We start from the raw sequence: 65,552 nt of genomic DNA, 5'->3' as shown, positions 1-65,552 counted from the left end.
TAGGCAAAGGGTTGGTACACAGGGGTGGTGGTTGGGGTTCGGGTGCCCGAACTCCCTGAATGCAAAACCTAATAATGGACAATAATCATTTTATTGTTTATTTTTCTATTGTTTACAATTACAATGACTTATTGCGAAATAATATATATATAATTATATATATATTATATATATATATAATATATTATATATATATTCTATTTTTTTTTATTGGAGTGGATTTTGTATTGTTCCTTATTGAAGTATTTCTTATTAAAAAAATATTCTATCTAAATTAATTAATTTTTAGAATCTTTACATGTATATATTTGTTAATAGTGTTGATCGATTCTTGTGCACACAGGGTTTTTTTTTTTTTCAATCAGTGTAATATCCTGCCCTGTTCAGCTGCTTTTCCACAATTGTATTAGCATATCGAAAATGAAAAGTTAAAATGAGACATATCACAACTGTTACTGTATATTTTATAAACATTTTAATTTGAAATGGGGCACAGGTGCCTAACTTTGTTTGAAAGGGGGCGGGGGGGGGGGAGCAAAGGTAAAGAAGAACTGCAAAGGGAAGCAAGGCAACATTTCTTTTGCTAAGAGGCTCTGGGAACCTAGTAATTTTTTTTTTTACTGTTCAGTCTTTTTCAAGCTACTGTTTTTGTACAAACACAACTACTTCCAGTGGCATATCTGCACAGTGCTGTACAGTACCTATAATTCCAACATGCAGCTTATTAAAGTGCCAAACAAACACAAACAATAACATGTATAACATGCTATAATAGGGCTTGTTTATTGATAGATATACTGATGTATGTTAACAGTTAAAATATTCCTTGCTCGGCTTTGTTTTAAATGCAGTGCTGGATGAGAATGTTATTCACATTTTGTCATCAGACATTGCTGAGCTCAGCTATCACAGCGAAACCAGCTGCTACAAGACTTTTGGAATCTAAACGCTCTCTATTGCAGAGAAATGCTTAGTGCTAATTGGTTGAAACACTAAATGCCAGTCCCCACATGACAATGCTAATTGGTTGAAAAAGAGATTTCAGTATATCAACTCCATTAGTAAAAATTGAGCAGTCACCCTTTCAAGGACATTCAGGGACATAATATACATAAATGTTTATTATTAAACAAATGCAGTTTAAATTACTAGTAAGTACACAAGTTTAGAAATGAAAGCTGAACATTAATATCAGCAAAGAACACCTAAATTTCATGTTTTTAATGAAAAAACAATTGTAGCCAACTTTTTCACTCAAGTAAATTCAGGTTGATGTGATTTTGAAATGCCACTATTTTATATATGTACTACTGTTTAATCTAAGTTAAAAACTTGAACCTGAACTTGTTCATGGTCACAGGGCAACATTAACCTGCTAGCTTTTATTACATTTTTCATAACAACCTGATCTTCCTTGCCTTTTTTCTTTTAATAAAGGTCTGATACTCTCTCTTCCTTAAGATATTTTGGGAGTAATACAGAATTAGTGGGTGGAAATTCTGGCCTGTAACTGGTTAAACCCTCATCATAAGAGCAAAAATAGATTGAACTATTGCCTAACACCCTTACACCACCGGGCAATAGTCTCCATCTGTCATGTGATTGGTTCAAATCACTCAGTCCTGCCCTTTTCAAAGGAACGTCTGTCTCCCCTGCACTCCTCACAAGAAGAGAAAATGGCTGAACACTGATTCTGTGACTAAACAGAAAATTAATTACAAAACATACTATAAAAGAAAGTTGCTCCAAACACTAAAATGGTGATTAAAACGTCTCACTTTTTTTGGACTTTCGGAAATTCAAAGAAATGCAACTCGACGACAACAAATATGTTGGGCGGGATATAAACTGGATTATGCAGCAATCAGCAAACCAGATGGAGATAGAGAAAAACTTTGATAATTATGCAGTATGAACTTCAAAAACATTTTCTGTTGTTTATTTCTGTTATTTATTTATTTACTTATGTTCTATCAGCTATATTTAAACAAAATATATGAGTCAATATTTATTTACATATGCTCTATCAGCTATATTTAAACAAAATATATAAAGTTGTATTTACTATCCAACCTTGCCTCACTTATTTTCTTGACTGATTCATATATTAAATATGTACTGCAGTCTCAGCCATAGTGGAAAATTAAATGCTCCTCAGGAAGACTATTGTTACCTTCACGGTGCAGTGCCCTCAGGCTGCGGCTTCGGGCATTATACAGTGCCGTGAGAAAGTATTTGCCCCCTGTCTGATTTTCTGCATTTTTTGCACATTTTTCACATTGAATTTGGTCAGATGTTTTTGTGGTTTGTAGCAGTATATAGAGGGAGTCGGAGATAGCCAAAATTTGGTGCTTCTTTCATTTGTTTGGTGTGCAAGGTAATCAAACATGTAATCTTCAGGTGTGAAAAAGTTATTGCCCCCCTAGTTAAGTCAATTAAAGGGATAATTAGGGTCAGCTGTTTGAATACTTTGGTTAACAGTCAGGCCTGATTTGGGCCAGCCTTGCCCAGTATAAATCTGACTAACTTTGGCCCTTACCATCAGTGTGAAGTTATCAGCACACAGGTTCTAGAGCAGTGGTGCACAACCCAGGCCATGGAGGGCCAATGTCCCTCCTGGTTTTTGTTCTAACCATACCCTAAATTAGTTAATTGGACCAATTAAGCTTCTAATAAGGTCCAATAAAGTACTTTAGGGTGCAGTTGGAATAAAAACCTGCAGGGACACTGGCCCTCCAGGACTGAGTTGTGCACCACTGTTCTAGAGGCACATCATGCCACAATCAAAAGAAATTCCTGAAGACCTCTGGAAAAAAAGTTGTTGATGCCTATCAGTCTGGAAGGGGTTACAAAGCCATTTCTAAGGCTCTGGGGGCTGGGGGCTGGGGCTCCATGAAACCACAGTCAGAGCCATATTGTCCAAATGGAGAAAGTTTGGGACAGCAGTGAATCTTCCCAGGAGTGGCCGTCCTGCCAAAATCTCACCAACAGCAAGGCTTAAAATCGTCCAGGAAGTCACAAAGAACCCTAGAACAACATCCAGAGATCTACAGGCCTCTCTCGCCTTGGCGAAGGTCAGTGTTCATGACTCCACCATCAGAAAGACGCTGGGCAAAAATGTGATTCATGGCAGATTAGCAAGGCGGAAACCACTACTCACTAAGAAGAACATGAATGCTCGTCTCAAGTTTGCCAAAAAGCACCAGGATGATCCTCAAGAGTTCTGGAACAATGTTCTATGGACAGATGAGTCAAAATTGGAACTTTTTGGCCGACATGGGCCCCGTTATGTCTGGCGAAAACCAAACACTGCATTCCATAGTAAGAACCTCATACCAACGGTCAAGTATGGTGGTGGTAATGTCATGATTTGGGGATGCTTTGCTTCATCAGGATCTGGACGACTTGTCATCATTGAAGGAACCGTGAATTCTGCTCTGTATCGGAGAATTCTACAGGAGAATGTCAGGCCATCCGTCCGTGAGCTGAAGCTGAAGCGCAGCTGGGTCATGCAACAAGACAATGATCCGAAACACACAAGCAAGTCTACATCAGAATGATTGACGAACAAGAAATTTAAAGTTTTGGAATGGCCTAGTCAAAGTCCAGACCTAAACCCCATTGAGATGTTATGGCAGGACCTGAAACGAGTAGTTTATGCTTGAAAACCCACAAATGTCACTGAGTTGAAGCAGTTCTGCATGAAGGAGTGGGCCAAAATTCCTCCATGTCTCTGTGAGAGATAACTACAGGAAGCGTTTGGTTGCAGTTATTGTTGCTAAAGGTGGTGTAACCAGTTATTGAGTTTAAGGGGGCAATTACTTTTTCACACAGGGGCAATGGATGTTGCATAACTTTCTTTAATAAATGAAATAAGTATCAAAATGTTATGTTATTTGTTCACTCAGGGTCCCTTTTATCTAATATTAGATTTTGGTTGAAGATCTGATGACAATCAGTGTCAAAAGAATGCAGAAAATCAGACAGGGGGCAAATACTTTTTCACAGTGTTATAGCTAAGGTCCTGTGTAAATTGCAATTTCACGGGCTGCGGAAATTGTGAAATTAGCCCAATACCATGATTTTAATAATATTCTTAAGAAATATTATTTGTATTTCATCCAAAAAAAAAAATCACATTTACGAAACTGTACAGCTGTGCTATGTGCCTGCATGTACTATTCGCCATGCACACAGTGCTGTTCAGTGATTGTTACTATATGCAATCTAATCAGGAAAATAAAATACTACACACTGTAAACAAGAAAATGGATGTCTCTAAAAAGGCAAAAAATGTGTCTGCAGCAGATTGCGTAAAGCAGTATCCAGCAGGAGTTTTACACAGTGATGGAGGTAAGCTCTTCTGTACATCCTGCAATGTTACTGTAGATCACTACCGAAAATCGTCTGTTGACAGGCATTTAGATTCAAGTATTCACCGAAAGAGAAAGGCGGAAATCCAGAGCAGTACTGCGACTGCTTTACTTGCAAAGAAACAAAAAAACGGTGACTTCATGTTCCAAAAGTCCAACTTAAACTGTGAATTTTGACCTGACAGCTGTTTGTTGCGCAAATATACCTTTTGAAAAATTGGACATCCAAAAGTTGCGTAAATTCTTCAGGCCGAGTGTAGCAAATGGTGGAGTGATTCCTTCATCAGCCCAGCTGAGACGTGAATACTTACCTAAACTAAAGTTGCCGAGTATCACAAGCAGGTGATTACGAAATTTGTAAAACAGTCTTGTTGCTTATCAGTGGTCACACTGACGAGTCGACTGATGCCCAAGATCAGTATGGGTAACACATTGTATTTGTTTTGCAAGACCTAAATGGTGAACACGCATCTGATGTACTAGAACTGAAAGCTGTCCTTGCAGATACACTTTACCTAGTCTGTTAATTACACCGTTTCACAAGCTATTGTAAAGTGCTTGAATAACTTTGAGGTTGAGTTTGATGATGTCAGTGTATTTATCTCTATATTAGCTGTTTTAAAAATAAATAAATCTGTAACGTAATTTATAACATATTTCTGTGCACATTCCGCGAAATACAATACTTTACCTGTGACACTGCTGTGAATTAATTTATTTATTTACTTTTAAATTAGTAGTCACCAATTAATTTTTACCCCATTTTTCTCCCAATTTGAAATGCCTAATTGTATTTAGGCTCAGCCCACCGCTATCACCCCTGCGCTGATTCGGGAGTGACGAAGACGAACACACTATGTCCTCCAAAGCGTGTGCCGTCAGCCGACCGCTTCTTTTCACTCTGCAGGCCCGCCATGCAGCCAGCCCAGAGCTACAGCATCAGACAACGCAGCTCTGGGCAGCTTACAGGAAAGCCCACATGGGTCGCTGGTGCGTGGTAAGCCAAGGATACCCTGGCCGACCTAAGCTCCCCCCCCCCCCTTCCCGTGTGGTGCTCGGCCAGTTGTGCGTCACCCCCTGGGAGCACTGCCATGAATTGTTTCCGCGATTTTCACAAGGCCTTAATTAAAGCAGGAATAATATTGAGGTTTAAAAGTTTTTAATTGAGAGGAGGCAAAACATGTTAATGTTAGTTGACCAGTTAAAAGACAATTCCCTTTGAATCAAAAGCACTCTGCAGAACCTTATGACATAATTTAAGAGCGTCGCCATGTTCAAATTAAATGTCAGTTCTGTTTTTTTTTTTTTTTTAAAACCCTACATGAAGACGTAAGAAAGCAAAAGGTAGACCAGTAAGCCTGCAGATTGAAACAGCTCTGCTGGTTATTCTGGTGAGATGCTTTTGGTTAGGTAGAAATATCGGATGTTCAAAACTAGTAGCATAAGTAAACCACCTGGAGAGTTTACAGGAAACACATTACTTTCCTTTGCTGTTTTTGCTTTTTTTCCCACCTATCATAGCACTTTTTTTTCAACGTTCCTTATTCCCAATTTTTTTTTATTATTTACACATAATACTGGAGGCAAATAAACTAGGGAATTATTTTACTCAGGAACATTTACCAGGAGAAAAATATTTTTCTTCTAAACATCCCAGTGTATCCAGTTTGTGCTCCCTAATGATCGGTGTATTGTGGCAGCAGGGATAGTAATCTGGTTACACTGCAATCCTTAGAAGACATTTTGTTTTCTCTTGGCGACTGCTCCCGAGTAAATCATGTTGAGGAATGTACTGCCCAGTTGATTTATGACCCACTGATGTAAAGCAAAATAACGCTGCGATACGGACAAACATGGGATACAGAAAAGGTAATGTAATGTATTTCTTATAAACTATGTAGTGTGTTCTGTAAACTTACCTTTTTCATGTCTCCATATGCCATCACTGCTGGATGGTGAAGCAGGTCTCCTCTTAAACAGGGAAGCTAAGGAATGAATCAGCTACTGTTATTGCTTGAATGTTGCATGAGGGAGTATATTTCTGGGTTTCCAGTAGTAGGGAAGCAATTCTATCCACTGTAACTATTACAGAACAATAAGGCAATCCATAAAATCAATAGAATGAACATGGGTTACAACTTGTTTCCATAGTTTTCATTTTCACTTTTTTCATTCAAGTTCAATTGTTCTACTGCATAAGAAAATATATTGTATTACCTTAAAAAAGCTATTATCTCAGTAATTTGATTCCTTTTCTTATGTGATAGATGTAGGTGATTCATGACGATACATGCTTATGTTGAAGAAACTTGTCCAGACAAAGCAGGTCATGTTTTTAGAGTTTCTGTGGTTTGCCTAGTCTCATCTTGTTAAAACTACAAGCATATCTTAAATGACGAAATTAAGATTATTGGGTATTGGAGAGTTTAAGATTTATACTAACTAAATGATACACAGATGCATAAAAACCTACTCACTATTCATTTTTTTTGTAAATCATTTATTAAATAAAAGTTGATACATAGAATTTTCAAGTTTGTTTGGTTCATATTTTAGATATATTTTTCTTTGTTTCTCCTGGTATCTGAATTCATCTGGCTGAAGTTTATCTGGAAGTAAATCAAGCTGAGATGCAAGTTTCTGTCTTGTGTCTGCTGCACTACTGAGTTTCTTGACTGCACTACTGTCTGACTCGGAACCATAATGGTCAATTGCACTTTTATACCTCTGCGACTTCTGCAGCTCTTCTTCTTCAAATCTTTTCCTTACTTCATCAAATGTTCTCTCTGTAGAATCAGAAATAACTATTATAAAATATATATCACTTTACACTAGCTTTCTACACCTCATTATCCAGATGAATAGGATAAAACTAACATTCTTGTAACCCTGGCTGCAACTTCTGATGTACCGCTAAGTTATAATTTCCTTCACTCATAATGCATTAAATATACAACGTAAAATGGAAAAAAAAAAATGTGTTCCAATTCAGTGGCAAGGTTTCCCATGTAGTATAGAACATCAAATTATCTCTCCATTGTCGTAAGAATGTGATGTAGCACAAACATATCATGCACATTCCCCGTGCTATAGACTGTATGACTTAAAAAGGTGGGAAAATCACCTTCTCATGCTAAAAAGCTGTGCAAATTGACCAAAAAACTACATTCATGAAGATCCTGTTTGTGATGTAACCATGCGCAGCCTTCAACTATAACTAAACCAAGCAATTCTTTATTAACAAATGAGGTGTGCCTGAAGTAGTCCTGGAAGCTCTTTCACCAAATAGGAAAAACGTAAGCATACAGTATGGGGAGTTTAGAGACCACTTCATTTAGTATTTTATTTTTTAAATAACAAAGCCCTAAAAGACATATTTTTTCATCTTTCACACTTTTGTTATCTTCATGTTGGTGATTGGATAGCTAATTGCTTTAAGTCTAGACTTTTCTGTCCATTAGGAATAAGTTGCAAGATACACTAGTTAAGTAGCATTTATCACGGGTATTTACAAAGGACAAAAAAAAAGTCTGTACCCCAAAATGTTTTAAATTAGAATACCTGGGAATTGGTGCCAGTGGTCTGTATTATTGCTGCACCAGGCTTGAGTGACCACCTACAGAGTTTAAGTGAAATCTATTAAACCTAATTCACTGACTAAAATTTGTTTTAGAATAATATTATTATTATTATTATTATTATTATTATTATTATTATTATTATTATTATTCTGACAATGTTCATTGAACACAAGTTACAAATTTTTTTGTACATTTTTTTTTTCACTTTCCTTCCATGCCAAATTTTATTTCTACACGGTTCTAAACATAAAAAGGCCAAAGTGAGATTAAAATCAAATCATATCTCTCAATTTTAGTTTAGTATGATTGAATTATTATTCAGACTAACGTGAGTGTAGCTTCTGTAGACATCTTTATATATATATATATATATAGATTATATATATATATATCCATATATATAATATAATATAAAGACATAGATAATAGTAGACAAGCTAAAAGGAAAATTATACCATACTTTGTTCGAATACTATTTTGATTTAAGGAGAGAAAATGCTGCACAGCTCAAGTGGACCAAAAACTTCAGAAATCTGCCATTGTCAATTGATTACTTCATGCCCTACTCAATGGAATTCTTTGAATTGTTTGAACGTACTAATTGATATCTGTGAGAAAGTTCCCCAGTTGATGGAAAAACTTCCTAGCTTTAAGAAGTAGATTTAGACTTCCTTGATGAGTACTGCCGCGTGATGAAGCCCATTGCCACTGCCATAGATCTCCTTCAGGGTCAGAAAACATTTTATTATGGTGATCTTATCACCACTCTTTTTGCTGTGGAGTCAAAATTACAAGCATCGCAGACCACAAACCGACACCACTGCTCCCTTCTACTGCAGGCCATCATAACTGGATTCCAGAAATGATTCGGCAGTTTTCTTGAGCTGAAGACTGGAATTAATGAATCAATTATGTTCACAATCACCCATCCATTTTTTTAACATGCGCTGGCTGTCACACCATTTTGCTGGTAAAATGATTACAAGATTCCATCACCTTATGCTTCATGCTGCTGAAGAGCTGGGTCTTGTATCTGAATCTGCTTGTGGGAGACCTAAGGAAGAGGATGACTTTTTTGTTTTTCAATTACTTTGTTTCCCAGATAATTACTCCCTCAACAGCAAACAACAACAAAGCTGAGTTGGAGATCCTTCATCTTTAGAGCAATACCATTTCATAAAGAAACTCTTGTATGCTTTAATATCATTCTTCCTTCATCTGCTCCTGTTGAGCATCTGTTTTCTTTAGCCGGGATGATTTTCAGCCCCCAAAGACGGTGACTGTCGGACAACCTCTTCCAGAAACTTGTTGTTAAAGAAGAACTGATGAAGAACAGCCACTGCAGTCTCCTTTTATTTATTTATTTTTATTTAGTGCCTAATTCTATGTACATCAGTGTGACAAAGTGCCCGCCCCTGTGTATATTATCTGTTATATGTTGTGTGTGGTGTGTTTAAATGTTGGTGTATACACATTGGTACACAGGATATAAACGGGTCTGTGTAACATGAGTGTTTAAAATGTATATGTGTATTTAGGCACGAGGATTGCACAGCACTTCACATGCAAGTAAAAAGTAATAATATGTGAGCACGGGGAATTGCACTTGATTAATTCACGTGCAGTTGTACCGAGACTCCAGTTGAATTACCAGTCGAGTCTCGGTACAGCTGCATAAAAGGAGCATGTTGTCACATACGCGGGGTTGTGTGTTCGGGAGTGGAGAACGGGGGAGAGAGTAAAAGAAAGCAAGAGATAAGCGTAGTTCTAAGTCTCAAGTGTTTTGGTGTAGCGTGTGTTTTGTCAGTGTATTCGTTTTGTTTGTCTATTTATTTTGGCCTCATGTGCCGTGTCCTGTTTTTGTATTGTTACAAATTTTATTTTCTGCCTGTTCATTATTAAACTGCGCATCAGCGCCTTCACCATTTCAACCGCCTTCACCATTTCGTCACCCACTTCGGCCGTCCTTGTGACACGTGGTGTCCTATGTGGGATTAACAATGCCTCCTAGACTAAGACCAGGGCAGGGACTGTAGTTTTGGGGGAAAAAAAAAAAAAAAAAAAAATGAAGGCTGGGACTGGAGAGATGGTTGCCAGGACCTGGAGGAGTTCCTCGGTGGTCTGGAGGACCAGGGCTGGTGCCTTGCTTGTGGGGAGTTCGGGCACCCGGTGGTGCGTTGCCCCTACCAGGAAGGAGAGGAGGAACTGCCGCAGGAGAGGAAGGTGAGGAGGTGGAGGGGAAAGGGGAAGAGGAAGGCAGAGGTCCCACCGCTGTCTCCAGAGCTGCACCAGTCTCCTGCAAGGGAGGAAGAGCCGCACCAGTCCTCTGCAAGGGAGGGAGAGCCGCACCAGTCCCCTGTAACAAGGGGAGACTACATGCCGCTCCCACCTCCACCGCCAGGAGACTACACGCCTCCGCCACCTCCATCGGTCGGAGCAGAGCAGCAGGAGCTGCCTCTGCCTCCTCCACCAGCAGAGGGTGAATGCCTGCTGGGTCCCTGTCCCCCATCAGAGGGTGAATGCCTGCTGGGTCCCTGTCCCCCAGCAGAGGGTGAATGCCTGCTGGGATCACTTCCCCCACCAGCAGAGGGTGAATGCCTGCTGGTATCACTTCCCCCACCAGCAGAGGGTGAATGCCTGCTGGTATCACTTCCCCCACCAGCAGAGGGTGAATGCCTGCTGGTAGTACATTCCCCCACCATCACGAGGAGAGGAGCTGGAGCTTCCTTTGCCTCCACCTCCATCAGGGAGAGAGGAGCAGGAGCTGCCTCTCCCTGCACCAGAAGGACCAGGACTAGATGCTGGCGGTCCTCAGCAGCCCTTGCATCGGCTGCTGAGGGAAGCACGGGGAAGAACCTCCTGGCTGCAGTGGCCGAAAAGAGGGCCAACACCCTCACCCCAGCTTGTCCTGACTCCCTGCCTCGCTTGGCCCAAGGATGCCTGCCTCACTTCACCCAAGGATGCTTGTCTCGCTTCGCCCAAGGATGCCTGCCACGCTTCGCCCAAGGATGCCTGCCACGCTTTGCCCAAGGATGCCTGCCACGCTTCGCCCAAGGATGCCTCCGCATCACCTGGGGTTGCCAGTCGCTCAGCATCGCCTGGGGTTGCCCGCCGCTCAGCATCGCCTGGGGTTGCCCGCCGCTCAGCATCGCCTGGGGTTGCCCGCAGCACCGCATCGCCTGGGGCTGCCCGTTGCTCCGCATCACAGCCGGAAGTACTGTGGCCGGAACACCACCAAGGGGAGCTGCCAGCCACGAAGAAGGGGGAGGAGGTCTGGAGACCACCAACCCCAGCAGCAGTTTCGCTACCGGAGATCGGGGGGGAGGTCAGGAGACCTGCTCCCACTGCAGCAGTTTCGCTGCTGGAGATTGTGGGGGAGGTCCGGATACCTGCTCCCACTGCAGCTTCTTCGCTGCCAGAGATCATGAGGGAGGTCAGTAGACCTGCTCCCACTGCAGTTTCTTCCCTGCTGGAAGAACAGTGGTCGAAGCCCCACCAAGGGGAGCTGCCGGGTCCGAAGAGGGTAGGTCAGGAGACCACCCCCCAAGCAGCCTTTGCGCTGCCAGGACTACCCTGGCAGTAGTATACCACCCCGCTGTCAGCATTGGTGCTGACAGCCTTACAACCTGTGGGCCCCTGGAAGCCTTCAGTCCTGGCCAAGGACTTTGTGCAGGACTTTTGGGCTTTTAGACATTGGTACACGGGATATAAACGGGTCGAGTGTTTAAAATGTATGTGTGTATTTAGGCACGAGGATTGCACAGCAATTCACGTGCAAATAAAAAGTAATATGTGAGCACAGGGAATTGCACTTGATTAATTCACCTGCAGTTGTACCGAGACTCCAATTGAATTATTGATTACCAGTCGAGTCTTGGTACAGCTGCATAAAAGGAGCATGTTGTCACATACGCGGGGTTGTGTGTTCGGGAGTGGAGAACGGCGGAGAGAGAAAAAGAGAGCAAGAGATAAGTGTAGTTCTAAGTCTCAAGTGTTTTGGTGTAGCGTTCGTCCACTCTGTGTTTTGTCAGTGTATTCGTTTTGTTTGTCTATTTATTTTTTGGCCTCATGTGCCGTGTCCTGTTTTTGTATTGTTTCAAACCTTTTATTTTCTGCCTGTTCGTTATTAAACTGCGCATCAGTGCCTTCACCATTTCAACAGCTGTGTGCAGAGCCAGTTCCTGTTTCTGGTCTGTCGTCACCCACTTCGGCCGTCCTTGTGACAATCAGTCTCCCAGTCGAGCTTCCTTCTGTCAGCCCGAGGAGCTCCGGTCCTATATTAAACCATCAAACGACTGTGGGATGTTTTGAAATGCAACCTTAGGCAGCAGACCATCAACCCTTGCTGAAATGTCAAATGCTTGAATGAAAATTGAAGTAACATTCCACTAGCTATCTATCAAAATGTGGCCAAAAGAGGCAGGTTGTGCTTGCAGTTCTTCAAAACAACCTAAAAACTTTGTGGAAACCCAGTTTAAGAAAGCTGCACAGTGTCAGTACTCGCGAAAGGCCAAACTGGAACTGAAACCCTCCTGTATTTTAATATTAATTAGGTAATTTGCATTTGGAAGGAGGCTTTCTCTCCCTAAAAGAAAACTTAATGGAAAAACAGATTCTAGAAAAGGTATTACCAAAATAGTTCTATTATATTTCTATCAAAACGACAACATTGTTGCAGTTTGATATTTACGTAAAGTGAAAACACGCGCTCACACATATTTTAAATATAGCACTTGTTTCTGTGTAAAACAATAAATTGACACAATTGAGCCGACTTCTATGCAATACTGTTCTGCCTACCAAATTATTTGCTGATGTGCGCTTTACTAAACTACCACAAGGAAAAATGTGCATGCAAGTATGGTATGCTTAGCGTTGCGCATTTCTGGTTTATTCCAAATTTTACCAAAAAATTACAGAATTTTATTTAACTGAACCTCGTTTTTTACTGATTTATACCAAATTTTTTGGTCTACTAATCAGGGAAATACACTATATTTTGACTCTGACATTGTAATAAGCAGCCCTACACTGACCTAGGTACTTTTAGACGACACAGGATAAAATAATATTCAAACATCGCATGTGATTGGTTCTCTGTTGTTTCACTAACACATTATCCGTCCGATTATTGTGGCAAGTACTGGGCACAGTAACTAACTTGATCAAAAACTAAACTGAAAACTTACACAAAAATATTATATTTTGAGTGGATGAGGAATGGGGAGAAAATGTAATTCAGTTTATGAATATTCAAAAGAAAACATATGTTTCGAAGTATACAAAAAGTCAAATGGCAGAAGTGGGCTCAGATGAGGCAGAGGATGCACTGCGTTGCAAATACTGCTGCACTGAGGTACATGTTTGTGCTGACAGAATAAAAGAACATATTGAAAGTAAACAAACATTAAACTAAAACAAGAAAGTGAACTGAGAGACAAACAATCAATTTCTGCGGGTTTTACAGACGCACAAAGTGTGTATACTGAGAATTTTATTTCCAGATTTTTACCAATGTTTCAATTAACAATTTTTTTTTTACCGATTTTATCCCTATTTCAGTATTTGTAAAAATATTACATTCCCAGGAAAAAAAAAAAAAAAAAAAGATAAAAACCGAAAATGTGGAACGCTAGATATGCTGTACCAACCATGGCATGTTAATACCTGTTAATCCTGGAGCAGAATGTCCATTTTCCAACCAGGAAAAATTACACGGGTGACCTGAGAAATAAAAAAATATATATACAACCTGGATTTAGTTTTTATTGATTGCTTTACACTCCCATTGTTATACTAGTTTTATATTAGGCCTGCTGTACATCACATTATTTTAGAACATACTTACAGAAATTAGGGCAACTTATAAAAAAACCTACATATGACTTGTGATGGTGCTACAAAATACTATATATGCCAGCTACCAACCTGTTTATTTTTTGTTACAACAGTATCATACAGGTTGATGTAAAATATTGTTGATGTTGCTTAATGCATAAACACATTTCAATATATTTGGGGACTATTCTGCTGAAAAAGAAGAAAGCTATAGGTATACTGCACCTTCTGGGCTGTGATGACAGCTAACACCATCCTTGAAGTATGACATTTCTTTTGACCCAAGTGAAGTGCTTGATGTGTCATGTGTTTTACTACCATGCAGAGCCACAATGGTACTCCTAAGACCAAGATAATCTTTATGAAGCTGTCGCAGTTCCACTTGGAGAATTTCCTTTTCGTTCTGCACAGTAAGGAGACAGTTTTCCAACCGCTTACACTCTTCTTTCAGTCTCGACATGTTGCCTCCTAGCTGCAGACCTTCTTGGATATGCTGCTCCAGCTCCTGTTTGAGACAATTATTATCTTCTTTGAGGTTTGCCACCACTACTGACAAAACCTCACATTCTTTGGCCACACTGTTGAAGACTCTATCAGCCTGGACTTTGTGCATCTCATCATGAAGCTTCTTTGTTGCGGACTTTTGCGAGGAGAGACTTTTTACCTCGTTCTGCAGAGTTCTTATAGTAATGGCAGAATCCTGCAAGACTGTATCTACAGTAAGCTTTTCATCTTTGATTTCATGTAGTACCTGAAGAAGGGTCTCATTCTCTGACCTTAGAGCAGCCCCTCTTTCTTTAAGTTGTTGAGATTCCAGCTGACTTCTGCCAAGCTCTTTTTCCCTGAGGTTAATTTCCTCCATCATATGAATGACCTTGCGTTCTAACATTAGTTTCTCATCTTTGACCTGCAAAAAGCTTTTGTTAGTTGTTTCAAGCACTTCTTTTATTTGATCTTTTTCATTCACAACACTGAGCATTTTGTCATGTGCTCTTTGCTGCTCCCTTTTTATAGAATCTAAACAATGTAAAAATGTTTGTTTCTCAGAAGTAAGTTGTCTCCTTTCTTCATCAAGGGTTTTGTAACAAATTCTAACTTCGTCATATTTATAAAGTAGTTTCTTAAGCTCTTTCACGTATTCTTTACTATCTGCCTCTGTCTTTTTTAGCCGGCTTTGAAGGTCCTTCTTTTCTTCCTCTAGCTGAACAATTTTACCCTCTTTATCAATGTTTTGCTCTTTTAAAACTTTAAGTGGATTCACTTCTGATTTTAATGACAAGTTACCATCCTCAAGATTCAGTATATTATTTTCCAGTAACCTTACATCTTTTGAGGAATGTCTCAACTGTGAGAGGGTTAAGACAGGTTTGTTTCTGAAGTCTTTTTCAGTCATTGGGCTTAGTACTTCATTTTGTTTTTCTAAATGATTAACATGACCATGACTTTGCAAGTTTTCCATTCTCATACTCGACATGGACTGTGACTTGTCTGAATTTGTTGTTGTTTGATTTTTGATTTCTGTACCCTGATTAGTTTGTGACATCCCATTGTCACAATGATATGGGCTGTTACCTGCACTCCCACGTCCTATGTCCTTATGAAGATTCAAATTGCTTTCCTTCAGTGAAACTGTGGATTTTTTAATTCTATCTATCTTATTCTCCAAATCTACAAATCTTTTTGATTTAGCATCAGTGCCTTCTAAGCTTTTCTGATCTCCAGATCCTGTATGTGAAGGTCTAATTGTGTGTTTAAGGTGCTGAAGTTTATCTGCTAGAGCTATTTCCTGTGTCTGTGATTTTTCCATTTCTACTTTCATCTGTTCATTGGCGATGCTAATTTTTTCCAGTGTACCCCAAAGATCACCATTACATTCTGGTGAAGACAAAACATTTCCAGTGACTGCTGTTTTTTCATCAGAAGATGTATGCATTGATCCTGCTCTGTCAAGTACTGTACTACAAGCAAGAGCAATATTCAATGTTTTCACACCCTGGGGAACATTTAAACAATTAATTAGATCAGTTTTTTCAGAAATGGCGTTCTTATTGTCTTTCACCGTGCTTCCCATTTTCGTAGTTAGTACAGTTTTAAAGGACTTCTGAGATGGTGAAGAAATATTATGATTCAGGCTGTTATTCATGGTTGCAGATTTATTGTCTACCAAGGTTTCTGTAGCATCTGTTGGTTGAGATTTTAAAGAGTCCTCTTGTGTAGATCCAGGTACATTTCTTCTTTCCTGAAACAGTTACAGACAAATCCACAACACAGAAATTTGGAAATAACGTTTTTATTATTATTAATGATTATGTCATGTGAAAAGATTAAACATTTGCCAAGGTGATTTGGTTTGCTGTTTTGTGTTGTTTGAATTTTCTGGTCCAGTGAAGGCATTGCCCAGCCTAGAAACCATTATTTTGTAAGTTTTGCTTTGTGTTTTGTTTTTTTGTGTACAAATACCTTTGTTTTGGCCCTTGTGCCCTTTTATTTTGTGTTTACTTATAATAAAAGTTATTTTTTTGAACTGCAGTCTGTCTCTGGGCCTCTATCCACTCGCCAGCCTGTCACACCCTGTTTCTTATTTTATGCCAGGATATAAGGGCTGTATTCTTTTTATGACAGAATACAAGATTCCAGAAAGACTGTTGCTATTATTATTAAATCAATATGAACCTAGATTTACCTAAATACAAAGAAGGTGTAGTATTTTCAGAAGGCTGTAGCAGGGCTAAAATCCTGCACATGAAAGGTGTTTTAGTTGTGTGAATAGTTAATGGAGAAACTGACGCCCAACGTTCCCTCTATGCTTTTTACATACTGAGAAACTTGCCATCATCCCCTGATCCTAGCAGCCCTGTCAGTTGTTATCATAGATATAGATTGCATGCTTAACTGGTGGCCTGCATAAAATTGGTTTATGCATAAAACACTGGCATCTGCACTGCCTTCAATTTTAAACATCTTTAGGGCTACTAATTGTTCCATTCTTGGGAATACCAGATTCTGTTATACAAAAATGGCCAATTCCATTTGTTCCTACTTTTTATCAATGCATTAATAGATAAATATGGCATTTGAACATAAATATAATGTTGCTACTTAAAATAAGTAAATGTAATAAATATTACCTTTTTTTTTTTTTCAATCAGACTCTTGTTGCTATGATAGTAAGTAAAGCACCTGAAGACACTTCAAACCTGTCATAATGTTTACAGATATCAATTGGCTCATTGCTGGCATTAAAATAAGCAGGAAAATGTAAAAATTATATTACAAGTTCAGAAAACCAAACGTCCAGCACAGTTGTGAGAATCATATTTACAGTCTTCCACCAAACAGTAGTTCAGTCTACAAATAAAGGTGTTTTGAAATGATCCGTTTAGCTTATTGCTGGCATTTACAATAACAATAACAAATATGAACCAGTTTAGTACCAGTCCAGCAATGTCATGTGAATAATCCTATGTACAGTACTCCACAAATTAAGTTCTACTGTTTTTAAATTTTACAATTAATTTTTACAATTAATTTAGCTTACTCGGGAAAGCTCCGCCTTGAGCGCAGTACCTTAGCTCTTAGTTTTTCAGTATAGAATGCAGTGCTTTGCCATTGTTACCATCTTATTTGCTTTCTTATTCTTTACGCGTTTACGACTGGCATTATGATATATAGCGGTATTGACTCGTACATGATTACATCAAAATTTTAAGAATACTATCGCACCATCCTCATATAATCAGATTTCTTTTAGCTCTGTCTTACTGAAATAATGCCTTTTTTCTTTGTTCGTGCAGAAGCCATGTTGAGTTTCAGCATAGACATATGGAATGAAGTCACATTATGAACAAAATCTCAAAAAAAAATGTACTTCAATTACTATACACTTAAATGTGTATTTTCGACTAATGTGCACATTACATTTTTACCAGTTTCAGTTTCAAAACACTTGCGATGAGTTCTGAAATGGTTGTTTTTTAAAAGGGAAATAAAACAAAAAAACGTCAAAGTAATTTTTATTTATGTTTACTGGAATATTTGTACTTCTAAATAATGCAGGAAGAGTGTGCTTCACTGATTTTAGTATTCAATTGTACGATGAGTTAAAAACTGTAAAGTTCATGAGTAGTACTCTCTAGAGACAGAATCACCAGACGCCTGCTTTGCCCACCCCGTACCAATACTTTGTGCCTGAGTCAGTGATGCACTAATGTGACGTGCTCTTTTACAGTGGGAAATCAGAGAATAAGCTGCAAGACAGCCATGCATATGCTTATGTTAATGCTTTATTAGAATGGTTTCAAAATAAAAGGTTTACCTTGAGAGGCTGGAGTCTCGATTGAGGTTGATATTTATGATAATAACTTGCAAAAGTTAGTAAACCGAGTGTGAAAGTTGTTGCCAGATACTGCGAAAAATGTGTGCATTTTAGCTTTCAAGGGAACGCTGCTGACACCCCACCTGGGACATCCTATCTGCTGTGTTGAGTTGCGGGGAAGAGCAGCTGGTGATTGACCAGCTGCCGATCCCTAACCAGCAGATGGGCATGTTCTAGCGGCACGTCATGTAAATGGTCCCGGTTATACACCTCAGGGCTTCTACAAGGCCATGACAAGCACCAGGATAAAGATTGTACACGCTACCCTATGTAGATTTGGGACTGTAGATTCCCAAAAGTATAGTGAGGTATATAAGCGCAACCTCCATGTATTAGTGGAGTAGCGGTAGCCGTCTTCACGGCACCTTTTATTTGTAGCTGTTTTGTTACTGTTTTATTTTGCCTTTTTGTATGCTTAAACGTATGTCCTCCATAAGCTACCATTTTTGGTAGCGTCACGTGAGTTGTATTTGAATTAAACTGCCGTGACTGTGGGCGTGCCAAAAAAAAACCCCAATCTCGCTCCAGTCTGTCTCCTGCCAATCAGCAAATATCTGTATCCCTGTTTTATGATTCTACAGAAGCACATTGGCAAAGAAAATAATGCTGTGTCACTGGAAAGAATCAAAACCTAACTCTGTTTCAGAATAGTGTAATCATCTGATAAAAGTAATACAATTAGAAAAAATAGGATATGGATGAAAGATATATTTCAAACTCCCAGGGGTAGACACATAAGGGGTTATTTCAAAGGACATCCACTGGAGGATAGCGGTATACGCTATTATTTTGACCGTTTTTTTCTGCACTTTTCCTCAAATTGAGTATTTTATAAAGCTGCAGAAAACATGGAGGAAATCTATCCACTAGTTTGGTTCGTTAGTTATTCTGACGCTTTGATTTTGGCAGAATATATAATAATGAAGAATCATGTCTATTTTTCAAGGATAGGCATGTCACAAATGCCGCTAACTAGGGGTGCTGCTTTGTTATTAAAGGCAAGTTGGAATAAATACACTGTTTCTCAGACAAAATTGTGTGAAGGCAGAGAGAGCAAGAGCCTATAAAGTTACGGATGCGCATTCCCAGGAAAGTGTATAACGCCTAGTTTGGAATGTTCTCTCACCCACACAGTTGGAGTGAATTGTATATGTGTGTACAGTTTTCCTACATATTTAACATTTTTGTATTTAGTGGACAAGATAAAATATTTGTTCTTATAAAATGGCTTGGATAAATTAAGTGCTGTGATTGGCTGAACAAGATTACATGACATAAATGTCTTACCGCACGCCTATGACATCATAGACCAACTTACTTACCTGATCTATTAATATTAATATGCCTTAATAGTAACAATTATCTAAACAGGGTTCCTGTAGGTAAAAATGTCAACATACAACTGAAACGGCACTTAAATCATTCAACAATCTATTTTTTTTTCCCATCTCAGAAAAATTGGCAAATATACTGTGGTATTTATTTAGTCAGAGACCAGAACAAAGAAAACTCAGAGGCAAGTAGTAGCAGTAACACTATTCAAAAACCATCTGAGAAATCACCATGCAAGTCTCACTCAGCATGTAATATACTGTAATTGCAGCAGTTGCATCTACTTATTAAACAAAATCGCGCCTTATAAAACTGACTAGCGAGTATGCAAGATTTAAACTCAACACAACAGATACATCTCACCACTACCCTCTGCTTTCAGAAACTTATTTAAAACAAAATTAAAATCTCTCCTGCTCTCTGCTGACACAACCGTTGGGCAGCTTCGGAATGGAATTCTATTGTGCTCGCTACAGACGGGAAGGACTGCGTATACTGACATGGAAGTCGTTTAGTCCACATATCATATAATGATGGTTTACAATCTAGGGAAATTATGCCGGTTACAAGCATCGGTGTGAAAACAGCCTCATAAATTATTCGTCAGCTTCTCGAAGACTGCAAAGCCTGAATAGGATAATTTCTTACAAAAAAAAAACACTCCGAAGACCCTCCCTCGAGTGACAGTGCAGTGCAGTGTTTGGCTGTTCCTTGAATCCTCCCTCAGGAAGTGGACAATCAGTCTGTTTTCAGTTCACTAATGTCATTTAATCTCGAAAACATGTTGCTATAAATGGCAATGTTCAATGTAATGTTTATGGCAAATAAAAAAGTACAAAATGTTACAATCAAACAGTCCTCAGGGACTATTTTTTCTCAGTGAAAGGATAAATAATATATTCTTTTTTTTCTTAAAAAAGCCAGTTTCTGTAATTATTTTCAATTTTTTTTTTTTTTTTTTTTTGCCATTTTATAAGCGAAATAACCCACTCTTACCGCACACCCTGTCGTGGGTTACTTCTTACTTGGTGCATCTAAATAAATACCCAGATGTAATTTTGATAGAACTGAGTGAGAGCAGCTGCTTTACCATCACACTTTTAATTTAAAATATTGCAGTTAACGATGTGTGTTTTATGATAATTTACATTTATCTATAAACAATCTATTAAGATTACACTCCTGCATTTTCCTGCAATTGTACAGATGATCCTACCAGTGTACATAAAAACAATTATTATGATGAATCTTATATATATATATATATATAATATATATATATATATAATGTATAGAGATATATATATATATATATATATAGAAAACAAAACTGTGTCTCAGATTACCTAAATTAGTTTGTAAAAATCCTAGTTTGTTTACACACAACATCGGCTTGTGTAGGTGGTCGTATCTTTCGCTGTTCTTGCGATAATTAAAATCATGTCTTTTCGAACGGCTATTAATACAAATTCTTAATAGACTCATTTTGGCAACTTTAACTCAACTCAAATACCAAAAATACTGAGCACCTGGCGTTTTTATGAAATCATACGACTTGAGTGCAGTATTTTGTTATCTCAAGGAACAGTACTACTCAAACATTCCATAAACCTATCTGCTCACTATTTAAAATGTAAATAACAGTATGTATGTGCCTGTGGGACGTTTGTTTGTGTGCTTTTTGTAATTGTGTTTAATTAAATAATTGTTTGCAAGCGGGCGCTCGGTTGGGACTTGCTGCCTGCTGTGTTTGGTTGAGCGGAAAGGCAGCAAGTGATTGGTTCTGCTAATCCCTGACCAGTAGGGTACGTGTCCCAGCTGAGTGTCCGCTTCCTTAAAAACAATCCGAGATTGGTCGAGGCTGTTGCTAGGCCATGAGACTCTGCACTACGGAGGTCTGGAATCCCGCTGGAGAGAACTGGAGACTGCATGTGTTAACCAGGGTCAGGGTTCCAGCATTCACACAAGAACAAACTGCAACTGCCGGCGGTCGTGTGTATTCCGGGGCTGGGATAGGAACAGAGTTAGTTTTGGGCAACAAAAGCCTGCACTAAAGCCAGCGGGACCTCCTGTTTAGGGGAGTAGCCCTAGCCGTTTTTATGGCACCTTTTGTTTGTAATGTTTTGGTACTGTATTTTATTTTTGCATTTTTTATTTCTGCACTCGTTCTTTACCATCGCTGGTCAGTTACGGAGAAAGACGAAGATGGGCCCTGCTGCAGGACCTTATTGTGGGCCAACTGTACTGTGCAAAAGTTTTAGGTAGGTGTGAAAAAATGCTGTAATGTAAGAATGCTTTCAAAAGTAGACATGTTAATAGATTATATTTATCAATTAACAAAATGCAAAGTGAGTGAACAGAAGAAAAATCTAAATCAAATCCATATTTGGTGTGACCACCCTTTGCCATCAAAACAGCATCAATTCTTCTAGGTACACTTGCACAAAGTCTGGGATTTTGTAGGCATATAGTCAGGTGTATGATTAAACAATTATACCAAACAGGTGCTAATGATCATCAACTCAAAACGTAGGTTGAAACATAATCATTAACTGAAACAGAAACAGCTGTGTAGGCGGAATAAAACGGGGTGAGGAACAGCCAAACTCAGCTAACAAGGTGAGGTTGCTGAAGACAGTTTACTGTCAAAAGTCATACACCATGGCAAGACTGAGCACAGCAATAAGACACAAGGTAGTTATACTGCATCAACAAGGTCTCTCCCAGGCAGAAATTTCAAGGCAGACAGGGGATTCCAGACATGCTGTCCAAGCTCTTTTGAAGAAGCACAAAGAAACGGGCAACGATGAGGATCGTAGATGCAGTGGTCGGCCAAGAAAACTTACTGCAGCAGATGAAAGACACATCATGCTTACTTCCCTTCGCAATCGGAAGATGTCCAGCAATGCCATCAGCTCAGAATTAGCAGAAAACAGTGGGACCCTGGTACACCCATCTACTGTCCGGAGAAGTCTTGTCAGAAGTGGCCTTCATGGAAGACTTGCGGCCAAAAAGCCATACCTCCAACGTGGAAACAAGGCCAAGCGACTCAACTATGCACGAAAACACAGGAACTGGGGTGCAGAAAAATGGCAGCAGGTGCTCTGGACTGATGAGTCAAAATTTGAAATATCTGGCTGTAGCAGAAGGCAGTTTGTTCGCTGAAGGGCTGGAGAGGTACACAAATGAGTGTCTGCAGGCAACATTGAAGCATGGTGGAGGTTCCTTGCAAGTTTGGGGCTGCATTTCTGCAAATGGAGTTGGGGATTTGGTCACAATTAATGGTCTCCTCAATGCTGAGAAGTACAGGCAGATACTTATCCATCATGCAATACCATCAGGGAGGCATCTGATTGGCCCCAAATTTATTCTGCAGCATGACAACGACCCCAAACATACAGCAAAAGTCATTAAGAACTATCTTCAGCGTAAAGAAGAACACAGAGTCCTGGAAGTGATGGTATGGTCCCCACAGAGCCCTGATCTCAACATCATCGAGTCTGTCTGGGATTACATGAAGAGAGAGAAGCAACTGAGGCTGCCTAAATCCACAGAAGAACTGTAGTTAGTTCTCCAAAATGTTTGGGCCAGCCTACCTGCCGAGTTCCTTCAAAAACTGTGTGCAAGTGTACCTAGAAGAACTGATGCTGTTTTGAAGGCAAAGGGTGGTCACACTAAATATTGATTTGATGTAGATTTTTCTTCTGTTCACTCACTTTGCATTTTGTTAATTGATAAATATAAACTATTAACATGTCTATTTTTGAAAGCATTCTTACTTTACAGCATTTTTTCACACCTGCCTAAAACTTTTGCACAGTACTGTATATATATTGTGAACGATTGCGCCACTTTAACGGTTCGTTGCCCCTTTAAAAGCAGACCCAGGACATGGAAATTGATTTTTCAGCGCTACGCGCTCTTTTTAATAAACACAAATGAATACAAACAAAACAGAAACAAACACCTAGCTCTCTCCTGGAGCTGTAACTAAACAATAACAGGAACCTAACTAAACATTCAGGACGGCTAAGCCTTTACCTGACCAACACCCAAACACAAACTCACACGGGCTTCACTCAGTACTTCACCTTCGATACGACTGGACACACACGCACGCACGCACGCACGCACGCACCCACACACACACGCACACACACACCCACACCCACACCCACACCCACACCCACACACACACAGAGTCGGGCTCTTCACTCAGCAGCCCTGATCAGTCTGGCAGCCTCTCTTAAATACCCTGCACCTGGCTCTAATTTATAATTACCACCAGGTGCAGGGGATTAACTAAATCATTAAACAATTAAAACAATTAAAACCCTTAGCCCAATTCACCCACAGTGCATTTTCATATGGTTTTAGCAGGGAGGAATTTTAACCCCCTCCCTGCTATCTTATATATATATATATATATATATATATATATATATATATATATATATATATATATATATATTTTTTTTTTTTTTCAGAGTTGTTCTTAGAGTTCAACAAGAGTTGTTCTTGGACTCACTCGGTTCAAGCCAAGTCATCAGGCAGTACACGTGACGACTGCGCTTATTCGTTTAAATAATTAACATTAAATGGTTATGCAAAAAAAAAATTTACTCTTAGAATTTTTTCCAGCTCTCGCTGTATATATATATTAGATATATATATATATATATATATATATATATATATATATATATATATATATATATATGCTAACTTCACTATAACTAACCCCTATGAGAAATGTTTGTTATATCAGGGTGCTCACTATAATATGGTTTGGCATTTTTCTGTGTCAGAATAACAACAAAAAGGCATATTTCAATTGAACATCAATATATAGTACTTTTATGAAGATTCCTTCACATTGATCAACATTTAAATGGTATTGTGACAAGGTACTTGTGTCACATGTGTGGGTAACCGCATTGCAAAACAGAGACATGGGAGTGGAGTGCAGTGCAGGCGTGCAGTACTTATTAAACACAAAACGATGGTAAGGCACAGAGGACACACACAGAAGACAGGCAGGCAGCAAGTCTCAGGCGAGCGCTTGTCTGTAAACAATCATTTGATCAAACAAAACAACTCCAAAAAGCACACAAAACAAACCCATTTCACATATAAATACACCAATGCTAAATTTCCCCTGTGCAGGGCAATCACCCTGCTACAGGTAGGTTTAAAAGAAAACAGTAAAGAAATGAAAAAGGAAAGAATGTACTTACATGCTGAACAAATAAGTTACATGTCCTTTCTCTTGAAAAAAACTATCCACAGACGGACAGGCAACGACTGCATTCCTCACGCATGATTTGTACTACAATAGGTCATCTTTGAATTAGCGTTATCTTTAAATTATTCAACCATGGTCTTTGTTTTCACTGAGAGAATAACACACTTGACACTGGAGAAAGTTCAGCCTCAGTCAGTACTGAGATTGTTGTATACTGGTCGATCCTGCACGTGATCATTCTAATAGGGCTAATTTGCACTGAAAAAAAATCAGTTCTTGCTGTTGGGATCATTAAAAACGGGTGTTCGTTATAAGAAGGATTTGTGTTATGTGTGTGTGTGTGTGTGTGTGTGTGTGTGTGTGTGTGTGTGTGTGTGTGTGTGTGTGTGTGTGTGTGTGTGTGTGTGTGTGTGTGTGTGTGTGTGTGTGTGTGTGTGTGTGTGTGTGTGTGTGTGTGTGTGTGTGTGTGTGTGTGTGTCTATATATATTAGTGCTGGGATGAACACAGGAATTTCAAGTTCGGATATTCACTCATATTCACTCGATTTTCAAAAAGTAATAAAAGCCACTATATTGGCCATGGCATGGCCCCTGTGGGTGTGCCTTTATTTTACAACAAGACCTTACAATATGTACAAATATCCTAGGAGTAAAGAATAAGTTGTGTAGGACTTACTTTACCCCAGTGAATTAACTACAAAACAAAGGATGCAAAAAAACAGTTCAAGTTAAATGTTGTTGTGTTTATTCCCGAAATAAATAGTACATAATGTTGACACTGCATTATATTTCCATCCATATCTGTAACCGCTTTTCCTATAGAGGGTCGTGGTGAGCCAGAGCCTAACCTGACAGACAGAGGGCACAAGGCAGGACTACACCATGGACAGGATGCCAGTATATCGCAGGGCAACAAAGGGGCAATTTAGAAAGGCCAATCCACCTAGCCAGCAAGTCTTTAGACTGGGAGAGGAAACTGGAGTACCTGGAGAAAACTCATGTGAACATGGGGAGAACGTACAAACTCCACACAGACAGACCCCTAGGCTGGAATCAAACCCAGGACCCTGGAGGTGTGAGGCAGCAGCGATAACCACTGCATCACTGTTCCGCCCAGCATTTTATTTTTTTTCACAGTAAACATTAGCCGTAGACAGGTTTTCATAAACTAATAAGATTTACTTGGGGCTTTCTGTAGCTGAACAAGAAAATTAAAAATGAAATTTAAACTTTAAAACATTTCAAATAAAACAAACGTGGAAATGGCGCTGTAAAATGAAGGTGAAAAAAACCTCACTGTTTTGATTCTCGTTTATTACATTCCACATAATAGAAAGTTGCAACAAAAATTATAATATCAGGGCTTGAAGTTAACTTAAGGCAGTAGTGAGGATTTGCTACCTGCCTGGACAGTGGGTAGCAAAATGGTCTTATTCGGCAGCGGTTTATTTGACTAATAATTTTATATAAAAATTATTTAAAAAATAAACACCTACCTACTGTTTTAAATAGACCTGATAACCCAAACTATCACATAGTAGGCCTATATTTAAATCAGAATGTATTTATTGTGCTCAACTATGGACTGGAACTAATGCAATTCCTTGTTGAAATGTATTTAGTTTTATCCTTAAGTTCTACAAGAATGCAACCATATCTGTCATCTAAGCATTTGATATGCCATCAGTATGTTTCATCGATATAAATTATTCTCTTATGTCTTCAGTTGTTAACTGAGATTATGGTAACTAACAAATCATACACACATGATAACCTACAGTGTGGTTCGGGGGGCGAAAGCTAGGCCCCCTCTATCCTATCATCTCCTTTCATCAATCAAATCTACTCTATTTAAACCATTAGTCACCCCGATGTAGCTGCCTTGTGTTTTTTTCATTCTGATGTAAACCTAAGCAGATTGCTAGACTCACATCTGATTACTCATCCAGCAAAGAAGCATTTAATATGGAGTATTCACAGCATCTCTCTGCCTCGGTATTTCTTGTCTGTACAATCACAATTATTACACATTATCTCATTTATATAAATTGAGCAGAGGACAGGGGGCATCTCCATATTTAAAACCAATTCATCAGAAAAAAAGCCTTTCACATTGACACACTGTGGCCGATCACCCAGAAATGCCCTAATCCACAGCACCAGAGTTGTATTTGTTTGTAAATCACATAAAAGTTTCAGTAATAAATGTAGTTGAATGGTATTAAAAGCAAAGGGAAATCCATGAACAAAATACTTATGTAAGTGCCTGAGATATCTAAATGACAGGAAATTAACTCTAAAAGTGTCAAGGTAGCATCGTCCACTCCATTTTACTTTATAGGCAAACTGTAGTATATCCATCTGCTCAGCCACAATTGCAGTCAGCTGGCTACAAACAACCCTTTCCATGCATTTACATAGTACAGAAGTTAAGGCTACAAGTCTGAAATCATTCAAACAATTAGCATTTGAACGTTGCCTAAAAAGAGTTTAGTTCATTTGCAAATTTAAAAGGATCTTCACACTATAAAGTTTGTTGTTGCTGCGCTCTTCCCATCATGGTATTCAGTCTCCTCCAAGCCTCCCTTGCATTGCCTCATTCAGTTTGGCAATTTTCATCTTGTTTCTCACTTCCTTCTCTAAATCATTAACTTTTTGTTTATTTCCTTGTATAAATGCTACTTTCTTCTGATTCAAACAGAATTTTAGTTCTTTACTGATCCATGGTTTATTATTTGGGTAAATACACTGAACAAAAATATAAATGCAACATGTAAAGTGTTGGTCCCATGTTTCATGAGCTGAAATAAGATGGCAGAATTTTTCCATACGCACAAAAAGCTTATTTCTCTCAAATTTAGTACACAAATTTGTTTACATCCCTGTTAGTGAGCATTTCTCCTTTGCCAGGATAATCCATCCACCTGACAGTTGTGGCATATCAAGAAGCTGATTAAACAGCATGATCATTACACAGGTGCACCTTGTACTGGGGACAATAAAAGGTCACTCTAAAATGTGCAGTTTTGTCACACAACACAATGCCACAGATGGCTCAAGTTTTGAGGGAGCGTGCAATTGGCATGCTGACTGCAGGAATGTCCACCAGAGCTGTTGCCAGAGAATTGAATGTTCATTTCTCTACCATAAGCCGCCTCCAACGTTGTTTTAGAGAATTTGGCAGTACGTCCAACCGGCCTCACAACCGCAAACCACGTGTAACCACGCCAGCCCAGGACCTCCACAACCGGCTTTTTCACCTGCGGGATCGTCTGAAACCAGCCACTTGGACAGCTGATGAAACTATGGGTTTGCACAACCGAAGAATTTCTGCACAAACTGTCAAAAATCGTCTCAGGGAAGCTCATCTGCATGCTCATCATCCTCACCAGGGTCTTGACCTGACTGCAGTTTGGCGTCGTAACCGACTTCAGTGGGCAAATGCTCACCTTCGATAGCCACTGGCACGCTGGATAAGTGTGCTCTTCACGGATGAATCCCGGTTTCAGCTGTACCGGGCAGATGGCAGACAGCGTGTATGACTTTGTGTGGGCGAGCGGTTTGCTGATGTCAACGTTGTGAACAAAGTGCCCCATGGTGAAGGTGGGGTTATGGTATGGGCAGGCATAAGCTACGGACAATGAACACAATTGCATTTTATTAATGGCAATTTCAATGCACAGAGATACCGTGACGAGATCCTGAGGCCCATTGTCGTGCCATTCATCCGCCGCCATCACCTCATGTTTTAGCATGATAATGCACGGCCCCATGTCGCAAAGATCTGTACACAATTCCTGGAAGCTGAAAATGTCCCAGTTCTTCCATGGCCTGCATACTCACCAGACATGTCAGCCATTGAGCATGTTTGGGATGCTCTGGATCGACGTGTACGACAGCGTGTTCCAGTTCCTGCCAATATCCAGCAACTTCGCACAGCCATTAAAGAGAAGTGGGACAATATTCCACAGGCCACAATCAACAGCCTGATCAACTCTATGCAAAGGAGATGTGTTGCGCTGCATGAGGCAAATGGTGGTCACACCAGATACTGATTGGTTTTCTGATCCATACCCCTACCTTTTTTTTTTTTTTTTTTTTTTTTTTTTTAAGGTATTTGTGACCAACAGATGCATATCTGTATTCCCAGTCATGTGAAATCCATAGATCAGGGCCTAATGAATTTATTTCAATTGACTGATTTGCTTATATGAACTGTAACTCAGTAAAATCTTTGAAATTATTGCATGTTGCCTTTATATTTTTGTTCAGTATAGTTTGTTTTTTTGTTGGTATAAGAGTCTACACAGAATTCAATATAAGAGGTTATGGGATCTGTTAACATGTCCTGATCAGATGCACAATTATTAAAAAACACATTCCAATCCGTTATTTCAAAGCAGCCTCTAAGTTCTTCTATGGCATCATTTGTTCAAGTCCGAATTGATTTAGTTATTGGACATCCCTTTTTCAGCTTCTGACGATATCTACGGAGTAAAGGAACCAAATTATGGTCTGATTGCCCTAGTGGGAGATGACACTTTGAAACATACGCATCAGTCACATTACCGAAACACAGATCGAGAGTTCGGTTCAATCTGATCGGGCACGTCACATACTGATTCAAGTTTGAAAGGAGTGCAGAAACATCACATTCATTAAAGTCCCCTAACAAAAAAAAAGGGTGGTCCACAGACCTGTTCAGTGCTTTACAGTAACTCTCTGCAATGCGTTCAGCTGCGAGAATGTTGTCAGGGCCCGGAACATATGCAAGAATAATTATAATCTGTCCAAATTCCAGAGGGAGGTAGTAAGGTCTGAATGACACAGCTCGAATTTCATAGTGCTTAGACCTAACTGTCTTTCGCCCAGTAAAGTTAGTTGCCCAGTTTTCACTGACAGCATGCACAGCCTGCCCCCAACTCGTTTCTGTGTTTTCAAAGTATCCTGATCAAAGCGAATTGTTGTACATCCTTCCAAATTTATATCCACTGTATCACTTGTTAGCCACGTCTACGTAAAGCAAAATAGTTTGCATTCTCCTGCATCATTCGTCTCTCCATCCGGTGTCTCCGTAAGATCTGAACAGGTGCCTCCCGACCAGGATACTTTATTTCTACCTGCCGCCTAAGGAGCTACTCTCTGCTGATCCATGTGACTCTGAGCTCAGGATGCATCTCCTGAGCGACTGTACTGGAAGGATTGGACACTCAACAAACTCATAAAGTCCCTTCTCAAAAATGGCAGTACGATCCCAGTAGGGAGTAATTGAGAATCGCTTTTTCTTCTTTATTGTAATTTCACCTCGGCCGAACCAGTTTTTCGACCCAAGAAAGCTCCCCAGCCGCACTCAGCTGTTCAGCGTCCTCAACCAGACAGCAGGCAGTCTGCGCCACAGCAAGACAACCCCACAGCCAGCACATCAAACCAGCAGGCAGCCGCTCCAGCCTGCGTAATTCAGCAAGAGCATGGCCTGATATTTCAAAAATAAACTTCAGCCCCTCCAGCAGAGCCTCCGATTTAAAACAGCATATGGTTCCGCCTCTTCAAATACAGCCCGCCGTCAATCAAGATCCACACAAATTCGGCGCAACATAATAGAAGGTAAGGACGTCAATTTAGTTTCATTATTGATGGCGACATTGAAGTTCTTGGATCATAGAGTGGTGGATTGTGGAGATCTATCAGTAACACTGAAATCCAGAGACCCCAGATTACTCAAAAATCTAACTTTGGGGGAATTCGTCCTTGCCTTCGCCATATTCAGAGATGTGATACGTTCAGTATACCCAAAACGCAGAGCTGAACTAGACTCCTATAAATTTTACATTGTGGAGCTGTCTGTCAGATATGGAAGGACCATGTTTTTTGACTATCACAAAGCATTCTCAGCAAAAGCAGTAGATATATTGGTATCAGATAACCACATCATCATTGACTGGGCACAACCAGATTCAGATCTGTTCAACAGTATTTTCGGTGGTCTCAGAGCTAAAGATGCAGGGTCTGCGGTTCCACTGGTCACTCAACATTTCTCTGCCCGAAGGCGGCCATAGCATCAACCTCCTCCAGACCACACTATTTAAACAGAATCTCCATCCCCCACTCTATATATTCTTCAAACACCCCCCCCCCCCCCACCCGAGCAATCCACAAGGCAAGACAAATATGGGTGCAGAATCAGATTTGCAGGAGGAAGACAAATCTGCAATAGTGGTTTCTGTTAAACTGACAATGCAATTTCATTCAAATGTGTAGTACTTGTGGGGATGCTGACTCTAAAGCAATCTGCCCAGTAGCTCCCAAGTGACTTTCTTCAATTCTCACAGTCTCCACTCTGATAACCATTTCCCTACGATCACAAAAACTCCTGAATCATCCTGACAAAATTTTCACTAGTTACTTAATCGATGGACTGGAAAACGCAGTGGGAGGTAATGTGTTTTGTGCAAAGTACTATATTTGAGTATATTGGCCTACATACAATTTATACAGACATTTTCATGTACATTACGATATATACAAGGTAAGAAACTAACAATATTGAAACTTGCCAGTCCTGATGCAAACTTACTAGTCCTTATGTGATGTGCCCAAGTTGGAATCAACAACAGACTTAAATTTTATTTTCCTAAAAAATAAGCACTGTTTAAGCGATACAGCCCGTTGATGTGGGCTCTACCGTGTGGTAGATGACTGCAACTGGAGTTACACATCCCAAGCCGAAGGCGAGGGCGCTAATGAAAGTCAAAGTCATCTAGCACGCAGTAGAGCCTGCGTCGAGAGGGCTCTATCGTTATTAGAAGACGATTTATTTCTTTATTTTCTCTTTATTTAAAAAAAAAAAAACACAACTTTAAAACCTGTATTTACCTTGAATTACTGATATTTCGGCAGGCAACATTCCGCTGAGGAAAATAGTCCCTAACATAATTAGAATAGAAAAATGACATATACGTAGAGAAAATATTATTTATTGCTAACATATTTATTTATTGGCATGCCGTCTGTGGCAGGTCACAAAGCAGGACTTAGTAAAGAGCGTTGCTCCATCGGCTGTGTGGACTCACTGCATGATCCACACAGAGCAACTGGCTAGGTGAAGTCTTGCAGCAGGCCACATCCATTGTGAACTACATCAAGCCTCACCACCTTCGCGCACATCTGTTTGCAAAGCTGTGTGAAGACATGGGGTCCGATCATAACGTGTTGCTGTTCCACACTGACGTTCATTGGCTCTCAAGAGGAAGGGTACTAGAACGATTTTTTAACTGAGAGAAATGCTTGCCTATGCAATAAAACTGAATTTGTTGATTTTCTCTGTGATCAAAAATAGATGTTCCTTCTTGCATATGCCACTGATATATTTGCAAAATGGAATTAACTGAATGCAGGTTTGCATGGAAAGAATATCAGCATCTTTCAGCTGATGCCTCTTTTACACTGTACAACCGAGCCACGCTGGGTCCGTACTGAGCCCTCACGGTGCGGCTAAGGGGAGCCTGGGTTGTTTTTCCACTGCAAAGCCAAGCCATGCTACTGACAGCACACACAATGAAAGACAGTTGTTATTAATTGTTATTAATTAGCTCAGTTTGTGAAAAGACATGCAAACAAATGGTGTTTGAAAATCAATACACCAACAGCTGTATCTTGTATCGCTATATTTTGTAAATATATTTAGGAATGTCTTTATAATCAACAAATTGTACTGATTACATCGACTTACTAAAGTTAAATTAGTTTTGTTGAAGGGGAAAAAAGAAGGTTTTAAAAATATGATTTCCCAGAGATAACTCATTTAAGGATAGTTGATGTTTTTTCTAGTTGTTTTTTTGATTGGGTGCTTAAAAAAAAAATCTCCAGATCTTGCTGAACACTTCTATCTGCACTTCTATATTTGTCCCATCACACTCACATTAGACTTTGCGAGTACATAAACAGCGTATTAATGTGTTGGTTGCTGTGTTTTTTGGTTGCATGTACATTTTTAACTCTCAAAATGGGGTTGTGCAGGAAAAAAAAAAAAAATTAGTCTTATCAATTATTTAACAATGTGTCCCAGTTTTGAGCTTTGCAAATCTCGGGAACGGCCAAGGGATTTAATCAATTAGATACATCCTTACACTACTGTAAGAGGGTAGCTAGGTTACATACACTCAAAAATAAAATGTCAAAATGTAAATGTCTTGATTTTTGTACAATATAATGAACTAATACATTTACTGTCTATATAAAAAATGTAATTTATAAAACATTTTATAAAAATAATAATTAGCAATAGAATTTGCAACGTGATTTTGCTTTCAGGGTTTGTCTGTACTAAACTCTGTTCATCATCAGATTATCAAAAGCATGTATGCATATTTAAAAAAAAAAAAAAATCAAACATACAGTATATGTAAAAAGTAATACCTGCAATGTATTTGTTCGACAGATAGCAACATAATTGGAATGGCTTGCATGTTGATTCTTGCTGTCCTTTAGACTACTGCTGAATATTTCATTAATTTCTGACTGTACCTAAAAATAGACATACAAAGGTTTTAGATTTTTTATTTTTTTTATTATCTTGAACTACATATTGTAAAAGATTAAAAATGTTGCTCTTTTGGTGTAATTTCCCTTACTATACTGGTGTAGGGTCAGAAAGTTGTACATCGTCAGAATGTGGTACTCCTACCCTTTTAACACCAGAAAATGGTACACTGTCAATGCTGTGATTGACTGCTGCACAAATTCCTAACAAGACATACTGTAGTTCTCACATTCAAAATCGTATATAACCCAGTTGGTTGCTCATCAGTTAGTCACATACAGTTTGCAAGGTCATTTCCTTGTTTTCTGAGCTAAAATCATTTGCTCATGGCAGGGCAAGCGCAGTACAGGAGTAGGACGTTTTAACCTGTACCACAAAATAACACCACACCGGTATCAAGAAACTGTACTCACGGTGGTGACATTCTGCATTGTTTGCTGATGCAGCGCTTCAAATGTTTCAAGTTGGTGCCGCAGTACCTGTGTTATGGGAAATGCAAAACAAACAACAGCAACAACAAAATAGGGTGTAAAACTGTACAGGAATACATTTTCTAACAGAAGTTTCTTGACTAATGAAAAGCATCATGGAACATCTTCTGTGTTGTTTTTATATTAAGGAAACCTTATGTTCAAAACTAATGTAAAAACGTACCTTTAGTGCCGAGTGTGCCTGGTAATCCATGTTATTAACGCATCCCTGTGAAGCCTATCGCTGTAAATTCAGAATCTGGAAGAAACTGACAAAGTTATTTAATTATACAAAATGAATTCTGCCTGCCATCAGGTCAATCTACAGTGTTGGAAAAACCTCTTGAAAGGACCTTACAATGGACGTATAGTGACGCAGACCAACTTAAAAGTAAATGTCATGGTAACCAAGGGCATTTCCATAACTGTATTGTTTAACAATTAATTACACTATCTGTGTCAAACTTTATTTAATATTATATTTAATATACGAGAGTGACTATATTGAGGTTGAAAGTTCCACTCTATAATTTTATTTTATTTTTTTCAGTATCAGCACGTTACTGTAGCTACATGACACGCTCAACCGGGCAATTCAAAACTTACAACAGCTGTTTCTTACCGTTTTGTATCTTTCCAAGCCGCTCCGGGACATATTAGTTCATCATATTCACATTATACTAAAAGGTCACTTCTTAAAAATGAAAGTTGTCTAACGTTATCTCTCAGTTTACTTAATCATTCTTACGTTGGCCACTACATGCCCAGTACATCTATGTACTCAATCTGCAACGTCTACAGCTCGTCTGAGCGCCAATCGATGGTTTCCATGCAAACACAAACATTCTAGGACCACTTATTCAGAACAAGCCATTTGTCAGAATAGGGAGACATCTGGCGGAATGCTGTTGTAAATACACATTTCGTGTTCGTATATTATGGGCTTTTGATTTTCCCTGAGAGATACGCATTTGTAATAATATTATTATTATTATAAATATTATATATATTATTATATATATATTATATATTATATATATATATATATATATATAATATATATATATATAATATATATATAATAAAATAGTAATTAGTCTGCTAAAAAACAAAATAATAATAATAATTCCAACTTTGTTTGTGTGCCTTGTGCCAAACACACTTTGGTATAGCTAGATTAACTGGCTAAGAAGAGAAAGGTACCTAGACATAGAAAAAGTTATAGTATCTCAGCTGAAATTTGCCTCCCTTTGCTTTTACAAAATCTTTACCAAACTCTTTTCTCATTTTTTGTAAGAGGTTGAAAACAACTGGTAAGGTCCCTGAAATGTACTGTATGTAAAAAAAGTATTCACAGAGCTTTACATTGAAAGATCTCTAACATTTCTAACATTCAGTTCTTCCTTTTAGAAATAAAATGGTCCACACTCCAGCAAACATTTAGTAATCAAAATGTTCAAACAGTTTTTGGTAATTGTTCACAAACCATTTTTATTGGTAGAATGTCTTGTTGCAAACAGATTTCACATTGAAGTACAGTAGTGAACTAATTAGAAACAAAAAAAGCTTTTCAGAGCTTTTACTTTGCTGCAGAATCATTACATGCAACCTTTTACTGTTAAAAGACTGGACACAATTAACATTTTGCTATGTCCACACAGAAGTAACTTTATCATTTGTTTTGAGACTATCAAGGAACAGGTTTTGAGGAGTTTAATATGTTGCTAGTGCGTGAGTCTTTTGAGTACTGTAAATCTAACTTCCGAAATCTGAACTGACCAACTAATGCCAATTAGATTTATTGAAGCTGTAGCGGCTCAGTTTGTACTAAACTGATAACTGTTTTGAAACCGGAGCTCTGTGTAAACAGATGTAGCCAAGGGAACCTTTTCACAAATGGAGCTCATGTTGACCTTGAGGTTTACTCTCTGGGAAAAGTTGGAATACAACTGACTTCCTGACTTGTGGTACACGATTGTACAAGCAAAGGGGATAACTTTACCTGTGACGCAACCAGGATTAGTCAGGTTTACAGACATGCATGTTATATGAAGTTAATAACAATAATAACAATAATAATAATAATAATAATAATAATAATAATAATAATAATAATAATAATCTTGTTTGACTTGAAAAAACATCTTAAATGGTGCAAGCAAATTCCTACTTGGTTTGATTGAATGAGCATAAAAAAAGCTTAATATGACATTTGAAAATAAATTAATAAAGAATGACACGTTTTTAATAATAAAACGATTGTAGCGTACTTCACTAAAGTGAAACCATGATTTTGTTATTTTGAAAAACCAAGCTTCAGATTATTACTAGTGCTTAATAACAGTAACAACGTTTTATTTAGATTTGGTGCTGAACTTAAACCCAGTCATGGCCCCGCAGCAACACAAACCTACTGACAGAAGGGAGAGGTTAGTAGGACAGAGTTCCGGCTAGAAAGGACCAGACCTAGGATAGAAGAGCGGAAGAGGCTCACTCTAGTAGCAGAGCAGCGAAGCTGGACATGGAAGCTAGGGTAGAAGGTGGTCACTGACTGAGGGCAGTGATGCCGACACAACCCAGGGGTGAAGGACCCAACAACCGAAACCGGATAGAAGGATGGTCACTGACTGAGGGCGGCGATGCCGACACAACCCAGGGGCAAAGGACCCAGCAACTGAAAACACAGAGGGTTATGACTCGGGGAGCCGCTCCTTGGGAAGAACTGTCCCTGAAGACCGGGACACAAAAGGATAGAGAGAGTTACCCAGAGCCTGAGACTTCTGTAAAGGGGCGCTCGTTAGATCCCCAGTTGGCTGAGACTTGCACTGCCTGGAACCTGAAATAAGTATGAGGCTGTGAGGCGTGTGAGTAAAAATGGATTTTCCAGACAGTGATTTACGTGTAAAAATTAAAATTTTATTTAATATTACACAGAAAAAAAAAGAAAAATAATAAAGAAGGATGTGAGGGAGGGAGTGCTGGAGTAATCAAAAATAAAGGAACGGAAGCCTCTTAGTCCTCTTCGCGCTCTGCTTACATCCAAAAATAAAACAAAAAGGAATAAAAACAGAAAAGAGCCAAGTTAGTAAGGCCTCCGTTCGTGACACAGTCCAAACTCCCACGTACTTCCCTCCAGCCTTTTTTCCCCCGCCTCTATTCCTTAGGACCAACCCTGAACACAGTAGCACGTTCCCTTTAGTATGCAAACCCCGCCCCGGTAGTCAGTGGATCACCAATCCCAAACTGACAGGTATCCTTAATTTCACTTGACTCCAGTGGCTGGAATTTACATACTCGTACTTCCGCCCCTCACCAAGGTGCCGCCCCTCAAAAAGATGACTTTTGTCATGGTCACAAGACCTTGGTAAGGGAAGTCCCGAGTTGGTTTGATGCCTTCTACTGTTGGGAGGCTGAATTGCAGACCGAAACCCCTTTGACTCATCACAGAGGCATATAGGTTAGTATGGGACTCAAGCATAGAATAGCCACGTCCCAAATTGAGGCAGAGTATAGAAGAGAGCCTCGAGTGAGGCAAGATAAGCACAGGAGCTGCGAAAGGACAGAGTGTGGCTGGGGGTCCGCTCTGACTCACATGGTGAGAAGCTCCCTGAAGATAAAGGGAGGCTGATGCCTAGCCCTGAGGTCAGGGAAGTGAGATCACTTGCCCCCCAAAAGATGGACCCCCGGCTCCTCACAAAATCTCCCACACCGTGAGACGGACAAAAGACAGCACATGTCAGCGCATAACAAACAAAAGACCAGGAGGACAAATGGGACAAACAGGAGGATGGCTAGTAATTTAGTAGGATGTGACTATGTGTATACCTGCTGCTCAGTGGAGAGGAAAAAACCCCTTGAGGCTGATTAGGGGAAAACCTCTAGTGGCCCCGGAAGACAGGAAGCCCCCACTCCGGGCATACTAGCAATTTAAAAGGGAGCAACTATATCGGCAACTATATCGGAGAAGGATGAATGAATGTAGGAAATCGTTTCAGAGGAGGACCAGCTCCTCCACATTCGTGATCAGGCTGGGGGTGGTGGGGGGGGTGGGGGTGGGGGGTGGGGGGTGTTGTGTCGAGAAGGGAGGCCTGCTCAGAGGCAAGGGTGGAGAGGAGGGAGGCCTGCTCAGAGGCGAGGGTGGAGGAAGGCCTGCTCTGGAGGCAAGGGTGGAGTCAAGGAGGGAGGTCTGCTCTGGAGGCGAGGGTGGAGAGGAGCCTGCTCGGAGGAGAGGGTGGAGTCGAGTTATGATAAGAGTGAGAGGAATCTAATGAACAGGGGGTCTGGGGCGGGGGGTTCCTGCTGGGGAGATACCTTGAAAAGTGTGATAGGGAACTTGATACTTGACAGGTGAATGGACCGACCGCACTGAAATTGATCCGTCTTGTAGGTATGCAGCCAATCGAAGGTGGCAGAGAGGCAGCTGATCCCATAGGTAGATCCTTGTAGGGGGAGAAGCGGCTTTTCCGAAGAGTGGAAATAGCAAATGGAGAATGCATGTTGATATAGACAGACAGGAAGGTGAGGCAGGGGAAAGCTCTTAAGAATCCCACGAAGGGTCAGTCGAACTGCTGGTATGGAGAGACTGGAGAGAGATAGAGAGAATCCCTAGCATGGACGATGAGAGCCAGGATCCTGTTTTGTATGAAGGAATATGATTATTCGATTCTGGACGCAGAAGGTTGAAAACACTGAACAGGCTGTAGAAAAGGAGCTCTTGAACAACAGCCGAGGGCTGCAGACATGTATTGCTGAGCAGATTAAAGGAGGTTACTCAGAGTAGGATTTAGGTCAAATAGCATCTGGAGAAGCTGGGGATTCTGGATGGGGATTGTGGAAGCAGATGGAACCAGCTGACTGAAATTGGATACCGAAAGTGGAGGCAGAAGGAGAGCTGGAACTGAGGGCTGAGGCGGCAGATGGACTGAACGAACATATGGATCGTCTGCTGGGGAAGCTCGGTGCCTTTACACTCCATATTCTAGAAATGAGGGCAGAGAGATGAGATGCCGCCATTCTATATGTTAGTTAATATGGGATCGATCAGCGGTTTGCTACTATCATGTCTGCTTGAAATGGAAAAGGTAAACTCACATTCAGAGATTTGGGTTTCACAACTCCAGTTATTCTCTTAATAGTGGAACCCCTTAACTCATAATCAAGACAGATTTCCAGTCTCGTACGACATCTCTCACCAAGTATTAATGCTGTAACATTTGAGAGGATGAGCGGAGATATGACTAGGATTGCTGAGGAAGTGCCCCATATTTTGATTAGATGGGGATTAGTGTTAGCCTTGATTGTGGGAATGCTGCCACGATCTGCATATTGGAGGAAAGCTGGATCATTGAAGGCTCTGGAGAAGTGCAGTTGCAGATTTAAACAGGAAACTACAGCAACTTTTGCATGCTGCAGTAGTGAGAAGATCTGAAGAGAGAGCAGAGAGCTGCTGTAGTAGGAGCAATTAACAGTAGAGGGCAGGATCTGCTGAACAGAGCAGAGGTCTGAAGAAAACGATGGAGTGCTGTCAGTAGTGTGCAGAGGCCCAGCTGTAGAGAGCAGTGATCTGCTGAAACAGAGATCTGCAATGGTGAACGGAGGACTACCACCGGTAGAGTGCGGTGGTCTGCTGCAGAGAGTAGGGATCTGCTGGATCTGCGGTAGATATTGGTCTTTCAGTGTTAAGGCAGATTTAGAAGGAGCCAGAGATGGGGATGCTTTTGGGAGAGATGAAGAATGCAGAGATCTGAGACCGCTGCAGAACCCGAGAGGATGAAGAACATGTCAATCCAAGGCAGCTGCAAAACCTATTGATTGGTCGAGAGCAGTTTATGAGGAGTATTGTCTATTGGGGTAAGGAGGACATTGACTGAAACGTTGATAATCGTAGGACATGGTTCCATGACTGACTGGCGGCTCGCATTGATATAATGATGACTTTGAAAGTTGAATAAGGTGCCTTGATGAAGCTGGTCAGATTGGAGGAGCAGAGCCAGATGAGGAAACACAAATCTGGGAACAGGAATAAGTCGCAGGAATGGATGCCTGATGCAGGGAAGCTAGACTTTACTGTGATGGCAGATTCTGAGCATCTCAAAAAACAGCTGAGTAAGGTTGCTTCATGACCAGGTTCTTCAAGAGGGGAAGAGTTGAAACTGAAGAATGTCAATTGATATAGGTAGGCAAAAGGTTGATGAGGAGGGGAAACTCCTGAGAATCCCACAGAATGACAACTGCAGGAATGTATAGAAAAACTGGAGTGTGCGAGCTTCATGGTGATAGCAAACCAGTTTAAAGACTGTATAGAATTTGTGGTGTTATACTGCTATCTAGAGGTTATGATTGGAATTAACCATTGCTTGAGTGAAGCCGGGTTCGAATATATTTGGTTATTGTGATTGAAATCCTTGCCAATATAGAATTGTGTATTCTTTTAGATTTTAATATATTCGTTACATGTTTTAGGACAGTTAGTCATGTATTTGAATATGTTAACACAGTATTTAGATGTCGCAATTCGGTGAGTTGAACGAGCCCTCGCAGTTTGTAAAAATGCAGCAGCAGCAAGCCAGAAGATTGCAGTACTGTGACACAGAGCTCACAGTGCCGGATGAAGCTGCCTGGTCACCATGGCAACTTACCGCTCCCCGCAGTCACTCAATGAGGGTGTTGCCGTGGTAGCCATGGACTGAGAGGCGCCGGTGAAAAAGTTGCATAACAGCAGTGTCGTTGGAGCATGTTGTAACCAGTCGAAAGCACAAGCCGCCACAGGTTGAAATGGAGCATGAAATGAACTGGATAGGTCTTTAAACTGTTGAACGTAACTAATATAAATCCAGGGCAGGATCTTCTGAAGGAACGATAAATTGTGCTGGCTCTGAGAGCGGGGAAGTGGCGCTTGATTGCAAGCGAAGAGTAAAGAAAGATTCAGCTGACATCTTTGTGGTGGATTTAAATAGAGGAGTTACAGCAAGGCAAACGCTGATGACGGGAATGTTGATGTCTTGTTGAAGGAGCTTTGAAAGTTTTAGTGGAGGGCCAGTCTGTCTAATAAAGATGCGGACAAGTTAAATAATGAAGTTGTGGTTTGGACGGTGCTGTTGCTGGGCTAGAATTGTTTGTTTGCTTTAATTACGGCTTTCAGAGGGTTATACTACATTTAATTTTATCAATTTGAATTCAGTTGACTGATGCAGCTGAGATGTAAGTTATGCTCAACTCATGCCTCTATTCTTGTTTTGTTTTTGTTCCCATATAACTGACACTTTTCTAAAGCTCAAAGGGAAGTATTGACATTCACTTTTAGTCACTGTATGAGAGCTTTTTAAACTTAAGCTCACTTTGAGAAGCCAAATACACGTTTGAGATCTTTTGTCTTTTGAATCATTTTCCTTGTGTGGTAGTGACTTGTAGCTCGCTAACGTTACAGAATTTTTGCTGCTATGCATGTTGATGGTAAATCGGATGTCCAACTGTCAAAATGTTTTGGTAGAATGTGCGTTCTTGGAGAATATGGTGCTCTTTCTGACAGTATCGAGTGTCCTCAGTACGCATATTGGTAATTACGTCATTTTGTTTACCCGTCCATGAAAATTTGGGGCCCAGCCAGGAATTAAATCCTGTCACTGCCACTGTTGTGTTGGAAGATAAACTGTCAATCAGCCTACAATCAATGGTATCATTGTACTTTGCAGAATTTTTTGATACATGGCTTAATTAATTTAATCTTCAAACCAAACGAATGCCTCCAGTCCCTGAACTGCTAAAACAACATGATCAAACCACTCTAGGTACAATGTTTTCTTCATTTCAGTCTTTCCCTTTTTTCCGCCAGACATACTGCGGTCCATTTTTGGGAAAAAGCTATATTTTAGTCTTATCAGATAAAACAGTTTTGTTGAAGAATGCTTCAGATTCCTGTTCATGTTTCTTGGCAAATTTTAGAGGATTTGTTTAATGACTTTTCTGTAGAAGTGGTTTGCAGCAAAGTGTACGTGCATAGAACTCTTCTTTCTTTGTAGTGTGTGCGGATTCTTTCGTGCACTGCTATGTCTGATGCTTCTAAATCTTTCTTAGTCCTACCTGCTGTACCCGTAATTTTCTTTGGATGTCCATCTCTTTCAAGTGTTTCAGTTGAATTTGTTCTGTTCTTAATTATTACTCTGAATGTGAATTTTGGCATTACATATTTCTTTGATACTATTCTGTTGGCATTTCCTTTGTTTTAGTTTGCTACAAGGGCTTTTCTCAAATGCGAATCCAACTAATTTGTCTTGACCATCTGCTATGTTGCCATAACGTTCTTCTTCAACAGATGTTGGAAATAATTACCTTTTTTCTGGCTATAGACATTATAATGCAGCTTAATTACTGTGTGATGGTTTTCTATCAATTATTTGAAATTACTTAAGTCCTTTTTTTTAATAAAGATTTGTTAAATGTTTGTTAAACTACTAGAAATTGTGTATTTTAGTCGTTGACATATTAATTAGTGGCTAATGTTTACTAAATGCTTGTATTTAACATGGTCTCTTTAATTACCTTTGTGACATAGTGTAAGAGTGTACTATAGCTTTAAGACAAAGTGTACATGTCACCCCTTGCATGTGTCCCAGTGTGCAAGGCAGTTGTTGGCTGGACTTGAAGTACAATAAACGTGTTATAAATATCTCTGTGTATGACTCCTCAATATGGAAAAGTCCAAAAATAATAACCTTATATTAAGTATAATGGGCAAATACTTTTGTCTCGACTGTAGGCTATATAACATGCATATAAAATTGATGTGTGAATATGAATGTAACAGGGTCAAGAATGTCCTTTTCACATGTATTTTATGCTTGTATTATTTTTATAATCTTGTTTATTGATTTGATGGTGGTTTATGTTGTATGACACTTTCTAATTGATTTGTATCACGTTATGTTTGCTTCTCCACTCGTTTCCCTTTATCTCTGCCTCATTGGGGCACCGACTAATTGAATTATTGAACAATTTATGCACCTGAATATAAATAGCCCATCTTTTTACAAATGGGATCCATTTGTGTTTGTCTGTGCAGGAGTGGGAACGCAGCATTTGGAGCTTGGAATGACGAGTAAGAGAGAGTGAATCAGACCAGTAAATGGAGCATCCCGACTAAGTATTGGGATGATATGCCAGTGCTGAATAATGAATGTGAGCAGCTTGAGTGTTTTTAGCTTGTTGGTAGCCGACAGGAATTTAGGAAATGAAACAGAGTAGGCTGCGTTCCCTGCCGTATATGGACATTGTGTGTGTGAGGGTGTGTTGAGACTGCTGTATTTTGTTTTTATTATTGCTGTTTTACTGTGTTCTGTAAAAATGTATATTCCCTCTATTTGCTGGGTAGCAGTGTTGTTACATTTGCACTTTACTAAATAAATGATTCCCATTAATGTGAACCTTGTTTAACCGTTTCAAATCTTTCTACCTATTTATAGGTGAATGGAATGATTGTCTTAAACAAATACCTTGTAAACAATGTGTTGCTATTTTAGGATTTTTGCAATAGATGAATGTCTTTTAAAATGTATTTGGCAACCTTGTTCCTGCCATATTTAATCTGTTTATGAATAAAAGAACCTAAAGGTATCCTATAATTTGTTCTGTGCCTTATCGCATTGAACTGGCGTAGTCACTCTATATTCTACCACGACTATATTCTACTAAAAGTAAGGATATCGGTTTCAAATATGATTTTGGGCAAATCATTTCTTGTTAAATCTGTCAAAGCTTCAGTGAGGCCTGAAGACCAGAACAGAGGTGTTAATCTCACAGTACTCGTGTAAATATTGTATATGTCCATGGTGGCAATTCTCCATGTCTATTGAGTCCTGTATATGTTTTATTAAGGAAAGACTGTAGAACAAATGCTATTAGAAAATGTATGAACTGCTTTATGATTTGTTTATGTACAATCCTACTGATTATACATTTTTAAGATACATCATCACCAGCATAGTAATTGTCTTTGACCAGACGGAGCCTTCCAATGTCGCTTCTTTCTAGATGCCATCTATGGAGTTGGCAGCAAAAGATCTATAATTCCTCCCCATTATGATAATCAAACTGAAACCCAGTTGAGTTTGCAAACTGGCAGAATTCATTAAAAAACACAGCTTTCTAATACAGTGAGTGAAAGGACGGGAACAGGTGTCTAATGAACCACTTTACAATCATCATGTGAGTCTCATATTTGAAATACAATTGCTATGTGGTATCAGCCTGAGGAAAAAAAAGTACTGTAATATTCCCCTACTGTATTTTAGGAACTCAAATAACTCATATTTAGAATAGCAGAATGTTGCTAGTTGGGATATTCTACTGGGGTGTGAAGAATTCTAATATACTAAATTCTACGAGATGTTGACAGATTGTTCCATATGAAAGCAAACTCTCTACCAAAATTCCAGTTTTACTTATCCATGTTTTGATGACACAAATGAATAAAGAAGCAGTTGTAAATGGACAAAAAAACCCCAAACAAATTAATTTGTAAATTCGTTTTTTTATATATTTCGTTTCTGTGTAGAACATGTGAACTTGGTTTATGAAGATCTGATTTCCTTGTTAAAAAGAGATTTTCATTACACATTGAGGTTACATGTTTTTGCACATTATTGCATAACACAGCATATTATGATATTATAACAAAACACTTAGCTTTTATTGAAGAAATAAACAGATAATAGTAAGCTAGACATTTTCAGTAGTCACATATCCTCTTCACATAAATATTTTGTATATGGAGGAAGAGTAAAATAACCGAAGAAACCATTCTGCTTTGTGAGTGAAAATTATATAGTTATACGAAAACACTATATATACTAAGAAGACTACAGGCTTAAACTCTTTGTATTAATTCCATTGCATAGTAATTGCGTATTTATTTATCCATTCATGTGTATAAAGGATAATTATTACAGTATAAGATTCTTGAAGAAAATACTTGAATACGTAGTCATTGTAGTCTTAGCTGTGTTATAAGTAGGGCATCTGATTGAGGGGTGAATTTTTTTTTTTTTCCCATATTCAGGTGAATACTTTTTTCAAAATCGGGTAAAATTATTTAATGAAAAAAATCAGGTGAAATCAGGTGGATTGCTTTATATGTAATCAAGAAAGAATAAATATTCAAGTTGAAATTGGGTTTTATTAAGAAAGAAATAAACAAATGCACAAAGTGTTGAAAACAAAGTTGTCGTCAACAGTTTAAATCCCCTACATATGTATATTTCCACACAATATGGTATGTAGACTTTTGACGACATCTATCTCTCTACCCCCTTTCTTTCTCTCTGTCACACACACACACTGTATATGGAGACGTTTCTCTGTTCCAATCAAGTTTTATTGTACTCCATCCTGTTTTACAAAGAGAAACGATCGACTGTTACATCTATGCATGCTCTTGGCTTAAACACGCTCATAAAACAAATAACTGGGAAGAAAAGTGTAGCTATATTGCTACAATTTTGAAAAAACAAACAACATATATATATATATATATATATATATATATATATATATATATATATTATATATATATATATATATATATATATATATATATATATACACTAAGAAGCCACATTTTTCTAATAGGTAAATCAGTTTACCGTCATCGGCGCCAGTTCTGATCTGTTGCTTTTGAATCACAGACAGCTGCACATGCGTATATTCATATACAGTATGTGCCTATTTGGGCAGGTTTTGGGTTTAACCCAAATGCAGAACAAAGCATTCAGGGGAAAGAAAATCAGATGCCCTTGTTATAAGCTACAAAATATGTGCTGGCTAGAGTTTCCTTGCTTTTCCAGATAATTATGTAGCAGACTGTGAAATACATACACGTATGTACAACGAACAAGATTGACTTTTAGGTGACTCATGTATTCTGCAGCAATTACTAACTGTAAGTGGACTATTCTTTTGCATGTTCTGCATTGAACCAAAATGTAACACTGTTGATGTAGTGTAATGCACCATGGTACACATTCCTACTAATGTTAATCTCAATGGATTCACAAGACACGGAGTGAAGCTATTTCTGCAGGGTACTTCAAATAAGCAAGATGTTTAGGCTGTAGGGAAAACAGTGACTGCATCATATCCCTCTGGAGGCCTCATCCTAGACCTGGCGTGGGTCTCACAGTACAGCTGTCCCTCCACGAAGAAGTAGCCCTTCTGCTTCAGATTCATATTACAGTCAGAGCACACAAAGCATTCAGGGTGGCGAAACTTATCACGGGCCTTCACAATGGTCCCGCTGTAAAGAAAAACAGAATGAACACAACATTTGGCACGGTTTATCTGTAGCGGGATTTTAATGTGATAAAATGTAGGAAAATGCTATTATTCATGAAATAATCTTTTACTTATATATAATTAAAGTCTAATCTGGCAGTAAAGGAATCTGTAGTTTTATTTGTTTATTGATATTGGAACACAGTTAGTATGGTATAATTTGTGCAAAAAAACTTTGCTTTATGAAAGTGAATGAAATACTCACACAATCCCATTGCCACATTTGTCGCACAATGGCAGTTTCTGAACACTTCCGGTAGGTCCACCAACCTTTGTGATGGGTGCTCTCACACTTCTAGTGCCAGTGGGATGAGAACCTGCCAAATTGGGATTAAACAGCTAACATAACCTTTTAAAGTAACTTGAAAACAGACAACTGCTAGTACTGTGGGTCTTTCTGCTGGTGGTCTGTTTCAGTGCACATGTAATGTAAACAGCAATGCCACTCTAAATCTTGTAAACCTGCTCTGTCACAATTTACAACTTATTTTCTTTTTATTTACTTGATCATAACACCAGAATGATAACTATAGAGCACTGTTGTTGCTGCTTCAATCGTAAAAAATAGGCCACTCATCCTTCTTTTTATTTTAATGGTTCATTTTATACAAGTGAGTTTGAAACCTCCCCAGTATGTTTCATTACCATCAATTCTAAATTTATCAAAATGAGAAGACAAAACCAACAATGATCCAGTTAATGCTTACCAGGTTCGTCCTCCATGTAATCCTGCAGTGCTCTGAAGGAGCCAGACTGCCTAGGCATATGGTATTGGTCCTGATTCTCCTGAAGCATTTTGTACACGTGTGACTGCTCGATCGATGGCTCTGGTTCAACACTGCAGGATAAGCACCATCATTAGTTACTACAAGAGCAACTTGTACTTTACTGTTTTTATTCAAAAAGGTTGCTTTGAATTATAATTACAAATTACAATTACTTCACTGCTGTTTTTTTTTTTTTTTAACTGCTCTTAATTGTCAAGTTGACCACATTTCAGAAAATATTAAATAGTTCTGAAAAGTATACACCTACAGAATTCCAACAAATATTCAGCATTATTTAGTTGTATATGCATGTATACATTTTTAAAGCAATAATTCATATTGTACTTTTTTTTTTTTTTTTTTTTTTGGTCTCTGGTGCCTTAGCCCCTAGGGCCTAACACTCCACGTTTCTCCCCAAATAGTTACATGTTAGTTATAAGGCATTTTGATCGAAATTTCCAGTTCTTTCTGAATTCAACTGCAACATGTCCGCCCTTTTATGTGCTATTGCATTCATACACAATCCTCATGAAGAAAGGAAAAAAAAAAATATTGAACACACTCTTTAAATATTATTTTACATTTAGGCTTCAGATCAATGCCTTAGCTATTTGAAAATACCTCACCATGTGTTAAATGCAACCATGCACTTAATATCTGAATGAAATGTTTCTTTACATAAAAATCAGCTCTCAATAGTTACTGTATAGAGGATCTATATTGTTTTTAGTGATTTCAGTTAAAGTGGAAAATGCCTGTCCATATAGAGAGTTCATATTATTAGCATCTGAGTACAATTGTATGGGGGAGTTAAACGGAGCACGTTGACTCTGGAGCCCTGGCAACTTTTGAGGAGACCCTTTCATGGTAACCTTTAAATCTCTGGGGTCGATGATGCTAGAAACTGCAGGGGGGGCTTCTTGCATCCATTAATGATCAAGAATGACAGACACAACAAGGACACCAGCAGAACGACAATGAACAACAAACCAGCACAGGTGATGAGGGAAACAAACACCAGGGACCATGAAACACCATTTACAAGGGAAACATTGTAGAAATTATATGTATGGCAGTTACAAATGTTATTAATAAATGTTGATTATGCTCTAGCAACAGGATGACACACACTCAAATCAAACACAGGCTTCATCATACTACTGTATGCATGCCTTCAATTACAAAAAAGAGACCTTTTCTAAACGTCATTCCCCTTAAAAGATATGCTTCCCCTGTACTTCCACTATATTTTTGAGGTAATGTAAATGCTACTATAAAGTACTTACATAAATAGCCATGCTATCTTGTTTTGGGGATACATGTAAAGATTACCAATATACTTAATGCAATTTTTTAATAAATTAAATGTATTAAATACGATTAAATCATTCCCATGCACAGAAAACAAATTTGAAGCCGGGTTACTAGGTCTAAGTTCATGTTTACCTCATCGCAATTTCTAAACAGGATTTGTTATATAATGCAGATTATGCTTATAACAGCCATACAATGCAGATTGCATGCTATATCGCAAAAACCTAGTGCATATAACCTGCTTTGGCCTGAGACTACGAACGGTTTTGGTCTGACATTAAACTTGTGTTCGAAGTAGCCTAGGTCCTGTAAAAAACAAAGAGATTAGAAAGAGGTTAGGGGTGTTAGTGCATGGGAAGGCTTGGTCACTCTTTAGATTAATGTTCAAAACACTGGTGCTGGTTATGTTCATAGTATTTTTGTTGTTGTTATTTAAAATAAGAGCAAAAGGGTTTTAGATACAGGAAATGTAAGCCTAAAGAGCTGGGCTTATGGACATCAAAGACAAACACAGGATGAAGACAACTGGACATGGATCAATAAAACCCTTACACTCACCCTTCTGGTTTGTCTTGAATGAGGCCGCGTATCTGTCCATGGAGGGCGTCCTGGATGTTGCCGGCAGAGTACAGGCCTATAGGAGTGTTGTAGGCTGAACTCACTACCTGCCTTTTATCGTCAATGCTGGCTGCGGCTACAAATGGCTGGGCTCTCCTATTATGAGCAGCACCGATTGGTTTAAACTCCTGCACATAGAGCCGAACAAAAACACACAACGCTACATTGGCCACAACATGTTGGACTTCAGACGGAGCAACCCATATGGAATGTGTACCTAATATATATAGAGGGCAGTCTTATTTTATCTGCAACATTATATTGTTTTTCAACATAGGCAATACATTTAAAATATGAAAGAAAGTAGGGGTCATTATATTCTATGTGCAGGAAATTATCAGTACAGGCAATATGGGTTACAGTGTCTGCAGGACTGTGGCATTAAATAGTAAACAAAAGGGTTGTTATTGTAATGCGGTGGGTCTAAACCTTGCAAACAGCAACTATAGGGTATGTGTCTCAGGGCATTATTCTATTATCAGCCAGAATAAGACCATTACTGGCCCAAGTGCAATTCATGTTTATTACTGATTTATTGTACTAATTATTTTTAATAGAACTGCCATTTCAGGCTCTTTATATTTTCTAATATTTACTGAAAGTGTTACAGCTCATTTCACCATCTAATCATTAAGAATAACATTGCTCTATAAAACTCATCTTTTCAGTGAGTATCCATGACAAACAAACTATTCCCATGCTTATACTGTTTGTTTACTATTCATGCATTCGCTCTGCTTACTGCAGTTTGCTCTGCTTTTATTATGGTGCTCCTCAGTAAACCTTTATAAGAGATTCAGAAAATGTAGACGGTATATTACCCTGTCTTTTACCCAGGTACACAGAACAAGTTATTGCACGTATCCAAGACAAACATTAACACAGAAACACACCTGAAAAACAAAGTCCAGCTCTTGTGTTCAAGTTAATCTATGCATAGGGGATTCGAGGAGGATTCTGTTGTTTTATTGCATGTTTAGAAGTGTTCAGTGGCTACCTATAGTCAACTTCAGAATGTATTTTTCATGCACTCTTTTCTGTGCCAGGCCCCTGAGCGAATCATGCCTGTCACGAAAAGAGTGCAAGAGAAAGTACGCTCTCAAATTGATTAGAGGTAGCCACAGAACACTTATAAACATAGTATAAGTCACTAAATCTAAGTAAAAAAAAAACAGATGAGTAGCTGATATCAACATATTTAATCTGTTTGTGTTGGTTCCGTTGTGGTTTAAACATTTATAATTACTTTTCAATGACATTCTGAATGTGAGATCCACACTCTCAGTGACATTTTAAGTGTTGCTGTTGCTAGGTTCCAATGGAGACACGATTTCTAATGAAATATTTAAGGGCGTTTGGGGGTTGGTCAACACAGGGTCCCAAAACTGGCTGGCTACGCCCCTGATATTTCATAGGTGTACAGTGCTGTTCATTTAAGACGGTGTATGAAAGGTAAATACATAGTCAATCTCAATGTTGCATGGTACCTACCTGCTGTTCAGCTTCCAAATTGATTTTAAAAGGATTGGCCTTACCACCTTCTGTGACTTGAGGAGACCAAAGCTTGGTTTCTGGTCTGAAATGAGATCAGTAAACGTCATTACTAATGTGAAATCGTTCAACTACCACCTACAGCTGTAATTTCCAGCCTGGGAAATTTTGTATGTCTTAAAAAAAAAAAAAAACCTTCACCACTTAATGACCCCAGCTGTTTCTAAACTGGAGTGCAGACAGTCATAAATCAACATCTAAACAACCACAACATTTATTTCAATATTTTGATTTCATGAGTTTATGAATCAAGAAGCAAGAATGTAATTGTTGGTTCGTAGCCAAGTACAGTTTCCAGGAGCCTGAAAAGGTTCCGATATGCTCAGCCTTGGCTATCTGGCATAAACACTTACTCTAAGCCTAGCAAGCATGGAGACAAGTTTACAGTGGTACAGCACGTGTTAACTATTACACAGCTAACGTATTTGATTGCATTTGATTTTCAGTTGGAATCATATTGTTTTACTGTATTTCCATTCTAATTGAAAAGCTAAGCTGAAAAACAAGTCCAGTCCCATAGTTGAGTCATATGTTTCTAAGCCAGACAAGACTGCTTGCCATTAAAAAGCTATAATAGAGGCGTTGATATAGCAGTACTTAGAAACTGTATTATTTTGCAGTTTAGTTCAAATTAATATTGCAAGTGTATATAAAATAGACGAGTATTCAATTTCTGGAACTCTTGCCAACTTGGACAGTATGTACCAGTAATAGATTTTGTAGACAATGATTTACTGCCATGAATGTCAAAAGAAGAGAATTATTATTTTATAATGTCAATGAATGTTTAGATTAAATACTTTATACCCTCTGAATTTGTAATATTTAAGTAGGTATCTGTATATTATCCCATGACATGTATTCTTAATCAATATATAGTTTCTGTATTCATAACATTTGTGGTAGAATATTTTACCTTTCTGGCAAATCTTTAAATTGCAGCTAACAAAATAATTCCATAAATCGCATTCATTTTGCACTTCCATTAGCTACATGGGTGTCAAATGTACAGTTTTAAAAGAAACACATGCATTTCCATTTAAAAACATATCTGGTACTGCTTTAATCTCAGCAGTGTCTTTTGGGTCAAAGCATGCCACTGGCTAAAATCATATCAGTCAACAGGGGAAGCAGCTGATTGGTTATTGACAGGAAAGAAGCCAGTGAAGGGATGGGGACAATTTTACTCTCCAGGTGAAATGACCCAGGAAGTACAAGACAGTCTAAAACAGGGGTGTCCAATCATGGTTTAACAGGTGAAATGATACAATTGACTACTTCAGTGTCTGGATGGAAATTTAGTTGGTTCAATGAAATAATTTAGAACAGGGTTGGGACAGGGGTTGGGGTGCAAGGGCCAACTTTGGACACCCTTGTTTAATATCATGGTTTGTAAACAGAGGTTTGTTTACCCTAGTGTGGTACCAGCATGAAAATAAATGTTTGCCAGAATGTGTGTTTCTTTGAAAACTGCACATTTGAGACCTATATAATAAGTGAATGAGCGTGCAGGAGAAATCTTATCGGATTATATCATGAAGCTACAATTACTTTAAGAAAGTCTGTTTTAGCAAGAAAGTGCACCCCTAGTGGTAAAATATATACTGGCTTCATCAGTTATGGGTTAATTGACATGAGTGTTTGCTTTTTGTCAAGACATTTCTGCCTCGGGAAATACACGTGGACATGGTACCTTTTTGCATTTACATGTAAAGCCTTGCAGTTTCCTGGGAACACCTACTTTTCCCCGAACACTATGCAAATGAGGGAAAGGGGAAGGTGGGTCATATTTAAATTAGCAACGCATAAGGCCCAGTTCAATTCTTGTGCTGTTTACTGTGAAAGTCCTCAAAATACTCTTTACATGTGCAGTTTCACGGGAGAGAATCCACGTGTCATTGTGTTTGATGTAAATGGGTATTAAAGATCTAATTTGCTGAGGGATAGTGCCTGATTTTTTAATACTTTGTTTTAGTGTTGTCACCCACACTGGGTTTTAGGGAAGAAGGAGATAAAAGGGGGGTTACCTGCAAAATCAATCTGAAAAGAAAAATACTGCATACAAAAAATGTACTTTCCTGCTGCCATCTTTGGACCATGGTAACTTATTTATTCCCATGAGGCTTTAGGTAAGTGAGCTAATTAACAGTTTTACGAGAAATCAGTATTTCCATGTGTAAGTGGGCATTGATTTCATGAGCATTTCCTTGATTCTTACAGGTAAATGAGACTTTACTGTTAAAATAGTGCAACCGTTTTTTGGGGCATTTTCACAAGCTTTCCCTGTTTACATGCATTGCATTTCCAATTCACGTTGAGACAAACCACTCACGTAAACTGACCCAATGTCTGCAGAAAAAATAATAACACCACCACATAAACAGGCAATGGGATAATTAACAGATAGAAATAAATATTCAGAAGGTTAAAAGTTTCCTTTCATATACATGCTAAAGTGCACTGCTCACTATAAATTGCTTTTTATAATTTAATGTTTGTGCATTCTTTTCTGAACTTGTCTCTCTTGAACATGAAGCCCCTTTATTATGAGCTGTTATAAAACAGCCCTGTCATAGGAACATGCAAAGGAGGTATTTGTTAGTTAAAGTAGAGTTGTCAAGTGTATGACATTATTTAGAATAAACCATCAAATGTTGTTAAAATTTGTGCAAGTACCTGTCTTCTATTTCTATACTGACATTTCTATTTACTGAGTCAAGTTTTTTTCAGTCTGCCTGTTGTTAATAAAATATAATGTGATATTTGTTAAAATGCTTGGTCGTGGTTATTCTACAAATACTGCTGAATGTCCTTTAAACCTGTAGATTTATGTATGACACCAATGCTTTACGCATTCCAGTTTGATGTTGTTACCTCTCGATCTTCAGATTCAGTTGTTTTGTGGAATCCTTGATTATATTCTGAGCTTCGCAATGAGTCATGCTTTCTGTTGTTACACCATCAATGGAAAGAATGATGTCACCAGGGCAAAGGTTGGCTAGTGATGCCTTGCTTCCTGGAGTAATCTAAACCAAAAGAGAGGGGAAAATACAGAAATAAAAAATAATACTTACTAAATGAACACACATGTTTTGATTTTAATCACTTCTTCTGAGTTCCCAAATTTAAAAATAGACATTGCCATACAAGGGAATGTTTATTCAGTATAGTGAAGTCTTTACTGCTTTAGCATGATTCCTACCAACTGTTTGGTTACAGAAATTATGTAAATAAAAGAGTACCTCTGTATTCACATTTCAATTAACTTGCTTTGGGTTTCAAAATAAAAATAAGCTATAATCATGTACATTTAAAATATATATTGGTATGGCATTTAATTATGTCACACACTATGACCTATGATTGCCACATTTATGGATAGCTACTTGTGCAAATGTTTTCAATTCAATGTACACATTCAACGCTCTAGTATTCATTTGAAAATGATTGCAGACTGGTCATATTATTTTATATTTAACAAAATAACTTACTGGCACTTAGTGAAAAGTATGTGAATTAAAGTGCCAGTCTATTCTAAAGCAATAGATACAACTAAACACAGCTTCAGACACTTGGGAACAAACCCTGCTGATCTGTTGACTTTGGTTGCTATACAATGTTGTTTTAATCTTGTTTGCATTTATACCTTACAATACTATTTTTTTCTACTTTTGTTTTATTTACAGTGGCTGGGATATTGCTTCCCCTTCAAGGGTGTCATTCCTCCAGTTACAACCACACTGTGGTAACACAGAATAAACCAATGGTAAAGAGGGGGCTGTGTTCTCATTCACTCCATACCACACTGACAAAGGCCTGCAGGGTTGCTGAAGGCTCAACTCCCAGTCAAAGTTTTTAGATAATCTCTGCAATATCAAGTCATTTTTATATTACATTATCATTTTTTGGCTATTTTATGCCAATTCTATTACAAATAATGTATCTCATAAAATATATTTGATAGTCAGATGTTTTTATGTAGAAAATTGGTGGCAGACAGACCAGAGGAGATCATCTAAGTCTAGGGTTCTTGCATTGGAATCGCATAAAGGCTAGGATTGACTGATCACTTCAAGCACAATGAAACAAACAAATATCTATACTGTTTCATAGGTCTGTTCTTTGCCAAATTTCTACTATGGTCCAGCTTGAATATTGTGTTACAAAAGGGTTTTGAGGTGGGGACTACACAGACTCATTATAATCAATGTGGAAAGATCTATGCTTTATTAAAATGCTAAAACAAATCTAAATCAATTGCTTGTACAATAACCAATTTGATTTGGGTTGATGTTAAATTGTTACAAAATTAGTACTAATTAGGGGTAAAAACCTTTGAATAGTACAGTAATACTAATCACCCTAGCAGACTCTTGTCAAATAGACTACAGTACAACCCTGTCATTACTGGTGTTTGAGATAGTTCGGTTTCTTAAAGGGCTCAAATGTTCAAAATGTATTCCAATCCCTTTGTGAATCCAACATCTTAGGTGAAAATATGCCATTGTCTTCTAACTCTGATTTGTCTTTAGTTGATCTCTTCAAATTAACAGCATACCTTAAAATAAAAAATAAATTTTCCCTCCCTTCTTAAGTTAAAACATATTAAGCTACAGTACAGCTATGTCCAAAAGCATTGCATCACCCGATAAAATTAATTAATGTTACTTCATAAAGTCGAATGAAACCTGCTGAATAATGTTACATATTGAATTATATACCGCTTTGTAGTTTTTCATATACTTAAAGAAAAACTGAAAAAAATAAAAAAAGAACATTAATTTGTAGAAATAACAACTCTCCTTTTTTATTTGAAAAAATATAGCAGCGTTTCTGATTTGGCACCACACTGTTTAGCACCAGGGTAGTAGTAGAAGTCGTAATAGCATGGAAATGCAACGGACTGGTTCGTAGCATTAAAACCACTGTGAGTCCAAATATGACCATTTTATAATTAGAGTACCATTCTACCAGTAATTAGAAGCACTGACTACCATTGCCTCTCAGTGCAAGACCACTGCATTGCCATTGCAGATAATTGTGTTAACTAGTCTTAAATATTAAAATGAAGAAAGTAGTATAAAGTGCTGTATATTTTAGAAAGGCACTTGTTCATATACTCCAGCATCTTGTCCTTTCCTATTTTCTTTTTGCATGAAAAATGACAGCAGTGGTAAGTGCCCACATATATTGGAGGACAATATTTCTACATTACCTCCACAAGGAATGTGTGTCTCCATGGAGACACATGGAAAGACATTTCAAAAGTACACAGAACCATGGAAATACTGCAGAACTTAAAAAAAAAAAAATGAAATCAAAATGGATTTCTGCAGAGACCTATTCATAAGGTGCAGGGCATTGGGGTTTGTAGAAAAGCACAAATACTCCATGTAAAAAAAGTTTACGTGAAATTCCATTTAAGTTCCTTGGAAACTGGAGCATTCAGATACAGTTCACATAGAAATACATTCACACCAAATACATTTTTTGTCCTACATATTTGGTTACATACAGTATATGTGCTAGGTTTTGTACTATATGGTGTAACTGGGGGAGGGTGATAACATTATGTATATAGAAAGAATAAATTTGACAGGTTAATTTGATATCTTAAACAGTGTGTTACTGTACCACTCATTGTTAAATTCAACCAGAAAACCTTTTGCCATAAAAGACTAAATAAGTGAAGGCATGCATTGCAATGAAAAAGTGAAAGGATTTGAATGCAATTAGTTTTAATATGTCCCTTGAATAAACAGATTGGAAATTATCTCTAATAAACATAGAAGCTCAGCAGTGTGACCTCCATTGTCTTCACGTCAGGACAGTAAATCATTATCAAACTTTTCAAATGAAATGCACATGAGTTACCAATAGGCACAGAGTCTGCATTATCTGGAAGAGCTAAACATGCTCTGGTTCGTAACCTTATAAAATAGAAATCTCTTCATGTTACTTGCTTAATGTTCCTGAGTGGCGCATCCAGTAAAGGTGCTTTGCGTGAGTGCAGGATGTGCCCTATAGCCTGGATGTCCCCGGTTCAAGTCTGGGCTATTCCACAGCCGACCGCGGACGGGACTTCCCAGGAGGCGGCGCTCAATTGGCTGAGCGTCGCTGGGGGGGCGGGTTGGCTTATGTCGGCCAGGGTGTCCTCAGCTCACCGCACACCAGCGACCCCTGTAGTCTGGCTGGTGCCTGTGGGTTTGCCTGTTAGCTGCCCGGGAGCTGCATTGTCCTCCGTGTGTAAAGAAGCAGTCGGCTGACAGCACACGTTTCGGAGGACAGCGTGTGTTAATCTTCACCGCTCTCGAGTCAGTGCAGGGGTGGTAGCTGAGCCTAAATAATAATTGGGCATTTCAAATTGGGAGAAAATAAATAACAAAAAATAATTGGCAACGACTAAAATTATATAAAAAAATATATATATTTTGTAGCCAAATGAGCGCCTAAGGATTCTTTATCAGAAGGGGACCAGTGCAAGGCAGTGACACATTCATACAGTTACTGTACCATTTTTAATGATAAGAACATACTGTATATTTCTTATTTCTTAACGGAAAGAGGTTTACAGGCAGGAAAGCAATCTGGCATGCTTAATTGATGTGCAAGACCATGGTGTGCGGGTTTATAGAAAGGGGCTGATGTTGTGCCAACATGTCAAGTTCAAGAGAAGTTTTTTTTAAGTTTCATATTTCTCAATTTTTATATTACGTGGATTATCAATTGTGTTTTTCCCCTTCATTTCATTTTCATAAAATGTACAGGATAAACACTGGTTTAATCTTCATGTTTGTTTCAGGGGTGTTTGCTGTCTTACAATGGAAGTAAAAAGAAATCCTAGGATAGTACTGTAAGAATACTGCCTCACCTAAATAATAAATAATACCTTCATAAGATTAAGAGGGAGCTTAAATGCCTAGATTTGTGTTGTAATGTTGCTGTTATTAGATCTGTAAGGATGCATTCATCAGAGTGCGGTCAGACTACAGCTGAGGGAGACTCATTTCTCATTCACTGCGTGCTGATCTACTTGCTAAGACATTTCACCTTCCTTCAAGCAGGGTTCTTGACACTGGACCTGACACTACCCTCCATTCCCATTCCTCTTGCAGGGTCATTCCCGAAGCATTTGTCTATCTTTGCAGCTGCTTCTATCTTGTAGTGAAGGAGACAGCTCCCTGCTGCATGATAGAGTTCCCGTATTAGGTGTTTTGAGCGAGACACTCCTGTTCTATTTTAACAGCAAATTGACAGAGTATGAGATCAGTGGTACCGTAGTGGATTATTACCACATTACGTAAACCCTGAAAAGTCTTAAAGAAGTGTAAATCAACATTTTAAAATCCATTTTCTTACTTCTTATCAGCAATATTTTCATTGGTGCCCTTTTTCAATTTAGGTTTTTACAGTAATAATCTGGTACTTTAATTTAAGCTATGCAGATATTTCAAAATAGAAAACATAATAATTAAAGTAGCTGATGTCTCCTACTCCTAATCACTCCCTATTGTTGTACAGTGTATTGATTTGAATGCAATTAGACCACGGCGTCTACAACAAATGAACTGATTAGGCTCCAGGAAACAGATGTTGAATCTTTTTTTTTTTTTTTTATGTATAGCATTTATTAAAAAAAAAGAAAATCAGCAACATATTTTCATTATATTACCCTGAAAGGAGGGCTAACTTAGAGGTTGCTTATGGTAATAAGAGGTAAGAAAATAGTGTTGGTTATTACAGTAACTATTCGAACGGTAACAATTTAAAACTATGTACATTAACATGCCTTGAAATTACATTTCATGTGAATCTCATCTGTTCATTTTTAATAATTAATTCCCTCCCAGTCAATCACACCAAAAACAATTTTTTTCAAAAGAGAAAGCAACGTATAGTCCTAAAAAAAACAACCAACAAAACACACACACACACACACACACACACACACACACATACCCAGAGCCTTTCTAAAACTAGCCTCAAACTACATTTTTCTGATTTCAACAAATACAATACAAAATAAATTCATGTTCTACCTCGCTTATCAAAATGCCTAAAAATAAGTGTTTTAATCATGTAAAATGTAGTTTTAACACACCAAATACAGCTACTTTGTCTACCAGGCAGCCATTTTTAATTTTAGTTATGCTTTCTACTGACTTCAACCTTTCACAATAAAAAAAAAAAAAAAAAAAAAAAAAAAACACGTCTACAAATATATCAACACTTTCCCAATAAAAAAAAAAGTTTTTCAGTAATAAATGGTAAAAACGTATTTTTAGAATAGACTTTTATTTCAAACAAACATCTCACAAAGTTAAATATACAGTATTACCACAACCATAGGTGCCAGAACCTCTTGAACAGTACTGGTGCTGTAGCTTACAATGGTCAGGTGACACACATCAACCAAAATAATTTAATAAACATTTACCATCCTAGTGTACCACAGGACACCAACCGCAAAACTGATAAAATACAAACCACATATTACATCTAGTATTTAAAAGGATATGTCCATGTTCGACAAACTGAATACACTGGCCAATTTCCAACTGCAATGTTAACGTACAACTATGATTACATTTTTCAACGTAAGATGTAAAAAAAAAAAAAAGAAAGAAAAAACAAACTCCAAACATTATAGTACTATATTATGAACACATTGAATATTTTATTCTATACAAAATAACACCCTGCATATAAATTAAAGCATTTTCTTATTGTGTGATGGTTTGAGGTCTGATGAGTATTAAAACTGGCTTGCCAAAGTAGGCTTCTCTGTGCACATTCTTTGCTATAAACCTGTCCATAATTTTTCCAGCAATCACTGTATTACTTGTCTTTGTGTCTCCTGGACAAACAATGTAATATGTTGCTTTGTTATATTTTCTTTTTTGGTGGCAGTGAAATTAAGATTTTCTCTGCCTCATCCACAATAGTATTGTCTTCTAAAACATTAGTTTTCCATTCTTTAATTATCCTAGTTCTCTGTATATTTCCCACCTTAAAAATAATCTATTTCTCGATCTGAAAAAAGAAAACGTTAGCTCACAGCAAAAGTAAAGGCTCCAATCAGAATTTGCGTGCGGTTACACACTACTGGCTGTCTGTGTGTCTGTCACTGAATGGGATGATGTATCCCTCTCCCCCAGTCCTATTGCAGTCATGTCTGCTGTGAAAATTCTGCCTTTTTGAGGTCTGACTGACAAACTTGAATTTACGACTTGTATCAGGGCAACAAATATCCACAGAAAGTATACCATAATACACCTTTCTTAACAGCTGAGAGTCTGACGATTGTTAAGAGAATGTTTTGAAAGTAGAAACATATGTTTTAAAATGTACTCAAATTATTTTTTTTAGAAATGTCCTCATAAGTGTAATTTAGTGATCTCCTTCCTGAAAACTGTTAAATTACCAGTGGTAACCACAACCCTGAGGAACAGTATTTTTTTATATAAATACTGTGTATGGTTCTGATTTTAGACCAAATTGTTTGATGGGTGCGCAGGCTCGTCTCCTTCAGATTCTTTACTGGAATCAGTACGGAGAAGTTCACCATCAGAGAGATCTGTCAATGCATCAACATCATCTGTAATTTTTTTTTTTTCTTTCAGGTCGATAAGCACTTTTTGTTATGTAAAGCAATTGAGTATGCTCTCCAGTAATGCCTGTGCATTGAATCCATGGTATTGGGTAGTCGAAACCTAAGACGCTGAAATCTTGCACTACGCAAAAAAGTGCCTCTATTGGCATGGAGCTTTAGTGAAATGTGTTTTCATTGGGGAGTCAGTTAATATTTTGTTAATTTCTTTTGGGTTTATGGACAATTTGGATGATTTAGTATGATTTCTGGTAAGCTTTGTTCGCCGAATCTCCAGACAAAAAATTAAAAACTAAAACTCACTCATCTAGCTTTCTGTCCATCTAACTATACTTTTGTTTTGAAACTTGCTATATTGGCTAAATAAAACCCTACCTGATTGGTTGTTGAAGCCTTTAGAGATGTCAATCATTTGGTAAGCAACCAATGGTTGTTTAAAAAGGCCTAAAAATGGGCATCTAACCCCCCCCCGGCTCCGATGCCTCTGCAATATGGATGTCCTGCTCTTAAAAAAAGATGATTTATAATAATTTAACATTAACAGTATACATTTTATGAACTGGTGTCTTAATGTTTGAATATGTCCTTTTGGGTGGGCTTTGGTTGACAGAATTACTCACTTCAGTTTATCACTAGATAGAAAAATGCATTTTGGCCAGCTGATACTAATGTTTCTTCAACAACGTCATTATTCCCATTTTAGCACAAGCGACCCCATACTGAGACAGCATCCATTTTCTTTCAAAAATCAAATCAAACCAAATCATGGCTTAAAAGGTCAAAATATAGTTTAGAGTTGTGCAAAACAAAATGAAAAAAGTTATTTACAAACCACTAACCAAGATCATGCAACAGTCTCTTGAAACAGGGGTGGAAAATTGTAAACCGATAACTGATACCGATCCACAAAAAGGGAAACAAAACCGAACCAGGTAACTACAGACCAATAAGCCTGACTTCTATTATATTTAAACTTATGGAAACTATAATAAGATCCAAAATGGAAATTTTTTTGGAGGATGCCACATCGATAATGGATAATTGCAAAGTATATGACATGGTTTATTTAAATTTACAGAAAGCTTTTGACAAAGTCCTGAAAAAAAGATTAATTCTGTGAATGCAGTACGGATTCAAGGAAATGCATGTACATGGATTAGGGAGTGGTTAACATGTAGAAAACAGAAGGTACCGATTAGTGGAGAAACCTCAAAATGGAGTGAGGTAACCAGTGGTGTACCACAGGGATCAGTTTATTAAGTCCTCTGCTATTCCTAATCTACATTATGACTTAGATTCTGGTATAGTAAACAAACTTGTTACATTTGCAGATGAGACAAAACTAGGAGGAGTGGCAAACACCGTTTCAGCAGCAAAGGTCATTCAAAATGATCGAGACAGCATTCAGAAAAATAAAGCCAACAAAATGCTCAGATATATAGTGAAGTGTGTTGAATTTAAATCAAGGGAAGTAATGTTAAAACTTTACAATGCATTAGTAAGACCTCATCTAGAATACTGTGTTCAGTTCTGGTTACAAAAAGGATATTGAGCGACCAGAATTATCCAGGGTTTAAAAGGCATGTCATATGCAGACAGGCTAAAATTCTTGAATCTATTCAGTCTTGAACAAAGAAGACTACGCAGCTATCTGATTCAAGCATTCCAAATTCTAAAAGATATTGAGAATGTCGACCCAAGGGACTTTTTCGACCTGAAAAAAGAAACAAGGACACACAGGGGTCACAAATGGAGATTAGATAAAGCAGCATTCAGAACAGAAAATAGGAGGCACTTTTTTACACAGAGAATTGTGGGAGTCTCAAACCAACTCCCCAGTAATGTTGTTGAAGCTGACACCCAGGGATCCTTCAAAAAGCTGCTTGATGAGATTCTGGGATCAATAAGCTACTAACAACCAAACGAGCAAGATGGGCCGAATGGCTCATTTGTAAACGTTCTTATGTTCTTAAAACCACAATCTGCTTACTTTCAGTTTTTATAAACAGATGTAATTCATAAGACAGAAAAAATACATAGTTTAATAAACATGTCAGGGTATTTTACACAATTCACTCTATTAACAGACAACGGAGTGAATCTGCTGACCAGAAATGTCTGCAAAAGAAAAAAAAAAATTAAATATATTGGTATATAAAACACAGCTAAATCATGAAATAAACTGATCATGTGGTTTGTGTTCTGTTCACATAATTTTATGAGTAGTGCCCTGTGACACACTGATTTTATTTTCTCTTAGATATTAAGACACAAAATGGGTTCTGGAACCAAAGCTGAGACAATTGTAAACCTTTCATTTGATTCAGTTAAAACATGATACTATGAAAATATGTCTAGTTGGTTGTCTTCACAGTTAACTTAATTAACATAAAACAACTGTGTTAATGCTGCAAATACAATAATTTAAAATGAGAGAAAAGACAGGTATAGTGCAAATCGGAAAGTGAGTTTTCATAGTGATATTAAACAAAGGTTTATTGATCCATCTGTAAATCTTTTATGAACTTTTCATTGTATTATATACGTAAACTGTGATGATATTACAACCTTTTAATTCTGGTGGCTCTTTCACTGAATGCATGAGGATTTTTTTTTTTTTTTTAAGTTCAGTGCAGCCAGCTCACAGATTTTATGTGACTTGTGACAGAAATATTTATGTATACTTTAGACTTCTCTACCTTTTTAGGTATCACTGTTCTTGGCACATAATTATGTCACCTTTTGGCACTACATTTGCTTCAGCAACTCATTTAGTGTTGTCTTTCAGTGTTTGTTCTGGCTAATGACAGAACAGCTTTAGGAGATGACATCTGCTCTTGAAACAGGTGTGATGATCCCTGCAGTGTTTCGTTTCAAATGTCTTAGCAAACTTTACACATTAAGTTCCTATGAGCGCATTTAACCTGTTTAGAGTCTTAATAAATGCCTATAATTAGTACCTATTAGAATTAAATGTTTGCATATCAGTAATTTAATCATAAAATAACTCCATGTATAAATATGAATTTTTTTAAACAGCCCAGTATAGGGAAAGAGAGAGAGAGAGAGAGAGAGAGAGAGAGAGAGAGAGAGAGAGAGAGAGAGAGAGAGAGAGAGAGAGAGAGAGAGAGAGAGAGAGAGAGAGAGAGAGAGAGAGAGAGAGGAGACTGTGAATACAAGTTTTTGGTCACAGAGAGGTAGGTTCTGATGACACTACAGACCATGAGAGCGATGCTATAGTGGACTAGCCATCACAAGCTACTGAGATGTGACCAAAAACAAATCCAACAAAACAGGCTGTCTGTGTTTTGTCAACTTATTGTCAATCAGCCGTAAGTCACAGTTTTGTACAAAAGTTATTCACGAGCCAGAACTGTTAATTATTACTTTTTTCATGGGTTGAGTGTGGGTTGCAGAAGACAACCATAAATATATTCTGGGTATACTGTAGCTTGCTTATGCAAACGATTGCACTAAGAACTCCAGGGTTTGTTACAAAGAGTTTATCAACAGCAGTATCTTCAATTATATATTATTCTTAAAAGGAAAAGGTCTTCTGTTTCAGTTGTCCATGAATGTCCATTTTCAAACACCAGACATTTCTGAAACCATGAATTGTAAAGATTTTAATCAGCTGTGAGTAAATGCTCGGTTGTTTTTATTTGGGTACAGCAGCTTCTAGACTACCAAATATCTTCACCTAATATTCATTTTTAATACAAGAATGAGGAAAGAACATGCTAAATACAGCCAGTTTCTGAAATTTGAATTGAGAAGTGTGAATTCAAAACTAGAGTTAGACTTTCATATTTCACATATAAAGACATAATTTGAAAATAAGGCCACAGAGGAATGAGGCAGCCTGAAAGTCACTATGAAAGGCGTTATAGAAATTAGACTGATTGATTGATTGACAGTCAACTAAAACAAGTTTGAGATTGGATAAATACTGTTAGCAGATATTCAAATCACTGGTAAGCAAAGAAAGCATCCCCAGATGGTCAATCTGATAGCAAACCATCTGGGCTGTGAAAACAGTTACTTATTCCTAAGAAGAGATAATGGGGATCTTAATTCACATTGTGACTCTTTTTTTGTCTTTGTTAACTTTATCCAAAGAAACACAGTAAATTGCCAAAAGAGATTCTGTTGTACATTTACCATATTCTGCCATCGCTGAAACACACCCAGCACAGATCATTCAATATATTTATATACAAAACACTTTTATAAATATTTATTTAAAATTACTCACCCTTGATATGGTCAATGGCTGATTAAAATCCTTTCCACCAGTCAGTCTGAATCCCCAAGGAGCCGGACCTTGCAAAGTTACATTCTGCGGCATTTTTGCTACTTATTTTTATATACTTCTGTGCTAGGTAACAGAAATAATCATTAATAGCTGAACTGCCCTCCCAAAAGGAACAATTGCTCCTCCAAAGCTGTGCTTCAGCAGCCCCTGTCCTGGATCCTTTTAAGATCCTTCTTCGGGTGCCGGAGTGGCCCCTCCTACTGGATGAGGTCATCTGGCAGCCAGTGGACCTGGAACAGCAGCAGCACCTTCTGTCTCTCAGGCCTCTGCTGGACTCTTCTCAACAGCCTCACAGACATCTGTGCACAGCTCCATATCAAATGACACACACACACATTCGTTATGAGATCAAAGGTGATGACCTGAAGCACATGGCTTGTCTATGAAATAATGGCAGCAGTACCAGATTATATTTATTATGAAATCTCTGCTGTCAACAGCAGACTATTATACATTTATTTAAAAAAAGAAACTACTTGATAGTAGTAGACTGATTTACTCTATTTTAAAAATGTTGCCTTTATATCACCAGCTGACTTTTAAATATATATGGTATCGTTGTTTATGACCCACTTTATTTTCTTGTTCTACTCTGTGTCATATTTTCAAGAGGGATGGAACATCTGTGCTTTTCATTTTAGGGCTTCAAATGTTTACTCATTTTGGTATGTCTGAAAGTTTGATTGAATAAGCATAGAGACTCCCGAATCATTAAATATACATTTTAATATCAGAAATTTAAATTGCAGAGAACATTTACTGCATTTCAAATATCAAAAATGTTGTTTTGTTCTGTTTGCTATGCCAGTTATATAACTATGTACATCTAAAATGAGCCTGCAAAAATACTAATAGTTACAGTACTGCATATTGCACAAATTCCCATACAAGTTCTGTGTATTGCACACTTATATTATCCACTTATATTCCTGCCCTACTTGTGGAAGTTTTATTTCAAGGAGTATATTGTGGGACATTTACAGTTTGTAGTCTGCTGCCAAGAGTTCCTTTTTTTCTCTAAAATTAGAGAAAGAGGTCTCACAGGAAAGCGGTCAGTATGATAAATAGAAACTATTACACTGAGATAGGCGTGCACCTTATTTTTATCTTTTTTTTAATCCAAGTATTTTATTAACTTTCTTTGCTGTCACTACAAGGACAACCTTGCTGTAATTCAACAGTGCAGCTAAGATCATACCACACTGACACACTCATAAGACAGTTGCACGCTTCACTGAAACTTGAATGCCCTTATAGAGTTTAAAAGGCTTATTAAAATGTGCACTCACTGAAAATAATG

At 38.2% G+C, this 65,552-nt stretch overlaps 1 protein-coding gene and 1 long non-coding RNA gene across 3 annotated transcripts; both read right to left on the bottom strand.

Moving 5' to 3' along the window:
* Positions 1-33,414: 33,414 nt before the first annotated feature.
* LOC121297520 lies at positions 33,415-34,582 on the bottom strand. Its single transcript, XR_005947178.1, has 3 exons — positions 34,376-34,582; positions 33,938-34,012; positions 33,415-33,762 (listed from the first exon to the last, which is right to left on the bottom strand). It is a non-coding gene; the product is annotated as an uncharacterized LOC121297520 (long non-coding RNA).
* Positions 34,583-45,349: 10,767 nt separating this feature from the next.
* LOC121320417 (PDZ and LIM domain protein 3-like) lies at positions 45,350-64,427 on the bottom strand. 2 transcript variants are annotated; one of them, XM_041258738.1, is made up of 7 exons: positions 64,193-64,427; positions 53,202-53,353; positions 50,268-50,352; positions 48,397-48,464; positions 46,785-46,915; positions 46,283-46,394; positions 45,350-46,039 (listed from the first exon to the last, which is right to left on the bottom strand). In XM_041258738.1, exons 1-7 carry the CDS (start codon positions 64,283-64,285, stop codon positions 45,850-45,852), a joined length of 831 nt encoding a protein of 276 aa, XP_041114672.1. In that variant the 5' UTR covers positions 64,286-64,427; the 3' UTR covers positions 45,350-45,849. The 2 variants fall into 2 exon arrangements, with proteins under 2 accessions (XP_041114672.1, XP_041114663.1); XM_041258729.1 differs by lacking the exon at positions 48,397-48,464 and adding an exon at positions 48,717-48,904 and having other exon boundaries at positions 45,351-46,039; positions 64,193-64,424.
* Between the last annotated feature and the right edge of the window lie 1,125 nt (positions 64,428-65,552).

Source organism: Polyodon spathula, chromosome 1 (assembly GCF_017654505.1).
Source record: "Polyodon spathula isolate WHYD16114869_AA chromosome 1, ASM1765450v1, whole genome shotgun sequence".
In the NCBI taxonomy this organism is placed as follows: Eukaryota; Metazoa; Chordata; class Actinopteri; order Acipenseriformes; family Polyodontidae; genus Polyodon; species Polyodon spathula.
Note: the sequence above shows the minus strand (reverse complement) of the source record. Positions and strands in the feature narration are given on the sequence as shown.

Coding starts and splice junctions, on each gene's coding strand:
- LOC121320417 (XM_041258729.1), bottom strand. CDS start 64,285: ATGCCGCAGAATGTAACTTTGCAAGGTCCGGCTCCTTGGGGATTCAGA. Junction 50,353..53,201: donor CTGAATCTGAAGATCGAGAG/GTAACAACATCA, acceptor ATCTCATTTCAG/ACCAGAAACCAAGCTTTGGT. Junction 46,916..48,716: donor ATTCAAGACAAACCAGAAGG/GTGAGTGTAAGG, acceptor CTTATCCTGCAG/TGTTGAACCAGAGCCATCGA.